This window comes from Gossypium arboreum, chromosome 12 (assembly GCF_025698485.1).
Source record: "Gossypium arboreum isolate Shixiya-1 chromosome 12, ASM2569848v2, whole genome shotgun sequence".
Lineage (NCBI taxonomy): Eukaryota > Viridiplantae > Streptophyta > Magnoliopsida > Malvales > Malvaceae > Gossypium > Gossypium arboreum.
This window is the reverse complement of record NC_069081.1, coordinates 18,984,042-19,052,824: the sequence shown is the minus strand read 5'-3', so window position 1 is coordinate 19,052,824 and position 68,783 is coordinate 18,984,042. Positions and strand designations below refer to the sequence as shown.

The following is a 68,783-nucleotide window of genomic DNA, read 5'->3' as shown; positions in this document are numbered from 1 at the left end:
TGGTAGTATTACTCGGCCCTATACTCAGAAATTGTTCTTTCTCAGTCATTTCAGGGCAATCTCGGATAAAATGCTCTTGGTAACCACACTTGAAACAAGTTCAGTCATTCATCCTACATTTGCTGGGATGTCTTCTTCCACAATGCTGACATTCGGGTCTGTTAGACCTAACATTACCCACACTTGCCATTGAAGTAGCTTGAGATTTAAAACAAAAAATATTACCTCTCGCGGTCTCTGTGCGAATACCCAGTCGATACATTCGAACAAGAATTCATTTCTCTAGATTTCTTTGACTGAAATTGAAATGACTAACTCATTGGCCTTTTTTTTGCATCTCTAGTCTCACTCTCGAGTTTTCTGTTCTCTTTGCTTAGCTCTTCAGCTTTACAAGCTCGTTCAACCAATACAACAAATTCCTTTAGTTCGAAAATTCCAACTAACAGTTGGATGTCCTCATTCAGCCCATCTTCGAACCTTTTACACATAATAGCCTTAGAGGAAACACACTCTCGGGTGTACTTACTGAGCCTAACAAATTCTCGCTCATACTCTGTCATTGACATTTGACCCTATTTCAGCTCAAGAAATTCTTTATGTTTCTGATCGATGAACCTCTGACTAATATATTTCTTTCGGAATTCCTCTTGAAAGAATTCCCATGTAACCCTCTCTCTCGGTACCACAGATACTAGTGTCTTCCACCAGTGATATGCTGTGTCCCTTAAAAATGATATAGCACATTTCAGGCATTCTTCGGGTGTACATGATAAGTCATCAAATACCATGATAATATTCTCAAGCCAGAACTCGGCTCTCTCAGGGTCATCATCTACATTAGCCTTGAATTCCTCAGCTCCTTACTTTTGAATCTTATCAACCGAAGGCTTATTCAATCTTACCAAATCCACACCTTGGGGAACTACGGGATTCGGTTAGGGATAAGGAGGGGGTGGACGATGTTGAGCATTTGGATTAGTTCGACAAACTTAAAATACCACTTATTCATCATGTGGAAGGAGGCTTCCCTAGCCCCTCCTCCTCGACTGACCATGGGAGGTCTATTTTCAGATGACGCTACCCCTTGAGCAGGAGTCGGCGCATTACTTTCTACATCATTAGTGTAACACCCCTTACCCGACTGCGAGGTCGAAACAGGATATGAGGCATTACCAGACTTAAACATACATAATCACATAAAATCAACCATAAAATTTTGTCCAAATCAAAAACATTCATACATATGTATAACATCCCTTAAACGGGCTTACAAGGCCCTATACACTCATCAAAGATGATTCGGGACTAAACAGGAAACTTTAAAAACTTCTGGGAAAACCTAGAAAATTTCATCATGAAACAGGGTCACATGCCCGTGTGGCTTGGGACACGCCCGCGTCCTCAGTCCGTGTAACTCTGTGTTTATGACGCCATCATCAAATTAGAGGCACACGACCAAAGCACACACTAATGTCCCAAGCCATGTCCCTCACACGGCCGAGACACACGACCTTGTCTCAGCCCGTATGACCAATTCAAAGTTAAAGTACAAGATACAGGGGACACACGGTCGGACTACATGCCCATGGGGGCAAGCCGTGTGTCACACACGGCTTAAACACACGCCCGTGTGTCTACCCGTGTGGACAAATACAAGGCTATTTTCCAAGCCATATGCCACCCATAGTTGTACACATACACTTATAAATCTCTATAGCAATTAACATACTTAATTGAGTAATTATATATCCACAATCAAGTCTCAAGCATGGCATCCTAACAGTAACATAGGCATGCACATGACATTTCTCTTATTCAAGTCCAAACTTATCAAAACACATATAATATATATAATTGGTTTACCTCCAATTTCTCCATTTATATCATGATTATCAACATGCCAACAAATCTAATTTAAATCTTCAAGTATTCATGCCTTATAAAAAAATCCACATCTTCAAAGCATTGGCACATACATGTATACAAAATTTGATTTACGACCATTTAAGCCATATAAGCAAATTTACATGGCTGCCCACAACATCAATCTATTAACTATTACAAGCCAATACATTTGGCTAACTTATAAAGACATATTCACAAAGTAGCTTAGTCCTTATACATGCCATAAAATTAAGAGGGTTGCATCCATTTTTACCCAACGTGATAACTTGATAGTGTGATGACATCTCCAGCAATCTCCAACCTGAGCTAGCAAAAATTAACCTATAAGAGATGGGAAAGGGAGGGGAGTAAGCTATAAAGCTTAGTAAGTTCATATGAAAATAATAAGAAATTTTATTAATATGCTTTTACCAAATTCTTACAACATGCTCTCAAGGTATCACAATTATAATTGCATATTAATCCACTATTTGATCAAATTCCAATCAAGCTGTCTACTCGAGTCATAGACACTAAATTATTTATATCTGGAGATATAGAGCTCCAATTTAAGATTTCTTAATTTTTCATGAAACTATACTTATATATCTTCCTACCATAAAATTTTTAGAATTTTTGGTTTAGCCAATTAGTACAGTTTATTCTTCAAAGTTACCCATTTTTCGCTATTTGACAGTTTTGACCCCTCTTTGCTAAAAACTAATTATCTTCTCATACGAGATCGAATGATGTTCCTGTTTGTTTCTTTTGAAAATAGACTCATTAAAGAATTAAGAATATAAATTATAACGCATAATTATTTTTGTACAATTTTTGATGATTTTCCCAAATCAGAACAGGGGATGCCAAAAACATTCTGACTCTGTCTCACGAAAATTCAAATATCTTATAATCTGATATTTTTTTTCTTATACTGTTTCTTCTATGTGAAACTAGGCTCAATAAGCTTTAATTATATATTTTATTCAACCTCTAACTAACTTTATATTATTTTCCAATTATTCCAACCATCATGGTACAAATACATATCTTACTTATTCGTATCCTTACCAATAATGCATCATAAACTGAATTCACTTCACATGAGATATATGTACATACCTGTACCACTCGTAATACGGTCACATACCTTCTCGTTTTGAACGTACCAGTTGGATTATTCAGAATACCAAGGGTTACTTGGAAATCTCATACATATAGTATTGTTTCAATGTCATATCCCCGATATGGTCTTACATGAAATATCATATCGACGCCGTGTCCCCAACATGGTCTTATACGGCCATATCCCAGATATGGTCTTATACGGAATCTTAATAACCTTATTGTTTTAACATTTGTACCCTATTCATCTCTAAGATTCATTCAAGATTACTCATTCATCAGAACTTTGTCATAATCATCATTGATAAATTTCATGGAAAAAAATGTACAATTCATGCAATATCAAAATATAAAATACATAACATAATGTAGTATCATTTACACATGAACTTACCTCGACACCAAGGTTATCAAAAAGGGACCTAACCATTGAATCCTCGTTTTTCCCTCGTTCTAGGTTCGAACCTCAATTTCCTCGATCTATAATGTCACATTTTGTCTAATTATTAGTCACATTATTCAATGTGGTCCAAATATTATATTTTAGCAAAATTACATTTTTTTACCCCTAAACTTTGTCATAATTACACTTTTGCCCCTTGGCTCGTAAAATGAAATGCACTCAATTTCTTTGTTAACCAAGCCTAGTCGAACCATTTTCATAACTATAGCATCTCAAAATTTTCATTAAAACACACTCTTACTACACATTTTATAACTTTCTCAAAACGGTCCTTTTGGACTTAACAAAAGATGTTTATCTAACACCCAAAATTCATTTTCTACCATTAGACATCAAAACACATGCATGTCATTCATGGGTAAATTTTTAGACATGAGCCCTAGCTTAAAATAATGGTAGAAATAGGTAAATCGAGTTACGGGAACGTCAAAAATGTAAAAAAACTTTAAAAACGGGCTAGGGATCACTTACTATTGAGCTTGGAAGTTTTAACAAAACCCTAGCCATGGCTTCCATGGGGGTTTTGGCTGGAGCAAGAAGATGGAGGAAAATTTTGGCTATTTTGGGCTTTTAATTTATTTATTTACTAGATTACCTAAATGCCCCTAACTTACAAATTGTTCATTTCACCTATCTCATGCCCATTTTTGTCCAACAAATTTCCAATGGTCCAATTACTATATAAAAACCTCTAATTTAAAGTCCATAGCAATTTGACACCTTTAACATCTAGAACTCACATTTTGCACTTTTTATGATTTAGCCCTTTTGACCAAATTAAGTGCCTAAATATCAAAATTTTTAAACGAAAATTTCACGAATTCATTCCGTAAAATCGTGGACCATAAAAATACAATAAAAATAGATTTTCTTATGTCAGATTTGTGGTCCTAAAACCACTGTTCCGACTAGGCCCAACAATCGGGATGTTACAACTCTTCCCCCCTTTAGGGATTTTCGTCCCCGAAAATCTTACCAAAAAATGTTGCTTTCACTCTTATGAAGCACTTTCACCAATTCCTCAAAATCACAAGTAGATTGAAAGCTTGAATATCCCTTCCAGTCACCTTTAAACATTAGCACACTATGTCAAAACGTATCATTATGATCTCAATTTCTTTCACAGTAGTACATACACTCAATTTGTCTGTTAATCAAACTCAGTACACACGGAAATAATTATATAGATCTTCCTTTGTCAATTGTTCAATCACCACCCAGTTATCATCTTTCTTTTTCCGAATAGGATAATCTTGATAAGGAATCTATAATGATTCTATCTCATAGCAAACTAGTATTATCACTGACTGTATCAATCCTAAATACCCTTGATTCTCGGCTTTCATCTGCTGACCAATCAATATCTGAATGTGAACTCAAAAATATCATGTAACCAACACTTCTACCAGATCATTTACTTACTATAACTTCACAACTCATTACTCTAGGATGGATAAACAAGCTATCACTGAGTCTCGTACCACAAGATTTCCTACATAGGCTCTGGATTCATTTGTACACAAATTCTCTCACGAAATAACAGTAACAACAACAATAACAGAAGTCAAATCTGACTTGCAATTTCAACATCAGAGGTAATCTCATTCTGAACTCATTTAAATTTCCACTCACTGACACATTTCAGAACTTTTCAACTTTGCTATCATGCACAGATCATTCAAACTTTCACGTGTGCGATAACCTTATTAGCAAGAACAACTTTGACTCATAGTAATTTCATTCGAGCAAATCAATCCAATAGGTATTTCTCCGTATCATACTTTCTAGAATAAAATTTCTTCCTTTAGGTTATCCGTCTATATATATTCTCATGAATGCACAGAATTTATTCGCTTAGCTGAAAACATATTTATACACACATAATTCAAATCACATTTCAACAAATCACCTCACTCTGATAGAAACAACTAAGTTGTTCTCAATTATTGAATAATGATATATATCAAAATACCCTTTTTCTACATATTGAGAAAAATAGCTTAAATACATAATCTTTTTAAAATTCTTTTATCATGCTAATCAAAGGCCTTGCAACATATTAATTCAGGGAAACCAAGATATTTCGATTAGCTTAGTGACCTTAGTCATACTCACCAAAAAAAAAACCACTATACAATTCAATCTTGAACTTCTTTCATACATACCTTCACCAATAACATTTCTTGACATAAAAAATCAGAGAAATCCAGGTACTGGAATTCCTACATTCTTATCATCGAATCCACAAATACTATCATAGTGAACATAGTCATAACAGACCAAGAAACATGCTTTAGAAATGAGTCATGTCAGATAATCCGCACAATAAGAACGAACAAACCCTAAGTACGATATCTCATCAGAAATCCGAGAACATAACTCATAGGAAAATAATAATGAAGATTTTGATAATCTTAGAGAGAAAGTCAGAAGAAGATAATACTCAACAATTTCCAGAATCCTATCATAACAGAAATAATACACTTTCCAAATATTTTACATAAGACAGAACAACATTTGATAGAAATAGAAGAATAGTTCATATAAACTTTTGCCCTCAACTTCATTCCGAACATACTAGAATAGAGTCCCGAAGAGAGAGATAAAATAATACTGATGATGACCCAATCAGACTAACAATACTTTTATTTAACATCAGAGTCAGCCAGCATGTTCATACAATAAGATGCCAATGCTATGTCCCAAACATGGTCTTACATAGGTTCTCATCTATCGATGCCATAGCCCAGCTATGGTCTTACACATACTCACAAGTAGTGCCATGGTCCAACCATGGTTTTATCCATCAATTCGTCATCGAACGATTGTAATCATTTCCTGCATCCTACTCAATTTGATCTTCCAATTCAATTTATATAGCATATATCGAGCTCGCATACCATACGTTTCAAATAGGTACCTATATCACTCACAACATGGTCATAACTTTTCTCGTTTCGATATAAATCATAAATCTTTCGTTGAACCATTTGGAATACTACCGGATACTCAATAGCCTCGAACATGGGATAAGATGCCGACGCCATGTCCTAAACATGGTCTTACATTGGCTAGTACATTAAAGTCAATGCCATGTCCCAGACAGGTCTTACACTAACTTTCATATATCGAGGCCGATGCCATGTCCCAGACAGGTTTTACACTGGCTCTCATCCATTGGTGTCGATGCCATGCCTTAGACAGGTCTTACACTGAAACACAACAAGCTGACACCATGTCCCAGACAGGTCTTACACTAGCTTGTATATCCCGAGGCCGATGATGTCCCAGACATGTCTTACACTAGCTCTCGTCTCAATGCCGATGCATGTCCCAGACATGTCTTACACTGGCTCATATACCACCCAATGTCATGGTATGAACATCCAAGTCTATTCTAAATGTTCAACCGGAAGTCTTTACTACATTAATTTCTCAACATGCATTCTCATATTCACAATCAAAACAATTTATGCAATATCAATTCAATCACACACTATAGCAAAATAGTTGCATTATTAACATACAACTTACTCATCACTATCCAGTACAATTTATATCTATATATCATGAATTTCTATTCATACCTTTCTAACTTTTGACACATCATAAGCATGTTTCAATCATCTCACACATCATAAGCATGTTTCAATCATCTCAATATCCTTTTCAAGCATTATCAAATATTTGCTCAGTTGGAAGTCATTCCTGTCTTAAAAAAATAATTTTGTTATAGCCGAGAGATATCATACTATCAGAGTAGTACTATGGCATGTATAGCTAGACTCACGTACGATAGGTTAGTCCGAGAACCGACTAAACCATAGCTCTAATACCACTAAATGTAACACCCCTTACTTGTGTCCGAGGCCGGGACAGAATATGAGGTAGTACCAGACTTAAACATACATAATCACATAAAATCAACCATAAAATTTTGTCCAAATCAAAAACATTCATACATATGTATAACGTCCCTTAAACGAGCTTACGAGGCCCTATATACGTATCAAAGATGATTCGGGACTAAACAGAAAACTTTAAAAACTTCTGGGAAAACCTAGAAAATTTCATCATGAAACAGGGTCACACGCCCGTGTGGCTTGGGACACGCCACTCTCTGTTTATGACGTCATCACCAAATTAGGGCACACGGCCAAAGCAAACGCCCATGTCCCAAGGCTATGTCCCTCACAAGGCCGAGACGCACGATCGTGTCTTAGCCCGTGTGACCAATTCAAAGTTAAAATACAAGATGCAGGGGACACACGGCCGAACTACACGCTCATAGGGGCAGGCCGTGTGTCACACATAGCTGAGACACACACTCGTGTGTCTACCCGTGTGGACACCCATAGTTGTACACATACACTTATACATCTCTATAGCAACTAACATACTTAATTAAGCAATTATATAACCACAATCAAGGCTCAAGCATTGCATCCTCACAGGCACATGCATGCACATGACATTTCTCTTATTCAAGTCCAAACTTACCAAAACACATATAATATAAATAATTGGTTTACCTCCAATTTATCCATTTATATCATGATTATCAACATGCCAACAAATCTAATTTAAATCTTCAAGCATTCATGCCTTATAACAAAATCCACGTCTTCAAAGCATTGGCACATACATGTATACAAAATTTGATTTACGACCATTTAATCCATATAAACAAATTTGCATGGCTACCCACAACATCAATCTATTAACTATTACAAGCCAATACATTTGGCTAACTTATAAAGACATATTCACAAAGTGACTTAGTCCCTATACATGCCATAAACTTAAGAGGGTTGCGTCCGTTTTTACCCAACGTGATAACTTGATAGTGTGATGACATCTCCGGCAATCTCCAACCCGAGCTAGCAAAAATTAACCTATAAGAGATGGGAAAGGGAGGGGAGTAAGCTATAAAGCTTAGTAAGTTCATATGAAAATAATAAGAAATTTTATTAATATGCTTTTACCAAATTCTTACTACATACTCTCAAGGTTTCACAATTATAATTGCATATTAATCCACTATTTGATCAAATTTCAGTCAAGCCGTCTACTTCAGTCATAGACACTAAATTATTTATATTTGGAGATATAGAGTTCCAATTTAAGATCCTTTAATTTTTCATGAAACTAGACTCACATATCTTCCTACCATAAAATTTTCAGAATTTTTGGTTTAGCCAATTAGTACAGTTTATTCTTCAAAGTTACCCATTTTTCGCTATTTGACAGTTCTGACCCCTCTTTGCTAAAAACTAATTATCTTCTCATACGGGATCGAATGATGTTCCTGTTTATTTCTTTTGAAAATAGACTCATTAAAGAATCTAAGAATATAAATTATAACCCATAATTATTTTTGTACAATTTTTGATGATTTTCCAAAATCAGAATAGGGGATGCTGAAAACATTTTGACTCTGTCTCACGAAAATTCAAATATCTCATAATCTGATATTCTTTTTCTTATACTGTTTCTTCTTGTGAAACTAGGCTCATTAAGCTTTAATTATATATTTTATTCAACCTCTAACTAACTTTATATTATTTTTGGTGCATTTTCAAATTCGAACTGCTGCTGCTATCCAAAACTGTTTTAGTATAAAATAATGATAACTAAGTCAATAACACTTTTACCAATTATTCCAACCATCATGGTACAAATACATATCTTACTTATTCGTATCCATACCAATAATGCATCATAAACTGAATTCACTTCACATGAGATATATGTACATACCTGTACCACTCATAATATGGTCACATACCTTCTCGTTTTGAACGTACTGGTTGGATTATTCAGAATACCAAGGGTTACTTGGAAATCTCATACATATAGTATTGTTTCAATGTCATATCCCCGATATGGTCTTACATGAAATATCATATCGACACCATGTCCCCAACATGGTCTTATACGAAATCACATACCGAGGCCATATCCCAGATATGGTCTTATATGGAATCTTAATATCCTTATTGTTTTGACATTTGTACCCTATTCATCTCTAAGATTCATTCGGGATTTCTCATTCATAGGAACTTCGTCATAATCATTATTGATAAATTTCATGGAAACAAATGTACAATTCATGCAATATCAAAATATAAAATACATAACATAAGATAGTATCATTTACACATGAACTTACCTCGACACCAAGGTTATCAAAAAGGGACCTAATTGTCGATTCTTCGTTTTTCCCCCGTTCTAGGTCCGAACCTCAATTTCCTCGATCTATAATGTCACATTTAGTCTAATTATTAGTCACATTATTCAATGTGGTCCAAATATTATATTTCAGCAAAATTACGCTTTTGCCCCTAAATTTTGTCATAATTACACTTTTGCCCCTTGGCTTGTAAAATGAAATGCACTCAATTTCTTTGTTACCCAAGCCTAATCAAACCATTTTCATAACTATAGCATCTCAAAATTTTCATTAAAACACACTCTTACTACACATTTTATAACTTTCTCAAAACGGTCCTTTTGGACGTTTTCACCGAAAATTATTTAACAAAAGATGTTTATCTAACACCCAACATTCATTTTATACCATTAGACATCAAAACACATGCATGTCATTCATGGGTAAATTTTTAGACATGAGCCCTAGCTTAAAATAATGGTAGAAATAGGTAAATCGAGTTACGAGAACTTAAAAAATGTAAAGAACTTTGAAAACAGGGCTAGGGACCACTTACTATTGAGCTTGGAAGTTTGAACAAAACCCTAACCATGGCTTCCATGGGGTTTCGACTGGAGTAAGAAGATGATGGCCAATATTGGTTATTTTGGGCTTTTAATTGATTTATTTACTAGATTACCTAAATGCGCCTAACTTAAAAATTGTTCATTTCACCTATCTCACGCCCATTTTTGTCCAACAAATGTCCAATGGCCCAATTACTATACAAAGACATCTAACTTAAAGTCCACAACAATTTGACACCTTTAACATCTAGAACTCACATTTTGCACTTTTTACGATTTAGTCCTTTTGACTAAATTAAGTGCACAAATGTCAAAATTTTTAAACGAAAATTTCACTAATTCATTTCGTGAAATTATGGACCATAAAAATAAAATAAAAATAGATTTTATTATGTCGAATTTGTGGTCCGAAATCACTGTTCCAATGAGGCTCGAAAATCAGGATGTTACAATCAGCTTCAGTTCAGTCGGGAACCATTTACTATATGAAAATACAGTTTAAAATTGTCAGGAGCCATCACACTATCACAATTCATATATGGAATGAATAGCTAGACTATTACACATTCTACGCTAGTCCGAGCATCGACTAAACCGTAGCTTTGATACCATTAAATGTAACACCCCTTACCCGTATTCGATGCTGGAACAGGGTACGAGGCGTTACTAGACTTATCACATGAACAAACATACAATTTTGAGTCATAAATTTTTGTCCAAATTAAAACTTTTTGCATTTAATCATAAAGTCCCTAATATGAGCCTACGAGGCCCAAAACATGATTTGGAGGTGGTCCGGGACTAAACCGAGAACTTTAATAAATTTTACAACACTTTGAAAATTTTTCACTAAACAAGGGTCACATGCCTGTGTGGATATGTGACACGCCCGTGTGGGCAGGCCGTGTGGTCACACACGCCCGTGTCCCAACCCTGTGTAACTCTCTATTTGTCACCCAAGAACAAATTGAAGACACACAGCCAAGTCACACGCCCGTGTGCTAGGCCGTGTAGTCGATTTAATATTTATGATTTTTCATAAAATAGGTGCAAATTTCACACGCCTAGGACACACGCCCGTGCCTGAGGCCATTTCGTCTACACGGCTAAGACATACGCCCGTGTCTCTGCCCGTATGCTCAATTCTGAGCATTCTGTTTTGCAAAAATTATGGTGCAGGGGACACACAGCCTAAATACATGCCCATGGGCAAACCGTGTGTCACACAAGGACTAGACACACGCCTGAATGTCTACTAGTGTGGAAAAAAATAAGGCTATTTATCAAGCAATTTTGCCACCCTTGGTTGCACACACCTACACAACACAACATAACACCAATCTAAGCACATATATCCAATCAAATCAGCCACAATCAAGACATCAACACATCATTTACATGCTACCACCTATCATGCACAAACATCACATACTTACTAACTTAAAACATGTAAATTCCCACATCCATGAAAAATACCATCATTGTATAAATTAATTATACCAATAGTAGCCAATTTCAAATGGCCTTATACAAAATGAGCTTTCAACCAATTTAAGCCAACACATTTGGCCAAATTAATTATGACACATAACAAAATGAGCAAGTCCCCTATACATGCCATAACTCAAAATGTTGAAATCATTGTTACCAAAATATTTGTTGATATTGTGAGTGGATCTCTAACAGTTTTCGATCCCCGAGCTAGCTTGGTGACACTATAAATAAGGGAAAGGAAGGGAGTAAACTATAAAGCTTAGTGAGTTCCTATTCAAATAATAAGCATCATAACCACACATTTAACATACAATAAACATGATAAAAATTAGCATGAATGATATTAAAATCTTATAGTCATAACTTACTCAATCACAACCTTGCCAAAGTTTCATCACATAATCCAGCTCATTACGTATGAGTTTTACGTACATACCTGTATCAACTCACATCATAACCAGAGTCTTTCGCAAATTTGACATTCCCCTTGAACACTTGAAATATGAACAGATACATGGAAATTTTACACATAAGTGTCATACATGTAGCCAAAGCTACCTCACGTCTCATAATACATATAGGCTCATTTTCGAGCTATTCACAGGCTGCTCACATAAGTCGCCAACAGACGTAGCTACACAGTCTTTGCTCACACAAGCGATCAGTATTCGCAACTCATCTTTGGACTACCCGACCAACGGTAGGACGTACAAGACTAGCACTCAGATCACATAAACACATGGGTTCCTAGTGACATGTCACTCGTATCCTATTCTATTCCTAAGGCTCAACCGGGAATTCTCGCTTGTCGAAACTTTGTCGAATACATCCAAAGAGTCAACCACAATTCATAAAATATTAAAGCATTTAAAACATAAATATATCAATGCATTATTTACATACGAACTTACCTCGGTACAAAAATAGTAGAATTTGACCTATTCGTCAAACACTTTATTTTTCCTTCGATCTAGGTCTGAACCTCGTTTTTCTTAATCTATAATGACAATTTTAACTTATTTAATACACACATTATTCAATCCAGTCCAAAAATCATATTATGGAAAAATTACATTTGCCCCTAATGTTTCTCATTTTTACAATTTAGTCCCTAGGCTCATAAATCGAAATGTATTCAATTTCTTCAAAACCCAAGCCTAGCCGAACCATTTTCATATTCATACCAACCCACCTTTTTCATTTAATCACACTTTTACTACTCATTTTTGTAACTTTTACAAATAGATCCTTTTTGACATTTTCATCAAAAATCACCTAGTAAATGTTGTTTATCTTACATCTAACATACATTTTCTACCATTAAAAATCCAATACACAAATATATATCATGGGTAAAAATTTAAACTTTGATTATTTCTTAAATTAGTGGTAGAAATAGATAGATCGAGTTACAACGACTTCAAAAATGTAAAGGGCATTAAAAAGGGGGAAAAATGGACTTATAATCGAGCTTGGAAGATGAGCAAACCCTAGCTATGTCTTTTTAGGGATATTCAGCCATGGGAGAGAACATGGACAAAGATTTTGGCTTGATTTTTGCTTTTTAATTCATTTAATTACCAAATGACCAAAATGTCTTTTTCTTAAAACATTAAAATTTCTCTTACTTCATGTCCATTTTTGTCCACTAACTTAAGTAATGGTCTAATTACCATCTAAAGACCTCTAATTTAAAATTTCATAGCAATTAGACACCTCTAGCTTATAGAACTCAAGTTTTGAACTTTTTGCAATTTAGTCCTTTTTCTAAATTGAGTGCCCAAACGTCAAAATTTTCGAAAACGTAAACCATAAAAATATAAGAAAAAATAAATTTTTCTATGTCGGATTATTGATCCAGAAATCATTGTTCCGACTAGGCCCAAAATCGGGCTATTACATCATTGCTATATGCTAACAAATTAGAGGATATATTCGGTGGTTAAGCTGCATTGGCTCGACAGTCGGCTATAACTAGTTTGATAAATGCCCAACAAAAGCCTGACATTTCGGTTAAAGACCATATGATTGGTCTTATGGGAAAATTTATTGAGACTATAGATAATGAGACTAATTTGGACCGAAACACGCAAATAGAGGTGTTCAAAAGTTTGTCCAAGAATTCTGTAGGCTTTAATGTCGCATATAAACTTGGAAATAAGAATCAAACACTTACATAATTCTTGAAGGAAATACAATCATTTGAACCGATGATGAATGGCGGTTAACTAATACGAAAAGAAGAAGCAAACTTAGCGAGCTTATTAACCCACAAAATTGTCCTAATCAATATTAGATTGATTGAATTGGAAAAAACTGAATTAACCAAAAACGGAGATAATGGACTCTAATTGGGCCGAGAATGGTTTTTATAGTGTTGGGCTAATTTCGATACTCGGCGTTAAATTTCCAGCGCGACCTGACCTTACATGTGTCGACTCGGATTTCCTCAGATAAAATGTCTTAAAAAATTGTGAAGTTATTAAAATTGTTTTAAGGTCGTAAGGAGAAATAATTAGTGAGAAAATTTGATTCGAGTTTACAGTCGTAAATTTCGCTCTTCCGTTTGACTTCAATCAAAATGTCTGATAAGAAAGGAAAAGCCAAACCTACTTTGATTTCCCTCTCTTCTTCCGAGGAAGAAGACGAAACAGAAGAAGAAGTTGGTGACGATGATGATTATGAAGATAGAAGCTTTTCCGGTTCCAGGTATTGTAATTCCTATTTCGTTTTCAATTTATTCGGGTTTCCCCCCTTTAATATTGATTTAATTCTCATATCATCAGTGGAGATGAAACTGAGGAAGAGGAAGAGGAAGAGAACGATTCGGACGATAATGATCGGACCGAGAACGACGATTCTCTCTGCAATGGAGTTATTACTCTTCTCAAAGGTCGTATTTGCCTTCTTTGAATTTATTAATTTTTTTTTGAAAATAATAATTGTATTTGATCCAAAAAGAAGTCCTTACAATTTATGATCCTTGTATTCCATAGAAGGAGATGACTTAGAAAGCTTGAGCTTGAAACAACTCAAAGCTTATTTGAGAAACCATGGCCTCCGAATCACAGGCACTAAGGCAGTGTGTCAACAGAGAATTCTTGAGCATTGGAGGTAATCTCTTCACATCTTTTTATCCATTTTTGTAGAAATTTCATACAATTTTCTGTTCCCACGTTGCAATAGATCTCTCAAAACTTTGAAAAAGTGAGTAGGTATTAGTATCATCACTTACCAATCCTCACTTAACAACACATTCTTTTTTCTTTCTCAGAATAAAAGATGGGAGAGCTGAAGCCTTATATCCCAGGTCATCGTTTTTCATCAACTGTACTGGTAATTTGCCTGTTATTGATTTTTTTTTTCATTTGAATTTTTATTTCGGCAATTCGAATGAGTAATACGAAGTTATTGTTACTTAATAATGTAGGTGATGTTTGTAAAGGAGATGTTGTTTTGTTTACTCAGAAGGTTTATAAGAAGTAATCCCTTATCTGAACTAACATTGCAGATTCTCCTTATCTTGTCTATTTCTCTTCTTACATTTCCTTGTCATTTTTGGGGCTATGTAAATCAAGGTTTGGTTTTTAAAACAGGTTCAATAAAATGACTAGGCGTGGGAAACTTCTGGGGAAGAGAACTATTGCAGGAAGGGTTGTTAAGGAAAGCTATGGCAAAGCCAAACAACAACACACATTTACGGTAATTCCAATGCACTATCTTATGTTAGGTAGATAGAATTCCTGTAAATGTTGCACATATTTGGTTTCTAAAACAAAGATATGTTCAAAACGGTTGATTTTGCCAATCTGAGTGATAGTTTGCAATAAGTGACAAATTGTTCCTTTCATGCGTTTTCTGTAATTTTTTGTTCCCAATGAGTTGTTTGTGCACTTGATGATAGTATCCACCGGTTCTGTGTTTTTGATGTATAGGTTGAAGTATTATGGAGCAAGGGGAGTAAGAAATTGCCTCCATTATTTCCTTTGCTTGTAAAGGGTCGAAACCTTTATAAATTGAAAACTTACAGACAGGCAAGTATCCGGCTGGAAATTGACAATTTTAGCCATGATGGGCTTGGTTTATTTATGCTTTTTCTTTTTGGTCTACATCAGCATTGGAGTGATGAGGCCGAAAGAAAACATGTACTTTCCGAGAAGCACAAACGAGGCAACGCAGCAAGACTGGTAAAAGCAATGAAAATAACGAGGAAGTGGTCTACTGATGTTGGTATGTTGGAGAGCGAGATGGTGAAAGTAAACTATGTTTCTGTGAATTCCATTTCTCTCGACTATTGAGCTACTGGAATTTTACATCACATGTTTCTTTTTTTATAACTAGGTACAAAACGCCAAAAGCATTCACATCAATCAAGACCATTGAAAAAAAGAAAAACTACTGAACCGGACAGGGGAAAGATTAATAACCCACGAAGAAAAACCCCTATTCCAAGGTGTCCAAGTATGGGTAACAATTACCAAGTGTCTTCTCCAGTTGGAAAAGTGAAAAAGAAGCAAAACTCAAGGTTTAGAGTCTCTAATACTTCTTATAGTTATGAAAAACCCGTTCATTTTGCTGAAGATACAGGTGCCTTTCATCATTCATATGCCGGTACTATCCTAAATCCATATCAACCTCAACGAAACTTTAACCACCGGAGTGCACCACATGGGTTTGCCAGCTATAATATCGGATCTACTTCAACAATGGTAAGGTCATTGTCCTTTAGACCATATGTAGATCCATGGACAATACCTGCTTCTCAAAACCAGCAGTTCAACTGACAATTACAGCCACCATCCCAACTCAAATCCTGACTTTTGCAATAGATAAAGGAATTTGATCCAATCTCCAGATTTGATGAATGTTGACAGGCAGTTATACTGATCCCTTTCTGCAGTAAAGGCGTGTAAATGGACGCAAAATTTCTTTTGACTCAATTTTCATTAGGATGCTACAATGCACAAGCAACAGCTGGAAGTTACGTTCTCAGCATGGAAATCATGCAAAGATAAATAGGAAACGAACATCTGCACTTTTCATAGTATGTAATAGTAATATGGTTGAACAATGCAATTCTTTGCATAAATTTTGCGCACTTTTTAAGGCCACAAATTGCTTTCTGTTGATATTTTAGTTTTACAGTGTAGATTAAATATATGAAGATTTGCTTGACGGATAGTTGATCTAAACCGATCAACTATAACTCTTTGTAAGCAATATACTGATAGTTTTGTTGTTTTATAGCAGTTGGGCCTTATTCATGCCAAAGATTAGTCATTGATAGCCACTGCTGATGGTGACCCATGGAGTTACCTGTTCCTGGACAAGACTAGCTGATGGCTGAGCTATATGCATGTCTGTGTTTCGATTTTTTTTTTTTTTTTGGTGTCAGCTATTTGAATATAGACGTGAAAATATTATTAAATATGTCAAAATTGGGTAAATATATTATTTTGGTACTTGAATTTGGTTTTAAAGTTCATATTGTTGCATGTTTTTTACTCCAATTAGGTACTTGAACCTGGTCTTAAAGTTCAATTTGGTACCTAAAGTTTATTTTGGTGCAATTAAGTACTTGAACTTGGCTTCTTGGTTCAAATTGGTACTTGGCTTTTTGGTCCAAATTAATACTTTCTGTGAATGACTTATTTGAACCATGAAGCTAAGTTTAGGTATTAATTGGAATAAAAAAGCCAAGTTCAGGTACCTAATTGGATAATAAAAAAAAGTTTAGATATCAAATTGAACTGAGGTCAAGTTTAGGTACCTATTCGATAAAAAAAACTCTTAAGTACCAATTTGTTCCTTTTAAGTCAAGTTTAGTTATTAAAATGTAAATTTAAGTCAAGTGTAGGTACTTAGTTTTAAATTTTTTTTTTAATTTTTTGTCACCTGTCAATGTGAGATTGACATGTTGCCATGTCCGTGTATATTAATAATGTTAGATACCTTAAAAAAAGTACCAAATTGAAATTGCAATTTTAAGGTTAGATACCAATTAAAGTTAAAAAGAGTACAAATTGCAAATTTCAGGGAACTTCATATATATTAACTAAAACAATTAATACAAATATGATATGTGTAACATGACCCAAATATTGCCCACCCCTCTTCCCGTCGTTAACATCTTAAATATCTTTAGAAAGTTTTATATTATGAACTCGATAGTCCAAAGTGGGCTGAATCGTAGTATACTAAAATAAAACCAGCAAATAAAAGGAGGCCCAAATATTTGTTCCTCCATTAAGGCCAACTCTCAGTTTCGCCATCACCAACCAGCCAGACCAGCCTATTCTTTTTCTCTTAAATTTCACAGCTTATTTTTGTTATTTTGATATTCTTTTCTATGCATTTTACCTTTCAAAAGAAATCTCGGGATGAATTGAGCTTCTTCCGCATAGAAAACACAAGAGGTAAACAGATTAAATTTAAAATTTCCTTCGACTCTCAACGTGCAGTTCAGATCGGATCTAGGTCTCCGCTCTCTTCCCAATTCTGATTTTCCTTTTTCTGTGTGAGAGATAGAGAGAGAGTTCAAAAGAAGAATCGATGGAGTGGACGACTTTGCAACACTTGGATCTACGCCATGTCGCACGAGGCATTTACAAACCGTTGCAGCCACACGCCGCAGCTTTTCATCCTACTCAGGCTCTCGTTTCCGCTGCCATCGGCACTTACATCATCGGTAATGACGACTAAAGTTCAACTTTTGTCTTTTAAAAAAAAAGGAATTTAGAGAGGTTTTGGATAACTTTTAGAGCTGAGCAGTTAAATCTGCTTTAAAAGGATTAAAACATGTTTGGATCTTTTTTGGTTGCAGAATTTGATGCTTTAACTGGAAGTAAGCTAGCTACTATAGACATTGGTTCGCCGGTGGTTCGGATGGCTTATAGTCCTACAAGTGGTCACGCTGTGATTGCCATTCTTGAGGTTGGTTCCGCAATTTTAAAGTTAGCTTCGATCATTACCACAAAAAAGAACAAAAAAGAAATTGCATTCAATTATCATGAGAATAGAATTACTGCATATTAAGATTAGTATTAGTACAGTTGTTAATCAATTGATGTAGAGGGTAGAGCATATAAGATTGCTATTAGTTCAATCTTAGATTTTACTGCCATTAGACAGGTTTCTTTGTAAATATTCTAGTATGAGGAGATAGTTTGAATCTTATTTTTTTGTTCCTAAGAATGTCGAGGCATTTTAAGGTAGGGTGTGTTCTTTCAATGTGTGGCGTTGATCTTTTAGATAGCTTCCTAAAATTCATTTCCTTTCAGTTTTCAATTGTTCACAAAATATGTTGTGGTAAGATGTTTTATTGAAACCAATCTATGCTAGTGGTATTCTAGGGGTCATGTATTTTGTGTGGTCGTTCCCAAGTTGGAGAAAGTGGCGAGGCAGTCATTCTAGATATATAGATTGTCTAACCCATATAATGAGGAAAAATTTTGTTGTTCCTTTCCATTATTCTGATATTATAATTTATAATTAGATCCCAGTTGCTTTTTTTTGATGTTATCCTTAAGGTCCCTGCCATGACGGACTTTACCCCTTTTATTTTTACTTGAGCCTTATTGGATTACATTTTAAAGAAAGAATTGGATTACATTTTAAAGGAAGAAATACCACCTCCTCTGACATTTTGATTTAATGCAATAATGGTATGATTGTTGCCTTTAAGCTCCTTTTTTACATGAAAGAGTTGCTTTTGTTAGTTCCCCTCTATATGAAGTTCCCTAATGCAAATTATAACCGTTTATTTTTCTGAAAATGTCATGTTGCAGGATTGTACAATACGTTCTTGTGACTTTGATGCTGAACAAACTTGTGTTTTACATTCACCTGAAAAGAAGACGGAACACATTTCGTCTGAAACAGAAGTTCATCTTGCTTTGACTCCTCTCCAACCTGTTGTATTTTTTGGTTTTCACAAGAGAATGAGTGTAACAGGTTACTTAGCTCCATGTGTTTTCTAGCAGAATTATTTTGTACTTGCAACATCATTTTATACTACGGATTTTAATAATGTTTCTAATATTTTTACTGTCATATGTGAAGTTGTTGGGACCATTGAAGGTGGGAGACCCCCTACAAAAATAAAGACGGACTTGAAGAAACCTGTTGTGAATCTTGCTTGTCATCCTCGACTACCTGTTCTGGTACATGTCATTTTCCAGCTATAGGTTTTATTCTTATGATTTTTTTATTATCTTTTGTTTCTTTCTGATGTTGTAAATGAAATTAGTTGTTCCAGGTAGTTAATAGTTGTTCGAAGTTTCAGTGCTTGGAAATTTACTAGGATAAGCATGAAACTTGAAATTTGAATCTGTTCTTGGTTCTTGGTTGGATCATTTAATGTAAATGAGATATGTGATATAGCAGTGAAGCGGAGATGCTCAAAGTGCTTGTTTAATTTAATTCTGATGGAATGATTGTTGAAATGGATCTTTTCTTCTTGGCTGGAACTGGATTTCCAAAATATCATCTTCTCTTCTGACATACATGACTAACTCGATAGCAGTTGCAATGCAATCTGATCTACTCACATCTCTTATCAGCCATTATACGGCTAAATGATCATTTCCATTCTCATGATTAAGAATGTACTGAATAGTTGTCTGTTTTTTTGTTCCTGTCACTTCTGTTTTGGGGGAGAAAAGTATGTAGCATATGCAGAAGGTTTGATTCGGGCGTACAACATTCATACATATGCTGTTCATTATACACTACAACGTAAGTTGAGGAAAATTTTTTTCTCCTTTTGTATTTTATTATATGCTTAAATATCATATGCTTTCCTTTCTTGTTCCCTTCAGTTGATAATACCATTAAGCTAGTTGGTGCTGGTGCATTTGCTTTTCATCCAACACTGGAATGGATTTTTGTTGGTGATAGACGTGGTACACTTCTTGCCTGGGATGTATCAACAGAAAGACCTATTATGATTGGAATGTAAGCTTGTTTTTTCTAATTTTTTTCTTTTCCTTCTTTTCAAGCCTTTATTATGTGTGTTGATATTAGAAGAAGGCACTTATTTGTTGAAATGTTCTGTTTTTGCCACGCAGCACACAGGTGGGTACTCAACCTATCACATCATTAGCTTGGCTTCCAATGTTGCGTTTACTTGTCATTCTTTCCAAGGATGGAACTTTACAAGTTTGGAAAACACGATTGCTAGTTAATCCAAATAAACCTCCAACACAAGTAAATTTTTTTGAGCCGGCTTGTAAGTACAAACACACTCTCTGGGAACGAAGGAGGATGGGATACATACATTTTTTTCTTAAATGGAAATCACATACTCAAGAGCCGTTGGTGTTTTCTTTGCAGCAATCGAATCATTGGACATCCCACGCATTCTGTCTCAGCAGGGTGGGGAAGCAGTTTATCCCTTGCCTCGTATCAGGGCTTTGGAAGTTCATCCAAAATTGAACTTAGCGGCTCTGCTTTTTGCAGTTAAGAGTGCTCACCTATGTCATTGCATTATAAACTATTTGTTAATTTCTGATGTATAAATAAGCATTTCCCATGACAGAATATGAGTGGCGGTGACAACATGAAGAATAGGGCTTCTTACACTAGGGAAGGAAGGAAACAACTCTTTGCAGTTTTGCAAAGTGCCAGGGGATCTTCAGGTGGACATTTAATGGATCATCTGTCTACATGTGCATTGTTACATATGAAGAAAATAATCTGTTTTAAAATAATTTATGCCGGTTTAATTTCTGAATATACCTGAATATCAAGTGTTAACGGTCTTAAGGTATATTATTGGAGCAGTTTCTTTCAATATAGGATGGTGCGATTTCTTTCAGAGCATGGTCTTGTTTAAAATTATACCTCATTGAGGTGATAGAAGCAGAACTGAATGTTTTGTTCTCTTCGGCACTGCTTCTACAGAATCTATATTCATATTCTCTCAACTCTTCAGAAACTGCTCAGTTTTTATTTGATAATGTTGTATGCATTTGCTAAGACTAAAAATAAGTAAAGCTGTCAATGCCTTCTATGTTTTCTCTCTACATTATGTTATTTTTTCTGTATATCACATAAGAACATTCTTTCTGGTGATATCCTGTATTACCGAGACTCTTCATTTTTCCTCAAGTATCCGTTTGAGACACCTTTATCCTATACATATTTGGACATGGTTGTGACGGTATGATTTTCCATAAATTTTGTAAAACTTGCAAAAAAACTTAGCACGCCTTTGTCGGGACATCCATCATAGGCTATGTAACATATGTGATATGCTGCTTAACTTTTTGAGTATATTTGCTGAAAGTAGATATCATGTGCAGCATCTGTCCTAAAGGAGAAGCTTTCATCTATGGGTTCCTCTGGAATTTTGGCTGATCATCAGCTTCAAGCACAACTGCAAGAACAAAATATTAAGGGGTAGGTTAAGTCTGGAGTGCAGATAAATGTATTTAGTTTGGAGGTTGTAATGTTTAATTATTTTGGTTTAGTGGTCGTACATTTATAACTGTTACATATTATCATGGATAAATTTTTACATTGAAATGATTCAACTCAATCATACAATCTATTTTTATGTAATCATGTATCATTGTTGACTATTTATATATTTTTCATGGCAGCCAAAGTGATCTTACAATTTCAGACATTGCACGGAAGGCATTCCTCTATAGTGTATGCTCCTCCTTTGAACTTTATTCATTTCAAATTAAGTTATTTTTATATATTAATTTCTAAAATGTATGTTAACTTCAATTTCAAGAATGCTGAACTGTTTCATTTTCTTTTAACTCATTACCTTTCTTTATTATTGCAGCATTTCATGGAAGGTCATGCTAAAACTGCCCCAATATCTAGGCTGCCTCTCATCTCTATTGTGGATGCTAAAAATAAACTGAAGGACATTCCTGTTTGCCAGGTACATTTGTTTGTGATTTTGATTATGCATTAATATCTATGTTGCCTCTGTTTACTATTTGGCTGATATGACTCACTTTATTGGCAGCCATTTCATTTAGAGCTCAATTTCTTCAATAAGGAGAACCGTGTTCTTCATTACCCTGTCAGGGCTTTTTATGTAGATGGTGTTAACCTCATGGCTTATAATCTTTCTTCTGGAGGAGATAGTATTTACAAGAAACTTTTCACATCGGTAAATGCTTAAAAAGATGCTTTTTATGCCGACAAGGTTTTGGTTCTTAACAATATAATTTTCTTTCAGATCCCAGGAAATGTGGAATATTATCCTAAATATATGGTTTATGGTAAGAAGAGGCATCTATTTCTCATTGTTTATGAGTTTAGTGGCACTACAAATGAAGTGGTCCTTTATTGGGAAAATACCGATATAAAGTTAGCTAACAACAAAGGAAGCACAATCAAAGGTATATCTGTCAAAAATATGTTTGTTTTGCTTGTTTTACTAGCTAGTTTCTCACATATTATGCCTCAAGAATTTATTTATGATATTCTCCTTTTCAAATTGTAGGTTGTGATGCTGCATTTATTGGCCCCAATGAAAATCAATTTGCTATTCTTGATGAAGATAAGTCTGGACTGGCTCTGTATATCCTTCCAGGAGCAGCTTTACAAGAAGCTGATGGGAAAAATGGTGCTGTTGAACCAAATTTTTTACCTGATCAACCCGTGGATGGAAACCCTAATTCTATTCAGGGTCCTATGCCATTTTTGTTCGACACCGAAATTGATCGAATATTTTCCACTCCTATAGGTGCTTGGGCACATATGATACTTCATGTTAGATATCGCCATTTGTAAGACATGATGCTGATAAGTATCTTCTGTGATTTCAGAGTCCACTTTGATGTTTGCATGTAACGGGAAGCAGATTGGATTGGCTAAGTTAGTTCAAGGTTACATTCTTCCATCTTCTGATGGTCACTATATATCAACAAAAGCAGAGGGGAAAAAGTTTATAAGGTTAAAAGCAAATGAGATTGTGCTTCAGGTGAGTTATTCAACTCTTTGAGGATAACTTTTGAAATGTTCATTTCATGAAAGCTTTTTAGATAATATAATAAAACTCATGAAAGTACATGGAAGTTATATATATATAAACTAAAAGAAAAAAGAAAGGATTTAATTTGCTAGCTGTCCCTTCTAATTTTTCCTGTTGCAGACCTTGTGGTGTCACCAGTCCTTTTTGTATGGTTCCTCCGTAAACTTGCAAAGGCCTCTGCCTTTTCTTTTCTTTAATTTATCACTTAATTTTAACGAAATCTCAATTTAGCATGTGAATCATGCCAGATCCATGAAGGATTTATATCATGAATGTATTAGGGGAAAAATACATATAACACCTGGAGATCCTTGGGTCAACTGACCACCTTATATAAGATCCTAGCACTGCTTTATTTACTCAAGCCATCATGTAATCTAATAGCATTGATGACTGAGATCTGCTGACTTGTGGATTTGACTGCTTATAAAACACATGCATTTTTGTGCAAAAGGAATTGCATCTAGGAACTGAATGCATACATATATGGACATTCACAAACTAATACATATCTATCGCACCTTTATCTATGTGTACCTTTATTCTGTGCACAAAGTTATGCATCAACTATCTAGCTTGACTGCTTTTTTCTTGAAAATAATACGGGTTTGGAATTTTAACCCTGTAGTTTTCCAATATCTGCAGGTACATTGGCAAGAAACTCCAAGAGGCTATGTTGCAGGAGTGTTAACCACTCACAGGGTGCTTATGGTTTCAGCAGACCTTGATGTACTTGCAAGCAGTTCTTTTAAATTTGACAAAGGAAATCCTTCAATATCCTGAATACGTAATACAGCATAAATCTTATCACAAATACATGCATGCATACATGAATACATATACATGTGTAAAAAATAACTCTCTCCTTGGATGCTTGTAAAAGTATACGCATGTTATAGGCCTTTTAATGTTCTACCTGATATAGCAACTGACAATCTCTTGTTTCCCTTATCATACTACCGGAAAGTCAATTTTATGAATCAGTTCCTCTTTCTATGATTCTCATTGGAACAATAACTGCTTCTACTAGCAGTGATTGCTGATACCTGTATAATCTTAGCATTTTTTTATTCTTTTTGATTTGCATTAGTTTCTTTTACTGGTTTTGCTTCTTCATACCGTTTTCCCCATGGAATTACGCTCTGGTTTTACCCATTCCAACAATATTTGTCGGGACATGTTCAGTATAAATTCAATCTCATTTATGTGTTAAGGAATGAAAATCTTTTATCAACAATATGTCGTTAGTCTTGTATATATTTGCATGCATCCTTGTACTAATACATAATTTATATAGTCAAGATTAATAAATTTGTTTTACTTCTTAACTCATGAGCACTTTAGATCACTTTTGTGGGTTGGACCTACACTTCTTTTTTCTACTGCAACAGCAGTTTGTATTTTAGGATGGGATGGGAAAGTGAGGACTGTACTCTCCATTAGCATGCCAAATGCAGGTTTGCATTCTTGTTCCCGATTGATTTTTACACCATTGTATTGTATCAAATGCAACGTGGTGCGGCATGATTATATTGTGGAGTTACTGAGATGATTTCTATCCTGCAGCTTTAGTTGGGGCTCTAAATGATCGGTTGTTGCTAGCTAACCCTACAGATATAAATCCTAGACAAAAGAAGGGGGTTGAGATTAAGAGCTGCCTTGTTGGGCTTCTTGAACCTCTTCTTATTGGTTTTGCTACCATGCAACAAAACTTTGACCAGAAGCTTGACCTTTCTGAAATACTATACCAAATAACATCAAGGTTTTCCTTTCTCTTTGCATATTTTTCATGTTTTTTGCCTAATGTTACTCATCTAATTGAAATCTTGCTCATGTTTGATGTGTAAAACTAAGCATTTTTTGTTATTATTATCTTTTCATTAGCTATAGCAAAGTGGATTTATGCATGAAACTTGGCATCTGACTTCTATATTTTTTTACCTTATTAAGGTTTGACAGCTTACGTATCACTCCTCGATCTCTTGATATTCTTGCTGGTGGTCCCCCTGTTTGTGGAGATCTTGCAGTATCATTATCCCAAGCAGGTCCACAGTTCACTCAGGTAGATGAACAATTGTGTATGATGTTTACATTCATTAACCTTTTACTTTTGGTTCTGAACTTTGCTATAAAAAAACAATTTTAGGTGATGCGGGGACTCTATGCAATCAAAGCACTTCGTTTTTCTACTGCTCTATCTGTTTTAAAAGATGAATTTGTGCGCTCTAGAGATTATCCAAAATGCCCACCAACCTCTCATTTGTTCCACCGGTTCCGCCAATTGGGATATGCCTGTATCAAGTAAGCGATCGCAGCCATTGACTTTTTCCTTTCTCGGTGCTGAGGTTCTTGATTTTGTAAATGAACTTGTCAATAATAATTTTTTAGAAGGTTGAGGATATAACAGACTCTTACATAAATGAAGTGAATGTGTTGGTTACTTTTCAGAAGATTCAATCTGTAATATATCATGCTCAATATTTTTCTGCTGATCTCTGGTTCACAGTTCAGATCATTACATTTTGATTGTTAGCAGTGTGTGCTGAACATAAATTAGTATTCATACCAATCTTTCATTTATGCAATTTTGGGCTATATGACTCCAGTTTTTGCTGTGGTTATGTACCTCTAGTGCCTATTGGAACTGTCTTTTAGTTATGGATGCTATTTAAGTTCTTTATCAAAAGTTCAAAACACATAAAATGATGTTATGCATTTTGAGTTTAAGCATCTATGTTTAGAATTATTATCACAAATCATGTTACTTTATTAAGAGCATTATACAGTAATCTTCTGAGCTTCTATCCATTATTGTTCAGCCTTTATGACTGACTTGTCATTATATGGTCCCATTTTTTCTTTGATGAGACTCAAATTTTGAACTGCAGGTATGGTCAGTTTGACAGTGCGAAGGAAACTTTTGAAGTCATAGCAGACTATGAAAGCATGCTAGACCTGTTTATATGCCACCTCAACCCCAGTGCAATGCGGCGTCTTGCTCAGAGGCTTGAGGAAGAAGGCGCTGATTCAGAATTGAGGCGATATTGTGAAAGGATTTTAAGAGTCCGCTCAAGTGGTTGGACACAAGGCATTTTTGCCAACTTTGCTGCTGAAAGTATGGTTCCTAAGGGACCTGAATGGGGTGGTGGAAACTGGGAAATCAAGACCCCTACGAACTTAAAGAGTATACCTCAATGGGAGCTTGCTGCAGAAGTTATGCCATACATGAAGACTGATGATGGTGCCATTCCATCAATTATCACAGATCATATTGGTGTTTACCTTGGTTCAATCAAAGGAAGAGGAAACATTATTGAAGTAAAGGAAGGTAGCTTGGTTATACCTGCAGCAGGTGACCATAAGCCAAATGGAGTCCATACTTCTGTGGCTAAATCTACAGATAGTTCTATGGGAGTTACAAGTGGTGAAACCAAGGCTGGTTCTTTGATGGGTCTGGAAACTTTAATCAAACCCAATCACAGTTCCACTGCTGCTGATGAACAGGCTAAAGCTGCAGAAGAATTCAAGAAAACAATGTATGGCACAGCTGATAGTGGTAGCAGCAGTGATGAGGAAGGAGTGTCAAAAACGAAGAAGTTACAGATCAGAATACGAGAAAAGCCGACGTCAGGAACTGTGGATGTTAATAAGATTAAAGAAGCGACAAAGCGACTTGGTGATGGCTTGGGCCTACCTATAGCCAGGACAAAATCATGGACTGGCCAGGATCTTGGTCAGAGTCAACAGCAACCTTATCCTGCTACCGGTGCATCTGTGACTAATCCCACAGTTTCTGCCCCTGGAGATCTCTTCGGCACTGATTCATGGGTACAACCTGCATTGGTATCACAATCAGCTCCTGCAACCAAAGGTGTTGGAACTGCTGCTGGACCCATACCAGAAGACTTTTTCCAGAACACAATACCATCCCTCCAGGTTGCAGCTGCTTTGCCTCCTCCTGGATCTTATCTTTCAAAGTTGGATCAAACTCCTCAAAAGGTTGAAGTTGGTGGAAAGGTACCACCTGACCAAGTAAATGCACCTGCGGCTGATATTGGTCTCCCCGGTGGTGGGGTTCCTCCTCAGTCCGCTGAACAACCTATTCCTCCTGAGTCTCTTGCACTTCCTGGTGGCGTTATTCCTCCACAATACTCAGCTCCAGCTGTTGGTTTGCCACAGCCTCAAGTTCAGCCTGCTCAAATGCCGCTATCCACGCAACCTCTTGACCTTAGTGCTCTTGGAGTTCCAAACTCTGCAGAGTCTGAAAAACCTACTTCCTCTGGACCCACTCCAACGTCTGTGCGTCCTGGACAGGTGAATATGTGCATTATGTTATTTCTTCTTCTCCCCTCCTCTTCAATCCTGATTGTGGGATGCACTTGCATTTTGTAGTTAAAAAACATAGCTGCATGTGTCCAATAACTTCAAGTTGCTTAACTTATTGCCTGGGGGAAAAACAAAATCATTTCTAACAGTATTTGGAATAAAGGTTGTTCTAACTGATTGGCTTTGTAGTAATAATCTGTCCTTGTGACTTGGAAGCTACTAATTCTGTCATTCTCTGGAGATATGTTTATTATGTAGCTTTCTAAATCCTTCCATTTACAATATTTTCTCTCTTAATAGGTTCCACGTGGGGCAGCAGCTCCCATATGTTTTAAGACTGGACTTGCTCACCTTGAGCAGAATCAACTTCCAGATTCATTATCCTGTTTTGATGAAGCTTTTCTGGCACTAGCTAAGGATAACTCTCGTGGAGCTGATATTAAAGCTCAAGCTACCATCTGTGCTCAATACAAGATAGCTGTAACGCTTCTTCAGGTACGTCATCATTTTTGGGGCACTAAATGAATTACAACTTGAATCAAGCATCTGAGGAAATTTAACGAGCATTTGTCTTTTAGATTGAGTTGTGTTAAAGACTGAAGACAGAGAATGGATTGATGATAATATTTTATGATTTTTCGAACATTGAGCTCTCTGTCATCCTGCGTGAGCTTTTTATTTTGACCTTATGCTCAGTAGTCAAGCTAGTCTACTGTTTCTACAAGCTAAGAGCTTAAGATTCTTTCAAGTTTTGAAAATATCAATTTAGGTTCAATGTTCTTTCTCATCTTTGATTGATATGTTCTTGCTTTTGAATTTTACATGCCAATAGCATGATAAGGATATTTTTGCTTAGGCTCGTTGTTGCTAGCAGTTTTTATTGATTCTCATCAATTTAACTCCAGTCTTCGTATTGCATTCATGGTGCTAGAGATCATATAATGAGCTGATCTGTAATATTTATGGAACAAGAATGAATGTAGTCTGGGTATGTGGACCACATTATTCATAATATGTATTTTAAACTGGGTGGTTTATGCTAATCTATGATACTTTGACAATTCGTAAATTCAAAAGTTAGCGTGTAAATGGTTTTGGTGGATAGGCTAAGCTAACTAATTGCGTTTACTTTAATCTCATTTGAAAGTCCCAAGCCTTGACCTTTATGCTATAGTTTGGAACATAAAATTGTTCTTCATGACTGAATATATGTTCCTTTGGCTCTCCTGCAGGAAATTACAAGGCTGCAGAAAGTCCAAGGCCCAAGAGCACTCAGCGCAAAAGATGAGATGGCTAGACTATCTAGACATCTAGGTTCTTTGCCTCTGCAGGCAAAGCACCGAATAAATTGCATTCGCACTGCCATAAAACGAAATATGGATGTTCAGAACTATGCTTACGCAAAGCAGATGCTTGAACTTCTCCTATCTAAGGCACCTCCAGGTAAGCAAGAGGAATTGAGGAGCCTGATTGACATTTGTGTTCAGAGGGGTTTGACCAACAAGTCTATCGATCCACTAGAGGATCCCTCTCAGTTCTGTGCTGCCACGCTCAGCCGTCTGTCTACTATTGGATACGATGTTTGTGATCTTTGTGGGGCCAAATTTTCTGCTCTCTCTGCTCCTGGATGCATCATCTGTGGCATGGGAAGTATTAAAAGATCAGATGCACTTGGGGGAGCAGGACCAGTTCCTTCTCCATTTGGCTGAGATCACAATCTACCATTTCTCTAATCTTGCAAGCTCTCCTGGTCAGGTAGGCTTTCTCCCATTCTAAGCTACAGGCCTCTGCCTACAGAAATCTCCATTTTGGGACACTGATATTTCATTTCAAAGTTGAGTTCCTTCACCATCAAGAATCTAGCAGGTTCCGCGGGGCATATGTATAATTTCTCTTTTCATTTGTTTGTATATCATTCTTTTTTTGAGTACCCCACTACCCTACTTTTTTTTCCTATATATCACCTTAAGCCTCAGGCTCAGCCCCATTTGTTTGTTTTGTGACTTGGGACCTTCCTCTTTTGTAATATAGGGTTTTACGTTCAATTTTTCATTAGTTAGGAACTAATGTTTGTATTTTACCTTTGGAGATAGATATATGCCTTTTTTTTTAACAAGCAAAAATTTTGAGTGTTTTAGTTGGAGATGGTTTCAACCTTGGCTTCATTTGGATTGTGTTAGTGTCTTTTCAACCATTGGAAAAATTAGCAATTTCATTTCAATTATTTCATAGGCGTGGGGGACGTGTCCTTTTTTTTGCTTTGAACGAATGGTGTGGTAGCGGTGCTTAATGCCTATAGTGTGCTTGGTAAAAGTAGGAGAGAAAGCAAACCTATGAAATGAATGATTGTTTCATTGTACTTAATTTATCAATCATCACCATCAAATCAAGTTTCACATCGCCTGCTTGCTGATGTCTTGTCACTAAAATGTACCTGGGGGCTATCTTTTCTGTCTAATCAGATAACTAAAAACATGCTTTTGTAGGATTATTTATGAACTTTTGATCGACGGTTGAAATGCCATTTGTATTAGTGTGTTTATATTTTGAAATATACGAGGGTGTAACATACATTCAATGAATTGGGCAATACATAAAGTCTAGTGGCTTTGGCCATCTAGATCGCAACTTTATTTGCTATGCAAAAATGGTATTATATCATGAATATAATGGATGGTTGCATCAAATTTTCAAGGGATGGTAGCCTTTATCCTCCCACCCATGAATATGGATCAGATCCTCGGAGTTGAATTTCGCTTGATGCCATGACCAATGAAGATGTAAAAATGCGATCACTAAAACCGTTGATAATTTCCCATTTCGGCCACCATTTGAGTTTTGGGATCAAAGAAGCATCCATACGAACTTTGCTCCTCCATTTGGAGGTACAACCCAAGAAGACGAGGTGCTAATTCTTGAGTGATTATTCATTGAATTGGGTAAGATTCTTCTTTACTAAACAAAAGAAACTCATCCCGAGTGAGCTTAGCATGCAAACCATACGTAAGAAGGATCAGTATTCCTTCAAAGATCTCCGAATATTTGGCCTTTTAAATTTCTCTAACCAATCTTTGTAATACGGCTAAGATTATCACTCTGGTTTGAATTAATGAGAATATCGGAACCTGCCTTTCACCAATATGTCAATGATCACGAATCCTTGTGATGATGAGGCGTAACCAAACTTTGTAACTTTCTGAATATCATATGCTAAAGGACAAATGAATAAATATTTTCAGTGATCTAATCTTCTCACCCTAAAACCCTAAATCTCATTTAAGACATTTTGGAACATATCCCTATGTCTTTGAGCAAGATTCTCTTTAGATGCAGTGGAGTTACTGCACATTCGTCATATGAAAATTTTGAATTTTGGTTGACATCCGCGATCTCTTGTCCATTCATCATCATTTTGCATACCCTAAATAAGGGTATATCCAGATTCACATCTATGGATACATGGATGAATTGAAACTCATAAATTAATTTCATTAAAGTTGTCAATTTTCAACTTTAAAAGATTAGTTGACTTGCGATGTATTTTTTGATGGGATCCAAACATTGTAAGGTTATTTGACTAATAAAATTGCTATGAGAGAGTTTTTCTTACAAGACTAGTTTCTTGTTTCTTTCTCAATAGAACTTTTGCTTCAATTCTTTAAGATTGTGGAGGAGGTTTATCATAACTCCAACTTGCCTAATTCAAGTCAATCGAGAGGTTTAATTAAAGGCCAATATAGTTCTTTGTTGGCGTAAGTTCACTAAAGGCTAGGCTGTCTATCCAACTATTTGTCATCAACACCATCTTCTTTTCATCAATCCATCTATCATCTTTTGTTTCTTTTTTTTTTTTTCCAATTCTTTAGTTCTTTATTTTTCTATTGTTTTATCATCTAATTCTTGTTGGAAATTTTCATATATGAATTCAAGAACTGTTAGAATTAAGTGACCCAAATTCTTATTTAAATAAAATACGATGGAAAATAAAATAAAAGTAAAATCCATATAGAACTAGACTTCTTTTATTTTATTTTAGAATAAGGTTTTAAACCTTATTAAACTCCATCTATTTTATATTGATTAGGATAAGGTGTTTCAATCCTACTAGAATATGGCTTTGCAAGCCTATAAATAGACATAGTCTATTCCTCTTGTATTTGAGTAAAAATTTTTCGACATAGTGAATTTTCTTCTCCTCTTGCCTGTGGTTTTTTTCCGAAAGGGTTTCACGTAAAATTTATGTGTTCTTTATTTTATTTATTTTATTCTATTTTATTTTTCACAAATTGGTATCGAGCTTCCGGTTATTCATCTCGATCACGGTAATGGCGTCTTTGAAGTATGAAATTCTGTTTGTTGGATCGCAACACCGATTTGCGTTGTGGCAAATTAAGATGCAAGCGCTTCTTGCACAGATGGATCTAGAGGATGCCTGCTAGGATAGATAAGATGCCTTCGACATTAACAGATGAAGAGAAGAAGCGTAAGGATCGAAAGGCATTAACACAATTACATCTGCATTTGTCCAACGAAATTTTACGAGGATGTGATGAAAGAGAAAACTGCCATTGCATTATGGAAGAGGCTAGAACAAATATGTATGTCGAAAACTCTAACAAGCAAGTTGCATATAAAGCGGCGTCTTTATGCTCATCGTTTGGAGGAAGGTGCGTCAGACACGAACACTTAATGTTGTTTAAAGAAATTCTCTCAAACTTGGAGGCCATGGAGGTTCGAGATGATAAGGAAGATCTAGGGTTGATTCTACTTTGTTCGTTGCCCGTCTTATTCAACCTTTAGAGACACGATTTTATATAGCCGCGAGTCTCTCACGCTTGATGAGGTTTATGATTCTTTAACCTCGTATGATAAGATGAAGCATCTTGTGGTTAAACCCAACTCTCAGGGAGAGGGTCTCATTGTTCGTGGGAGACAAGACCGGAATGTTGATGATGATCGTGGTAGAACACAGGAACGGAATCCTCGTGGTAAATCTAAGGGTAGATCGAAATCTTCAAACAGAGGTAAAACTTGCAACTTCTGCAAGAAGAAAGGGCACATTAAATCGAGTGCTATAAGCTACAAAATAAGATTAAAAGGAGGTCGCGAATCAAAAGGAAAACAACCGAAAAATTCGGTGAACTCGATGTTGTAGAAGACTACAAATGATGGTGAACTTCTAGTTGCTTCATCAATGATTCTAAAGTAAGCGAGGAGTGGATACTTGATTCAGCTGCACCTTCCACATGAGTCCCAATTGGGATTGGTTTACAACTTATGAAACGATGTCTCAAGGTGTTGTTTTGATGGGAAATAATGCTTCATGTAAAATCGCAGTGTTGGAACAATTAAAGTTAAGATGTTTGATGGAGTTGTCGAACACTTAGTGACGTGCGGCATGTTCCGAATTGAAAAGAAATTTAATTTCGTTGAGTACTCTTGATTAAAAGGGTATGCAGATATACAAATTGAAAGTGGGGTTTTAAAGATTTCCAAAGGGTCCCTTGTTGTGATGAAAGGGCAAAGAAAGATTGCCAAGTTATATGTTTCTGAGGTTCTCTCATATCGGTGATGCAATTGCCGCTTCCTCTTCCTTGTCGATGATGATATTACTAAACTTTGGCATATGCGCCTAGGGCATATGAGTGAGAATGGCATGGCGAAATTAAGCAAAGAGGACTTCTTAATGGGCAAGGAATTTGCAAACCGAATTTCTGTGAGCACCGTGTTTTTGGGAAGCAAAAGAGAGTTCGATTCACTAGAGGAATCCATAACACGAAGGAAACGTTGGAGTATATCCATTCGATCGTGGGGCCGTCCGAGTGCCTTCGAGAGGTGGAGCTAATTATATGCTAACCTTTATTGATGATTTTTCCGAAAAGTTTGGGCGTTCTTCCCGAAGCGAAAGCGATGTGTTTTCCACATTTAAGTCTTGGAAAATTATGATTGAAAAGCAGACGGAAAAGCAGATAAAATACCTCCGCATGCACAATGGCTTAGAGTTACGCTCGATGAGTTTAATAGATTGTGCAAGTCGGAAGGATCATGAGACACTTGACGATTCGTCATACTCCACAACAAAAGCGGCGTTGCGAGCGAATGAACGAACGATCATGGAGAAGGTTCGATGTATGTTGTCAAATGCCAACTTACAAGTCATTTTGGGCGAAGCGACCTCTCTCGCATGTTTTTGATCAATCGATCTCCATCCGTTGCCATTGAGAAAAAGACTCCACAAGAGGTATGGTCTGGTAATCCTGCTAATTATTCTGATTTAAAGATTTTTGGGTGTCCTGCGTATGCTCATGTTGATAATGGAAAATTGGAACCGAGATCCATTAAATGCATTTTTCTTGGTTATAAAGCTGGTGTAAAAGGCTATAAGTTATGGTGTCCTGAAAATAGAAAAGTTGTGATTAGCAGAGATGTTGTTTTTGATGAAACTGCTATGCTACCTAACTTATCTCTTAAAGACTCTTCCAATAAAGAAAACCAAAAGCGGTGGAGCATCGATTAATACGAATCAACTCCTCAAGCCAAGACAAAATTGAGAATAGAGTTGCTTCTTCACCGCAATACTCTATCGCCAAAAACAGGACAAGAAGAGAAATTAAACCTCCAAAGAAGTATGCCGAGGTTGATCTAGTTGCTTATGCTTTAAATGTGGCTGAAGATATAGATGCGAATCAAGAGCCATTTAATTATTCGAGGCGATTAGTGTGAAGACTCGAGAAAAGTGGATGTTTGCTATGCAAGAGGAGATGGAATCACTCCACAAAAAGCGAACATGGGATCTTGTAAAACTTCCTAAAGGTAAAAAGGTCATTCGTTGTAAATGGGTGTTTAAAAGAAAGAAGGGACTCGAGTTGAAGAACCGGATATAAAGCAAGGCTTGTTGCAAAGGGTTACTGATCAAATTCCGAGTGGACTTCACAGATGTGTTCTCTCCAGGTTGTTAAGCATAGTTCGATTCGAGCTTTGCTTGGTATTGTTGCCATGCATGATTTGGAGCTTGAGCGGTTAGATGTAAAACGCATTTTGCATGGAGAACTTGAGGAAGATATTTACATGCAACAACCAGAGGGTTTTATAGTCTCGAAAAAGAGGACTATGTTTGCTTGTGAAAAAGTCCCTTTACGGTTTGAAACAATCACCAAGACAAGGGTACAAGAGGTTTGATTCCCTTATGACTTCTCATGATTTCAAAAGAAGTAGTTTTGACAGTTGTGTCTACTTTAAGAAAAATGTGATGGTTCTTTTGTGTATCTACTTCTTTATGTTGATGACATGTTGATAGCGACAAAAGATAAAAGAGATAAGAAAGGTTAAAGCCCAACTAAGTGAAGAATTTGAGATGAAAGATTTAGGACCAGCAAATAAGATACTTGGTATGGAGATTCTCGAGATAGAAAAGCAAGTAAATTGTACCTAAGTCGGAAGGGTACATTGAGAAAGTTCTTTGCGGTTCAATATGCAGAGTGCTAAGCTGTTAGTACTCCTTTAGCGACCCATTTCGGACTTTCATCGGCCTTATCTCCTCAATCGATAATGAGATTGAGTACATGTCACATGTTCCATACTCTAGTGCAGAGGGATCTCTCATGTATGCTATGGTTTGTTCACGTCCGATTTATCATATGCGATCAAGTCAGCTTAGCGATACATGGCGAATCTCGTAAAGAACACTGGAAAGCGATTCAAATGGATTTTAAGATACTTACGAGGCACTACTAATGTTTGCTTACGCTTTGGAAGAACTAAAGATGGAGTTATAGGGTATGTTGATGCTGATTTTGCTGGAGACCTTGATAGAAGAAGATCTCTCACGAGTTACGTCTTTACAATCGGAGGTTGTGCAATTAGTTGGAAAGCCACTTTGCAAACTACGATCGCTTTGTCTACCACTTGAAGTGAGTACATGGCGATTCTTGAGGCTTGTAAAGAAGCTATTTGGTTGAAGGGACTATTTAGTGAACTCAATGAAGACCTTCAAATCAGCCACAATATTTTGTGACGATCAGTGCCATCTTTCTTACAAAAGATCAAATGTTTCATGAGAGAACAAAACACATTGATATTCGGTATCATTTTGTTCGTGATATTATTGCTCGTGGTGATATTGTTGTGAGCAAAATTAGCACTCATGAAAATCCTGCAGATATGATGACTAAGTCACTTCCTATAACCAAGTTTGAGCATTGCTTAGACTTGGTTGGTGTTCATTGTTGAAGTTAAACCCTTAAGGGGTTTTTGGAAGAGGTGAAGAACTTGTTTATTGAAAGTTCGCGATGAAGAACTTGTTCATTGAGAATTTGTGTCAAGGTGGAGATTGTTAGAATTAAGTGACCCAAATTCTTATTTAAATAAAATACGATGGAAAATAAAATAAAAGTAAAATCCATATAGAACTAGACTTCTTTTATTTTATTTTAGAATAAGGTTTTAAACCTTATTAAACTCCATCTATTTTATATTGATTAGGATAAGGTGTTTCAATCCTACTAGAATATGGCTTTGCAAGCCTATAAATAGACATAGTCTATTCCTCTTGTATTTGAGTAAAAAATTTTTCGACATAGTGAATTTTCTTCTCCTCTGCCCGTGGTTTTTTTCCCGAAAGGGTTTCCACGTAAAATTTATGTGTTCTTTATTTTTATTTATTTTATTCTATTTTATTTTTCACAAGAACTTTGGTCTAGAAACTATTGTAAGAGGTTACTTAGGTTGCAAGAAAGAATCATAAACTTCGAGTTGATTGTTTAGCTCTTAAAATTCATTCCAGAGCTTCTGCATCAATATCCTTCTTCCATTTTTATGCAATGTCCTGATTTTAGTTGGTGTTGGAAAATTCAGTTTTGAAGCTGGATTTCTTAAAATGAGTTAATTTGAAATTTTTAATCAAGGAATTTAGTGTCATGTATGAAATTCTAGAATCGATTTGCTATATGATTAAATTAGATAAATTGTTATCTATAGTACATAGACTAAATTATAAAGTGATTAAACTAGGGAAATTTGATTAAGGAATTGGGTAAGCCCTTAAGTAGTAATTTTGTGAAGGTCTATAATGCAATTAGCCACCATTGGACCTTAGCTTAATGGACAAACATGATCTTGTCATTGAAATCCACTAAGATAAGTGAAATTAAATGATGGCCTTTCACTTTTTTTGTTAATTAAGTTAATTAATTTAATTACTTTTTTTGTTAATTAAGTTAATTAATTTAATTAATCTCATTTGTATATATATGTTCTAATGGGAGAGAGAAGATGATATTCATCTTCGATTTTTCCTCTCAAAACCGTCCATAAGAAAGGAGGAAAGAAAAGGGTTTTTCTTCTCCATAAGCGACCACTAAAAGCTAGAGGTAAGTAAGCTTTTATTGATAAATTTTCATGGATTTTTATCTAAGGAAGCTTGGTGTAGTCAACATATTAGTTAGTTTTTGTAATTTTGGACGTTAGTTTGAATTGCCATTGTTAAATACATAGAAAAATTGAGCTCCAGATTATGAAATATCTAGTTGAATAAGCTTAGTTAATGCGAGAATTATGTTGAAAAATGAAGTTGGTTGACTTGGAGTAAGGTAAGATTAAGTTAAATCTTTAAGGTCATTATTGAGTTTTTAAGGACCTATGTGTAAGAGATGAGAACCCTGGTATTTAATGATGTTTATTGCTAGTTTGAAGTCCTTAGAGTATAGATACGAAGTCAAATTTAGATTCGATCAGGTAGATTGTGAATTACGAGATTTGGGGATATTAGGGTTCTAAGGGACCTAATTGTGTGATGTGCATTCATGTTTGAATATGGTTATGTTCTTGTTGAATGTGATACTAATACTATTTTCGTAATTGAATTATCGTACATAGCTAAAGATGACATCGAGATGTCAAGAGACAAAGGAAAGGTGAATGTTGTCAATGAGTAGCATTTTTCTATTTGTGCTTTCATAATTTGTTTTCACCACATAATTTATTAATCAACTAAATTTATAAAATTATTGATGATGAATAAAGACATAAAAGGTATGTTGTGCTTAATCACTTTGAAATGTTTGTTTTATGTTCAAAGTATATATATGTTTGTGATAGTGATATCATTATGTTAATTATGTTAGAGTATGATTCGGTGATAATTGATAATAAAAAATGATTTATTAACGGTGTTGGATAAAATTACGGGTATAGTTGGCAGGTCATAGGGTCTATTATATCGGAGGGAGCTTTAGCGCTAAACGTGTATTATTATTTGATAGTTCTTTAATACCTTAGGGGTCGAGAACGTATCACTTGCTCAAATGCCCTGGGGGTACGAGCGTATATTGATGTGCTTATAGATACCAATGCATTTATGTCCAGTCAGCACTTATGTCTGTATTTTGTTGTGTTGGTGGATTGATCTGTGTATTCATCCTTGAGTCTAAATCAGTTAATAGGTGTCGAAATGTAAAAAATAAAATGTGAAATAGATATGATAATGAAAAGTGAATAATAGCATGATATCGATTACTGACTGTGATCTATGGAACAAGATGTAAATACCTTGAGGGTGCATCGATACGTGGTACATGAAATGATTCAGTGATATTGAAAATTATTATGATAATAATACTTGGTAAATAAGGCATGAATACCCAAAAGGGTTAATTGATAAAATGACATGAGATTATGTGATCATTGATGTTGAAATGAAACTTAGTTATAATATATTATACTGCCATTTTATTATGTTTTATTGTTTAAAACCATTATGTGTTGATTTTCAAATTATGTTAGCACAATTGAGTTTTTATTGCTTCGCATGAAAAATTGTTTGTTTTCATGCTTAGATAATGTTAGGTGTTGATATAATGTAAGTCCGAAAGCATTCAAAGATCCATCCCTAGGTTTAGCTAATGTTTATGATCCTCATTTTGAACCTAGTTGTAATTGGCATGTACCTAGGTTAATAGTATAAGTTATGAGTTATATTTGATATTTTGGCTATTCGGTATGTTTTGGTCAATTTTGGACTTGTGAAGTTATACTTGATGAGTTTCAATGTTTGATTAATGGATTAGTATGCATGCTTATAAGTATTAAGTTACTTACCTAGTCATGTTAAGGCAGAATGCATTGAATGTTATGTTTTTGAATGTTTTGGATATGTTTTTGGGAGTTAAATTGGTGCATGTTGATTTGGCATTATAATGATTATGTTTCAATATGAGTAGTTGCCCATTTTGTTAAGTTAGAATGTGCATTATAGGTGAAATTTCCTTTTGATCTCGGGATATCAAAAGCATGTCTTGAGATCTCAAGAACAAAAATGGCCATTTTGTGCATTTCTAGGTATAAGTTTTGAGACTTACCAAGCAAGTCATGTGTGACAGCCTTAAAACGACCCTAGTCGGAATGTGGTTTCGGGACCACAAAACCGAGGCATAAAAATAATTTGATATTTATTTTGATGCCTATAATATGTGTTAACTCATGTGTGACATCCTTGATGCTTTAATTTAGAGTTATAAATGTGAATTTCACTAGAAAGGACCTAGTAGTAAACTTTGAAAGTAGGATAGGGAAATGTGTGATGACTAATTAAAGCATGCATGCAAAACAATGGCCTTGCATGTCAAATATCCCTCTTTTTACAAGTGATGGCCGGCCATGACAAAGAAATATGGGCAAAACATGTCATAGACATGTTTTGTTGGTGCATCATGGGTGAAAAAAATAAATTAATGAGCATGGGTAATAAAGAAATGGAAAAAAAGAAAAAAAAATGGTCTCATGCATGCCCATTGCCGTGAGTTGTGGAGAAAGAAAGAAGAATTTTTGTTCATCATTTTTCATTTCCTTTGGGCTGAAAATTCTAAGGAAGAAGGAAGGAATTCTTGTTTCATGTTGGTTTGGAAGAGGTTTAGGAGGAGGTTTGGCCATACTTGTACCTAGACTAAGGTAAGTTTGATGTTTTGCCATGAGATTCATGTATATTTTTGTAGTTAGCTTGAGTTCTAACTAGCCATGGTTCAAATCCTTACTATGTCATGGAGATGATATTCGGCTAAGGTGAGGTTGTGTTGATATCATTTGCATGCTAAAAGTGAAGCTTTGTAATGGTGCATGTGATGGTGGATTGATGATTATTGAATATTTTTTTAACACTTTTGAGTGAGAGTTTGATAGATACCATGAGGTTAAACTTCATGACATTGTAAGCTTGTAAGTTGGATGATGAAGTTCATGCTTTGTGAAGGTAAATGGGGTAGAAGGAGCATTCGGCCATAATGAAAATATATGAGATAGTCATAGTCATCCTTATGATTCGCCCTTGCACCTATATGTATATATGTTTGCACATGATGTATTGGCATGACATATATACTATTTCAAGGTATATATTTTCTTGTGATGATGTTTCGGTTATGAAGTACATGAGAGATGTGTATTGAGCTACAATATGTAATACATTAGTTAGTAAAATGTATGCTGTTTTTGTGTGGTATTAAGTGCATAACTGGCCTCAACATGGACATGCATATTCGGCCACATGAAGGGGGGGTTGGTGTGCATGCATTCGGTTAGAGGCAAGCATATTGATGCCTATTCTTGGCTTGGAAATTTCGGCTAAGGAGGGTACTAACTAATGTGTTGAATTCGATTCGTGATTTCGTACACATGTGACTCTAATGTCTAATGTGTATAAGGGCTAAGTACCTTGAGCTTCACTTTGATGTTTGAATGAATTGTATTGAATTGCTTGTTGTGCTTAAAAATTGTGCATGACCATTGTGTATTTGAGCTAAAGGATGGCCATATGACCATTTAAACTCCTTGTCATATTCAGCCATAAGCTATCATAATGAGATTTTAATAAGTTAAATTTGTGTGAATTAGCTCAAGAGCTTAGAGGACCACAGTTGGATAAGGGAAAGGAAAAAGTGATCGAATAGCCGTCGAAATCGCCCGACAACATCCAAGGTAAGTCTTCGAGTAATGACCCTACTTGAATTATATTGAAATTATGCTCCTTGTGTGTGGCTATTGAGCCGAAATTGTAAAGGTTTGATATATATTTTGTGTTTGAACCTTAGTAACGAAAATGAAATATGGATGTGTCGTGATTATTGATATATGTGTACATGAGCATTTGAATGATACCCGGGCTAAGTCCCGAAGGCATTTATGCTAGTGGTTATATCCGGGCTAAGACCCGAAGGCATTCGTGCGAGTTGTTATATCCGGGCTAAAGACCCGAAGGCAATTGTGCAAGTCACCAAATCCGGGTTAAGACCCGAAGGCAATTGTGCTTGTGGTTATATCCGGTTAAATCCCGAAGGTACGTGACTCGGAAATGAGCAATCTTGCTGTAAAAATTTCAGTTTATACACTTGTGAAAATTCCAGCAATGAGGTATGTTCGTATGTGCTTGAATTAGTTGAGTCCTTACAAATAAGTATTCGCTCGGTTGATAAGCGAGCTACCACCTTTGGCTAAGTTGTTCTTTTGTGTATGAACATAAGGGTCGGTAATGTGAAGTAAGTATGATTATGAGAATGTGTATTAATAAAGTGATTCATTTAGTTATGTAAATGTAATACTTTAGTCAAAGCTGATTTCATTACTTGAGACTTACTAAGCATTAAAATGCTTACCCCGTTGCTTTGGCTCTCTGTTTTATAGATTTTGCTCGTTAGCTATCGGATTCGGGATCATCAAAGTCGAAGTCATCCACACTATCAAAGCCCCCATTTTGGTACAATTTTGGTTGAACTTTGAAATGGCATGTATAGGACTACCCTTTTGTTGTAGGTCATGTACCTTTCGGTTTTGTGTAAACTTGGATAGCCATGCGAAAATGGCTTATATACGTTTTAGCATAGTACTATAATCGTTTGTATGTTGATCATTATGAGGTATGGAATTGTTTTGAATCGATTAGCCATTGGAATGGTTAATCATGATCACACTTTGTGCTATGTATGCAAAAAGGGCCAATTGAATCATGGAAATCATGAAATAGGTAAGGCCTACCTTAAAGGCAGACGCTGACAGCAGCAGTGATGTGGATGTGAAAAATCACTAAAAATAGTAGGAATGGTATTAAATAGTGAATAAATTATGTAAATTAACCTTGATGAATCTACTTTCATATGGAAGAAACGAAACAGTCATATGAGTTGTATGTTAAGAGATATTAAAGTTCTCGTGAAGCAGGGCCAGAACGGTTTCTGGATCCCCTGTTCCGACTTTGGAAAATTCATTGTAAATTAACCAGAGAGAATTAGGAGTCATGCCATATATTTATAGATTCCTCTCTGAGTCTAGTTTCTATAGAAACAAACGACATCAGTATTGAAGCCCTGTACAGGGAGATATCCAATTCGTAATGCGTGAAGGTCAGTGTAGTCGAACCCTGGATTAGGGGAGACTTTAACTAATAAACTGTACTAATTTGCCCGACCAAAAATTCTAGAAAAAAATGTGTTGATGGAATTATGAGTCTAGTTTCAGGGAAAATTTACGAAACTGATTTTTGAGCTTTAAAACTCAAGATATGATTTTTGAGGCGACAGTGATGCAGTAACCAGCTAGTCTGGAAAATTTTTTTTATGGACTGTGAAAACAATTAAGTTAAGTCTGTGTGCACCTCGTGTTCGACTCCGGTAACGGACTCGGGTATGGGGTGTTACAATTTTATTGGTATCAGAGCTACGGTTTAGCCGATTCTAGGACTACCGTAATGCGTTTGGGTCTAGCTATACATGCCATTTTATGTGATTATTTGATAGTGTGGTGATTTCTGACATTTGAATTTGTGTTTATTTATAGTAATGGATCCCGATCCCAACCGAAGCGATAGCTGATGATGTGGAGAGTGTGGCGCTGCTCCGCTTTAAGGGACAGCGCCATGGACTCTCAACCTATTGCTAGCAATCCGAATGATGAGGCTAGGCAAGCTTTCTATAGCGTGATGAATGATTGGTTCAACCAATACATTCGAACTAACACTACTGTTCCACAACCTCCATTCCCGACTAATACAACCCCGCACCTACAATGCCTCCGTAATCGACCAAATAAGGTCGAATAAGCCCTAGTTGATGAATCCGAAAACATGGGGCTACTGAATTTAAAGCTACGGATAGCGACGATGCCGAGCAAGCTGAATTTTGGTTGGACAACACTATCCGGACTCGATGAGCTATCTTGTACACCGATGAATGCCTAAAGTGTACTATCTCCTTGCTATGTGATTACGCCTACTATTGGTGGTGTACTCGACTTCACAGCCCCGAGAGCAAGTAACTTGGGAGTTTTTCAAACCGAGTTTGGAAAAAGTATATCGATCGAGATTTATGGATCAAAAGCGGAAGGAATTTCTTGAACTTAAACAAGGTTCCATGTCGGTTCTGACTATGAGCGAAAATTTGTGAGGCTTAGCCAGACGCTGCGAGAACGCATTTCTTCGAAGTGTGATGTAAACGCTTTGAAGATGGATGAATGATGATATAAAGTCGTATGTTGGCATTTTGGAAATCCGAGAGTTTGTGGCTCTTGTCGAGCGAAGTGCAAAGCCGAGGAACTCGATATGGAGAAAAGAAAAGTGAAGTGGGAGCAAGGGAGTTTCAGTAAGAGGTCTTGGGAAGCCCTTCCCATAGTCATCAAAGAAATTTAGAGATGGCTTAGGCGGTCTAGAGACACTTGGGCTTTTCTAGACGAGATCGTGACCGACCTCCTGTGACCACATGAGTCACTTGATCGCCGATGGTGGAAATGATCGTCGAGAGAGCGCGAGTGCCGATGTTGTGGCAAATGGCATTCCGAAGTTGTAGATTCTGTGACCGCTCTGTTACAAGTGCGGAGCGATTGACCACTTCATTAAAGATTGCCCAAGGTTGTCTGAACAAAATGTAGATCAGAGTGGGACACCGGGTGCTACCACTGCTCGAGGTAGACCATCTAGAAATACGGGCAATGCTAGTGGTGGTCAGAGAGGATCTAGAGGGCTACGACCAGATCCGAGGCTCGCGCTCCTGCTAGGGCTTATGCCATACGCGCACGTGAGGATGCTTCCTCGCCAGATGTTATTACCGGTACTTTCACTCTCTTTGATACTAATGTGATTGCTTTGATTGGCCCTGGTTCTACTCATTCTTATATATGCGAAACCTTAGCATCCAGTAAGACTTTACCTATTGAGTCTACTGAGTTCGTAATTCGGGTGTCAAATCCCTTGGGTCGTTACGTGCTTATCGACAAAGTGTGTAGGAAATGCCCCCTAGTAATTCGAGGTTCCTGTTTTCCGGTGGACTTGATGCTTTTACCGTTCGATGAATTTGATGTTATTCTGGGTTTGGATTGGTTGACCGTGCATGACGCGGTTGTGAATTGCAAAAGCAAGACTATTGATTTGAGGTGCGCAAATAACGAGATGATCCGAGTTGAGTCTACGGACTTGAAGGGGGTGCCAGCTGCAATATCATCAATGTTGGCCCAGAAATATGTAAGAAAAGGGTGCGAAGCATACCTTGCATATGTACTCGATGATAAGAAGTTAGAAACAAAACCCGAATCTGTGCCGATGGTTTGTGAATACCCGGATGTTTTTCCCGAAGAATTACCGGGTTTGCCCCTTGTTCGGGAGGTAGAGTTTGGTATTGAGCTTATACCTGGGACCACACCGATTTCGATAGCTCCGTATCGTATGGCACCAACGGAATTGAAGGAGTTGAAAGCTCAGTTGCAAGAGTTGGTGGATAGAGGTTTTGCTCGCCCGAGTTTTTCACCTTGGGGTGCACCAGTGTTGTTTGTGAAAAAGAAGGACGGAACCATGAGGTTGTGCATCGACTATCGTCGACAATAAAGTGACAATAAAGAACAAATATCCGTTACCGTGTATCGATGATTTGTTCGATCAAGCTGAAGGAGCCTCGGTGTTCTCAAAAATAGATTTGAGATCGGGCTATTATCGATTCTTGAATCGAGATTCGGACATACCCAAACCGCCTTGAGCGAGATATGGTCACTACGAGTTCTTAGTGATGCCGTTTGGGCTCACTAATGCCCTACGGTATTTATGGATTTGATGAATCGGATCTTGAGACCATATTTGGATCGGTTCGTAGTTGTGTTCATTGACGACATCCCGGTCTATTCAAGAGATGAGACCGAACATGCGAGCACCGAGATTAGTGTTGCAAATTTTACGGGATAAGCGGTTATACGCTAAGTTCAAGAGTGTGAGTTCGGTTAAGAGATTAGCTTCTTGGGTCATGTGGTATCTGCATCGGTATTTGAGTCGACCCAAGCAAAATTTCAGCCATACTTAACTAGAAGCCTCCAAGAAATATTCTTGAGGTTCGAGCTTTTGGGACTTGCGGTTACTACCGACGGTTTGTAAAAGGATTCTCGATGATAGCCACACCCATGACGGCCCGCTTGAAAGATGTCAAGTTTGAATGGACGGAAAAGTGTCGAAAAGTTTCGACCAATTGAAAACTCATTTGACGGAAGCTCCATTACTAAAATCTGGCCGAATCGGCAAAGAGTTTGTCATCTATAGTGACGCCTCCCTACTTGGGTTAGGTTGCGTATTGATGCAAGAAGGTCGAGTTGTGGCCTATCGTCGAGACAATTAAAGCCACATGAGAAAAATTATCCGACCCATGATCTCGAATTGGCTGCCATCGTATTCGCCTTAAAGATATGGCGACATTACTTATTTGGTGAGAAGTGCCATGTGTATTCGGATCACAAAAGTCTCAAATATTTGATGACTCAAAGAGACTTAAATCTGCGACAAAGACGTTGGCTCGAGTTGTTAAAAGATTATGAGCTTGTCATTGATTATCACCCGGGAAAGGCTAATGTGGTTGCAGACGCCTTGAGCCGGAAATCACTGTTTGCTTTATGAGCAATGAATGTACACTTGTCTATTCTACCCGACAATGTGTTAGTAGCCGAATTAAAGGCCAAACCATTATTGACTCATCAAATTCGTGAAGCTCAGAAAGTCGACGATGAGTTGGTTGCAAAACGGGCTGAGTGTGTTCCGAACAAGGAATTGGAGTTTCAAATTGATGATGACGATTGTTTGAGGTTCAGAAGTCGTCTGTGTGTTCCAAGGAATTCGGAACTCATTTCGATGATTCTGAACGAAGCCCATTGTAGCCGAATGTCAATTCACCCGGGGAGTACGAAGATGTACAACGATTTGAAACGTCGGTTTTGGTGGCATGGTATGAAACGAGACATCTCCGACTTTGTTTCGAGATGTTTAATATGTCAACAAGTGAAAGCGGAACATCAAGTGCCTTCAGGATTACTTCAGCCGATTACGATACCCGAATGGAAATGGGATCGAGTCACAATGGACTTTGTGTCCGGACTGCCATTGTTAGCAAGTAAGAAGGATGCGATTTGGGTTGTTGTTGATAGACTGACTAAGTCGGCTCACTTTATCCCTGTGCATACGAATTTTTCATTGGATAAACTAGCTGAATTGTACGTTTCTCAGATTGTGAGATTACACGGGGTACCGATTTCTGTTGTGTCGGATAGAGATCCGAGGTTCACCTCGCGATTTTGGAAGAAATTGCAAGAAGCTTTGGGTACCAAGTTGCATTTCAAAGACCGCCTTTCACCCCCAAACGATGGTCAATCCGAGCGGATAATTCGGATACTTGAGGATATGTTGAGATGTTGCATCCTCGAATTCAATGGTTCATGGGAACGGTATTTACCTTTGATTGAATTCGCACAACAATAGTTTTCAATCAAGTATTAAGATGGCGCCTTACGAGGCTCAGACGCGGCGTAAATGCCGTACACCATTGTTTTGGACCGAGCTCGGTGAAAACAAAATTTTGAGTGGATTTAATTAAAGATCTTTGAGCAGAAGGTAAAGGTAATCCGTGAAAGTCCGAAGGCGGCCACGGATCGTCGAAAATCGTGCGTGGATTTGAAACGAAAGGACATTGAGTATCAGGTGGGAGATAAAGTGTTTCTTAAAGTTTCGCCTTGGAAAAAGATACTCAGATTTGGCCGTAAGGGCAAGTTGAGCCCGAGATTCATTGGGCCGTACGAAATCTCTGAACGAGTTGGCCCAATTGCGTATCGTTTGATTTTGCCCCCTGAACTCGAAAAGATTCACAACGTCTTCCATGTTTCAATGCTTCGACGCTATAGATCTGATCCGTCGCACTTAATTAGTCCATCAAAGGTTGAAATTCAAGCCGATATGAGTTATGAAGAAGAACCGATTCGTATCCTAGCTCGTGAAGTGAAAGAGTTGCGAAACAAAAGGGTTCCGCTAGTGAAAGTGTTATGGCTCAAACACGGGATAGAAGAAGCTACTTGGGAACCCGAGAACTCTATGAAAGAGCGATATCCAAATCTATTTACCGGTAAGATTTTCGGGGACGAAAATTTCTTAAGTGGGGGAGAGTTGTGATGACCTTAAAACGACCTAGTCGGAATATGGTTTCGGGACCACAAAACCGAGGCATAAAAATAATTTGATATTTATTTTGATGCCTATAATATGTGTTAACTCATGTGTGACATTCTTGATGCTTTAATTTAGAGTTATAAATGTGAATTTCACTAGAAAGGACCTAGTAGTAAACTTTGAAAGTAGGATAGGGAAATGTGTGATGACTAATTAAAGCATGCATGCAAAACAATGGCCTTGCATGTCAAATATCCCTCTTTTTACAAGTGATGGCCGGCCATGACAAAGAAATATGGGCAAAACATGTCATAGACATGTTTTGTTGGTGCATCATGGGTGAAAAAAATAAATTAATGAGCATGGGTAATAAAGAAATGGAAAAAAAGAAAAAAAAATGGTCTCATGCATGCCCATTGCTTGTGAGTTGTGGAGAAAGAAAGAAGAATTTTTGTTCATCATTTTCATTTCCTTTGGGCTGAAAATTCTAAGGAAGAAGGAAGGAATTCTTGTTTCATGTTGGTTTGGAAGAGGTTTAGGAGGAGGTTTGGCCATACTTGTACCTAGACTAAGGTAAGTTTGATGTTTTCCCATAAGATTCATGTATATTTTTGTAGTTAGCTTGAGTTCTAACTAGCCATGGTTCAAATCCTTACTATGTCATGGAGATGATATTCGGCTAAGGTGAGGTTGTGTTGATATCATTTGCATGCTAAAAGTGAAGCTTTGTAATGGTGCATGTGATGGTGGATTGATGATTATTGAATATTTTTTTTAACACTTTTGAGTGAGAGTTTGATAGATACCATGAGGTTAAACTTCATGACATTGTAAGCTTGTAAGTTGGATGATGAAGTTCATGCTTTGTGAAGGTAAATGGGGTAGAAGGAGCATTCGGCCATAATGAAAATATATGAGATAGTCATAGTCATCCTTATGATTCGCCCTTGCACCTATATGTATATATGTTTGCACATGATGTATTGGCATGACATATATACTATTTCAAGGTATATATTTGCTTGTGATGATGTTTCGGTTATGAAGTACATGAGAGATGTGTATTGAGCTACAATATGTAATGCGTTAGTTAGTAAAATGTATGCTGTTTTTGTGTGGTATTAAGTGCATAATTGGCCTCAACATGGACATGCATATTCGGCCACATGAAGGGGGGGTTGGTGTGCATGCATTCGGTTAGAGGCAAGCATATTGATGCCTATTCTTGGCTTGGAAATTTCGGCTAAGGAGGGTACTAACTAATGTGTTGAATTCGATTCGTGATTTCGTACACATGTGACTCTAATGTCTAATGTGTATAAGGGCTAAGTACCTTGAGCTTCACTTTGATGTTTGAATGAATTGTATTGAATTGCTTGTTGTGCTTAAAAATTGTGCATGACCATTGTGTATTTGAGCTAAAGGATGGCCATATGACCATTTAAACTCCTTGTCATATTCGGCCATAAGCTATCATAATGAGATTTTAATAAGTTAAATTTGTGTGAATTAGCTCAAGAGCTTAGAAGACCACAGTTGGATAAGGAAAGGAAAAAGTGATCGAATAGCCGTCGAAATCGCCTCGACAACATCCAAGGTAAGTCTTGATAATGACCCTACTTGAATTATATTGAAATTATGCTCCTTGTGTGTGGCTATTGAGCCGAAATTGTAAAGGTTTGATATATATTTTGTGTTTGAACCTTAGTAACGAAAATGAAATATGGATGTGTCGTGATTATTGATATATGTGTACATGAGCATTTGAATGATACCGGGCTAAGTCCCAAGGCATTCATGCTAGTGGTTATATCCGGGCTAAGACCCGAAGGCATTCGTGCGATTTGTTATATCCGGGCTAAAGACCCGAAGGCAATTGTGCAAGTCACCAAATCCGGGTTAAGACCCGAAGGCAATTGTGCTTGTGGTTATATCCGGTTAAATCCCGAAGGTACGTGACTCGGAAATGAGCAATCTTGCTGTAAAAATTTCAGTTTATACACTTGTGAAAATTCCAGCAATGAGGTATGTTCGTATGTGCTTGAATTAGTTGAGTCCTTACAAATAAGTATTCGCTCAGTTGATAAACGAGCTACCGGCCTTTGGCTAAGTTGTTCTTTTGTGTATGAACATAAGGGTCGGTAATGTGAAGTAAGTATGATTATGAGAATGTGTATTAATAAAGTGATTCATTTAGTTATGTAAATGTAATACTTTAGTCAAAGCTGATTTCATTACTTGAGACTTACTAAGCATTAGAATGCTTACCACGTTGCTTTGGCTCTCTGTTTTATAGATTTTGCTCGTTAGCTATCGGATTCAGGATCATCGAAGTCGAAGTCATCCACACTATCAAAGCCCCCATTTTGGTACAATTTTGGTTGAACTTTGAAATGGCATGTGTAGGACTACCCTTTTGTTGTAGGTCATGTACCTTTCGGTTTTGTGTAAACTTGGATAGCCATGCGAAAATGGCTTATATACGTTTTTAGCATAGTACTATAATCGTTTGTATGTTGATCATTATGAGGTATGGAATTGTTTTGAATCGATTAGCCATTGGAATGGTTAATCATGATCACACTTTGTGCTATGTATGCAAAAAGGGCCAATTGAATCATGGAAATCATGAAATAGGTAAGGCCTACCTTAAAGGCAGACGCTGACAGCAGCAGTGATGTGGATGTGAAAAATCACTAAAAATAGTAGGAATGGTATTAAATAGTGAATAAATTATGTAAATGAACCTTGATGAATCTAATTTCATATGGAAGAAATGAAACGGTCATATGAGTTGTATGTTAAGAGATATTAAAGTTCTCATGAAGCAGGGCCAGAACGGTTTCTGGATCCCCTGTTCTGACTTTGGAAAATTCATTGTAAATTAACCAGAGAGAATTAGGAGTCATGCCATATATTTATAGATTCCTCTCTGAGTCTAGTTTCTATAGAAACAAACGACATCAGTATTGAAGCCCTGTACAGGGAGATATCCAATTCGTAATGCGTGAAGGTCAGTGTAGTCGAACCCTAGATTAGGGGAGACTTTAACTAATAAACTGTACTAATTGGCCCGACCAAAAATTCTAGAAAAAAATGTGTTGATGGACTTATGAGTCTAGTTTCAGGGAAAATTTACGAAACTGATTTTTGAGCTTTAAAACTCAAGATATGATTTTTGAGGCGACAGTGACGCAGTAACCAGCTAGTCTGGAAAATTTTTTTTATGGACTGTGAAAACAATTAAGTTAAGTCTGTGTGCACCTCGTGTTCGACTCCGGTAACGGACTCGGGTACGGGGTGTTACATCTTGAGACATCATAGTTGAAACTTAAGACATAGTGGCTTATGTCTCAAGTTAGTAAAACATTGAAGCTAAGGGTCTGAAACAAGGGAGTTATATCTTGAGAGATAAAGGGGAAAGTCTCAAGAAATATACCCTATTGTCTCGAGAAATCTCTACATCAAAGCTAAAATATAAAACAAAGGAAGCGTGTCTTGAAACATGTTTACCTCGTCTCAAGACATCAGCTTCAAAATTTATTGATTGAGTTAGGGTTCGTGTCTCGACTCCATGATTGACCTCGTATGACATGAACCTCTCTTTGTAGGCCTATTTGATTGTGATTTAGTATATTTCTATTCACATAATGTGAATTTTATAATTAATCCTTGCATGCATATATAATTTCTATGAAATGTGTCGAAATAGTTTGAGTTGCTCTAGTAACATAATGTGACATCAAACATTCGAATTCGATAAACGGGTTGGGTGTGGTATGTCACAATTTACATTTCATCAAGTCATGTACTATATTGGGTAGTAGTATCCCTATTCCCATTACATTTAGGTTTAAATTTGAGATACCTAGAATCCATCAATCCTCTCATTTCAAAATACTTTGACTGTTGGAAAAAACCTGATTTGAAAATGGTTTTCTTGTATAACAAAAAATAAAAAATTTGGAAATCGACCCAATTTGTGATATTTATAGCAATAAAACTTAACAGAATTCATACCTATTTTTTGGATAAGTGGGTCCTTGATGTTTTTTGACTTTCAAGCAAACGATCTTCTCCACTATTCTCGTACCATGAATTGCTTCGAGTGTGGGCTCGAACCGATTGAATTAAAACACAGAATTAGAAAAAGTTTTGCTTTTGTGGTGAAAACGGTCTCTTCATTAATAGAAACCGGTAAAATTGTTATTCTGAAAAATATGTTTATAAGTTGAGAATAAATTCTCTCTATTTTTCGATAGAATAACAATCCCTCATAAGTTGTGTTAATAGCTTTATTGGTGCCTCTATTTATAAGAAGAAAAGATAGAACCCTTGTAGAGTTGTAGAGGTTTATTTTAAATTGAAAAACAACATCTGCTTAGAGTAGGATAGGGCTGAACAACTCACAATTTTATTTCTACTAGGGTTGCCACCCCTTTCATGCTATATGAGGGGTTTTGGCCCTCTCTCACATCGGGTCCAATTACAAGTACTTCTTAGGCCTTTTTAACCCAATACTCTGTAATGTGATCCAACGTGATTCAGTTTTTCTATTTCCCAAAATAAACTTTAATATTTACATATTAAATAATTTTCTCATCCCAAATTTACCTTAGTAAAATTTTGACAATTTGATCCTGAATAAAATTTTGATGATTTTACCCCCTACAAAATTTCGAGAAAATTCATTCAGTATGTCACAACTTAACATGTTCACAATGACCAAATGATTTATTTTCATTTTTGGCTTTAAAATAATCTGAAAACATAAACTCATTATTCCATAATTTTTAAAGTAATCTTATATAAGATTGGAGGTTTCCATTTTCAATTTCATTTCCATTTCTATTTTTGGAAACCTACATTCATTTCCAAATGATTCTATTTCTCCATTTTAGAGAAAACCATAATCATTCCTGAATGTTTCTTATTTCTCTTTTTCTATTAATTCTGTTCATTTCTATTCAAACACACAATTCATTTCTAGTTTCAACGAGCTAGCGTAGGGACTGATTGGACATATGTAGTTAAGGCTCAAATGATTTATAATTAAGTTTTGACTTTTCACCTATTAATTATGAACTCATTTAATCGTGACTGAGCTCTCCTCAACAACATACCATTATGAAAGCAACTACTTAGTGCTCATCCAATGACCTCGTCATAAGTGTGTTACCCTTATAGGATATCCTTGATCTCTTTGGGATAATATCTGTTCTCCCAATATGATACTATTTTATCTCATGATAGCCATTACATCTTCCTTCATGAAAAATTAAATCACTATCAAATAGTGATAAAGTCATCCATCACAAAGATGAACGACCCATGGCCCCGTTTACTTTTCATCAACCATGTAATGCTAATGAGAGGATATCATTTACCTATATTTTGGGCTCTGAATGTCACTATTGTGAATGACACTACATACTAAAGAAGCCTGTTATGTTTTAGATGCATCAAACAATTGGGGAAATTTAGTGGAATGCCCACAGAAGATCCACCTTCACCTTCAACTATTCATGAAGGTGAGCAATTCCTTTATGATAGTTCGTGTAACTGAAGGCACATTGAGATTGAAGTGTTTTTGTGCTCGTTGCGAGATCGAGCACGAGCATGGCTTAATTTGTTGCCACCATATTCAATTTCAACATGGCAAGAATTTTTTGAACGCTTTTTGGTAAAGTATTTCACACCTAGAAAAAATGCTAGTTGTGGAATGAGATCACTTCTTTTAAACAAATGGATGATGAATCCTTATACAAGGCATGAGAAAGATTCAAAGAGTTATTACGCAATGCCTTCACAACGGGATTCCACGTAGCATCTGTTTGGAGACATTTTATAATGGTCTCAATGCACACACAAGGTTGGGGGTGGATACTTCTATGAATGGTGCTCTCTTGTCGAAGTCTTACAATGAGGCTTACGAGATCATCGAGAGAATAGCTAGTAACATTTACCAGTGGCCAAAAAATTGAGCAGCTTTAAGAAGATGAGTAGCTGGAGTGCGTGAAGTAAACGCCCTCAGTTCACTCTTAGCTTAAGTATCTTCAACCAAAAATTTTACTACTAACAGTTTTAATCATGTTGCAGCTTAGCCACCAAGTCACTTTGATGTTATTTCCTACGTATACTATGGGGACGATCATTCTTTCGAGAATTATCCATCAAATCTTGAGTCTGTTTATTACATAGGAAATCAATACCAAAATACAAGTGGACGAGGACCATAGTCCAACTTCTATAATCCTTCATGGCGTAACAATCTAAACTTCTCTTAGAGTAACTAAGGAGCTGGATCGGACAACAACAACATGCATCATAGATCAAATCAACTTCAAGCGTTATATTAATGAGTTCAAAAGCCACTGCAAGCTGAACCATCTAATAGTTTGGAGAATTTTTTGAAGGCATACATGGCAAAGAATGACGCCTTAATCCAAAGCCAAGCAGTAACACTGAAAATTTAGAGAACCAAGTTGGTCAGTTAGCTACGGAGGTTCATAATAGACAACAAGGAGCCTTGTCCAGTGACACGGAAAATCCAAAGAATTTGGGTAAGAAACACTGCAAGGTAGTTGCTTTACGAAGTGGTAAGACTTTTTAACTCAACGTGGTTGTGGTTGAAGAAGAAGCTATTAAAGAAAAGGAAAATCAACTAATAGTTGATATTCTAGCACCAAAAAAGCCTGATGCTGAAAAGTCTGAAGAGGTAAAATCTAATCTAGTGAATTCTGATAAGCTAACACCTTTTTCAGATGCAGATACAATTCCTCAGAAAAGTTGTCTGATTCAAGCTAAGATTCTAACACCTCTGTATCTACAAAGAATCAAAAAACAAAAACATGAGGTGCAATTCAAGAAGTTTTTTGATGGTCTAAAGCAACTTCACATTAATATACCATTGGTAGAACCTTCGAACAAATGGCCAATTATGTCAAGTCCATAAAGGACATTCTGTCCAATAAGAAGAGACTTAGTGAATTTGAGACTGTAGCACTAACGAAGGAGTGTAGTGTGTTTTACAGAACAAGCTACCTTCAAAAATGAAGGACCCTGAAAGCTTTACTATACCTTGTAATATTAGAGAATCTTACTGTGGTAAAGCTTTATGTGATTTAGGGGCAAGTATCAACTTGATGCCCAAGTCTATTTTTAAGATGTTGGGAATAGGTGACGTAAGACCAATGATTGTGACACTCCAATTGGCGGATCGATTTTTAGCATACCTAAAAGGAAAGATTAAGGATGTTCTGGTATGTGTAGATAACTTTATTTTTCGTACTGATTTTATTATTTTAGATTTTGAAGCGGATAAGGAAGTGCTGATCATCTTGGGGAAACCTTTCCTAACCAATGAAAGAACATTAATAGACGTGTAAAAAGGCAAACTTACAATGAGATTTTAAGACGACCAGGTAACATTTAATGTTTTTAAAGCGATGAAATTTCCTGATCCAACAAAGGAATGTTCAATAATGAAGGAGTTAGAAATTTTAGATTCTATGGAATGGGAAAATAATTTTGTAGAATAGAAATTTTAGATTCTATGGAATGAGAAAATAATTTTTTAGAATACCAATTAGAAAACACTTTAGGGTCTGAGCCATTGGAAGATGATAAGGAAAGTATAGCTTTGATGGAAGCCAATTCGAAGGACTATGTTCAACTAGCACAGTTTGAACTGTTGGAGTTAGAAGCTCGAGATTACACACAATCGAAGTTGTCAATCGAGGAACCACCCAAACTTGAACTTAAGGTACTTCCTTCTCATTTGGAATACATTAATTTGGGTAACAGTTCTACTTTGCCTGTGATTGTTTCAGTAGATTTAACAAAACACTAAGAGGAGCAGCTGACCAAAGTCTTCAATAAATTTTAAAAAGGGATTAGTTGGATCATAGTTGATATCCTAGGAATAAACCAGTCCTTTTGCATGCACAAAATTATCTTGGAGGAAGGCGAATAAGCTAGAATAGATGGGAAAATGAGACTTAATCCAATAATGATGGAGGTAGTTTGAAAGGAAGTTATCAAATGGTTAGATGCGGGAATTATCTACCCCCTCTAAGATAGTTTGTGGGTAAGCCCGGTACAGTGTGTATCAAAGAAAGGTGGAATCATGATTGTCAAGAATGAACAAAACGAGTTAATCCTAACGAGGACGATCACGGGTTGGAGAATCTGTATAGACTGTAGAAAATTGAACAAAGCTACTTAGAAGGATAATTTTCTATTTCCTTTTACGGATCAGGTGTTGGACCAACTGGCAGGTAATGGATATTAATGTTTCTTTGATGGATATTCAAGATATAACCAAATAGTTGTAGCCCCGGAAGACCAACGCAAAATGACTTTTACTTGCCCATACGGTAAATTTGCTTTTAGGTGAATACCTTTCGGTTTATGTAATGCATCTACTACATTTCAACTATGCGTGATGGCACTATTTATTGATATGGTTGAAAATTCTGTTGAAGTATTCATGGATGATTTTTCTGTTTTTCACCAGTCAGAGTGAAAGATGTTATAATTTTTTTGGGCCATGCGGGTTTTTACTAAAGGTCTATTAAAGATTTTTCTAAAATTTTCGAACCTTTGTGTATGTTATTAGAGAAAGACACCACTTCTGTGTTTAACAAAGCATGCTTGGATGGATTTGAGGAATAAAAAAATTGGTTAATCTCAGCCCGATAATCATTACACCTAAATGGAACTTAGTTTTTGAGTTGATGTGTGAAGCAAGCAATTTTGTTGTGGGAGTTGTGATAGGCCAAAGAAGAAACAAAGTGTTTCATCCTATCTACTATTCAAGCAGAACTTTGACTGGAGCCCAACTTAATTATACGGTAATTGAAAAAGAACTTTTTCCTATAGTTTTTTTCTTTTGAAAAGTTCCGTTCTTATCTTATAGGTACAAAAGTTACAATGTTTACTAATCATGCGACCATCAAATATTTAGCCTAAAAAAAAGATGCTAAGCCGAGGTTAATTTGATGGATACTCTTACTCCAAGAATTTGACCTTGAGATCCAAGACAAAAAGGGAGTTCAAAATCAAGTAGCTGATCATCTATCGATGTTGGAACAAAACAAGGTTAGTCATTCACTTGTAATTAATGAAAATTTTCCAGATGAGCATATCTTTGAGGTAAATCAAATCCATGAAACTCCTTAGTTTGCCAATTTTCCAAATTATTTAGCATGTGGAATAATGCCTCTTGGAATGACATACCAACAAAGGAAGAAATTTCTTTAAGATAGTCGGTATTATTTTTGGGAGGAGCTATTTTTGTTTAAACAATATGCAGATAATATAATCAGAAAGTGTGCAACTGGAAGTGAGATTGACGAGATCTTATACCATTGCCATTTATCTTTGAGTGAGGGACACTTAGGTGGTTCCGTACTGCAGCAAAGATCTTACAAGCTGAATTTTTCTGGCCTACAGTGTTTAAGGATGCATAGGCATACGTGAAAAATTGCGATAGATGCCAGAGAATCGGAAACATATCAAGAAGGAATGAGATGAACTTGACAAACATCCTAGAGGTAGAATTATTTGACATTTTCTTCTTCTTATGATAATAGGTACATCCTAGTGTTTACCGACTATGTATCTAAGTGGGTGGAAGCTGAGGCATACCAAACAAATAATGCTAAGGTAGTCAGGTGATTTTTACATAAGCATTTGTTTACATAGTTAGGGACTCCGAGAGTTACAATTAGTGATAAAGGATCTCACTTTGTACACAAATGGCTTAAGTGGTTGCTTGACAAGAGTGATGTGAAACACAAAATTGCCACTGCCGATCATCTACAGTCAAATGGGAAAGTTGAACTGGTAAACCGTGAGATTAAAGTAATTCTTGAGAAAGTATTTTGACCTAACAAAAGAGATTGATCATGAAGGCTTGATGATGCTCTATGGGCCTATCGAAAATCGTTTAAGACGTTGTTAGGAATGACTCCTTATCGGTTAGTCTTTGGAAAGACATGTCATTTGCCGCTCGTGTGACAACCCAAAATTGACCCTAGTCGGGATGTGGTTTCGGGACCACAAAACCGAGGCATAAAAATAATTTAAAATTTATTTTGATGCCTATAATATGTGTGTGCTCATGTGTGACATTTTTGATGATTGATTTAGTGTTATAAAAGTGAATTTCACTAGAAGGGACTTAGTAGTGAACTTTGAAAGTACGATAGGGAAATGTGTGATGACTAATTAAAGCATGCATGCAAAACTATGGACTTGCATGTCAAATTTCCCCAAAACAAGCTAGTGGCCGGCCATGACATGGTTTATGGGCAAAGAAAACATGTTGAAACATGTTTTGTTAATGCATGATGAATTAAATGATAAAATAATTAATGATGTTGGATGAGAAACAAAAAATCAAAAAATAGCTCATCCTTTCCCCATTGCCGTGCAAGTGAAAGAAAAACAAGAAAAAATTGTTCACCCTTGTTCTTTCCTTTTGGCCGAAAATACTAAGGGAGGAGATAGGATTTTTGCTTCATGCTTGGTTTAGAAGAGATCTAGAAGGAGATTTGGCTAAATTTGCATCAAGATTAAGGTATGTATGAGGTTGTGTTAGGAGTTTCATGCATGTTTTGGTTGCTAACTTGATGTGCATGTTAGCCATGGTTCAAATCCTTGTTATGCCATGGAAATGGCATTTGGCCAAAGTTGTTATTGTGTTAAAGCCATTACATGCTAAATGTGAAGCTTGCTAATGATGCATGCAATGATGGATTGACTACTCTTGAAACTTCTTTGTACCAATTTTAAGTAAGACATTGAGTTTTTTTTTTTGTTTAACCATGATTGAAGTTGAAAGGGGCATGATTGTGATGTATTCGGCCATGATGCATTCATGAGCATGGTTCATGCTTCTTGCATGTTAGTTAAAATTTGTGTTTTGGATGGCTATGGACACCTTGAAATTCGGCCTTGCACTTATATGTGTATATATGATTGCACATGATATTTTGATTATGAAGAAAGTGATGAATATGTTGTTTAAAGAAGAAGTTTGTTGAAGAATGTTGTGAAATTTGCATGTACATTCGCCTAGTACACATATGATGTGAAAATCTTGCAATTTATTTTTGATTTTATGCAAGAATGACTAAGCATAATCGGCCACATGAGGGGAATTATTGTGCATGCATTCGGTTAGAGGCAAGCTTAATGATGCCTATTCTTGACTTAGGTAATCGGCTACCTTGTTGTGAGCTAAGGCCGAATGTGTGCGTAATTAAAGAAAATTGACTAAAGTGCTTAGTTATGTGATGTTGAATCAATGATATGTGTATTCGCCAAGGCTAGCAAGCGAGACTTTAATAAATTGAATTTGTTTGAATTAGCTCAAGAGCTTAGAGGGCCACAATTGGATAAGGGGAAGGAAAAAGTGATCGAATAGCCGTCAAAGCCGTTCGACAACATCCGAGGTAAGTCCTCAAGAAATGACCCTACTCGAATTATGTGAAATGAAAAATTGATGTGTAATGACTATTGATTTATGTGTGTATGAGTATTTGAATGATACCGGGCTAAGTTCAAGGCATGCTAGTGATATGTTTGTGTTTGAGCCTTAGTAACGAAAATGAAATATGAATGGGAAATGATTATTGATGTATATGTGTGCATGAGCAATTGAATGATATCCGGCTAAGTCCGAAGACATTTATGCTGGTAATTACATCCGGGTTAAGACCGAAGGCAATTGTGCTAGTGACTACATCCGGCTAAGACCAAAGGCATTTGTGCAAATTGTGAAATCCGGGTTAAGTCCGAAGGCCTTTGTGCGGGTTACCATAACCGGGCTATGTCCGAAGGCGTTTGAGCGAGTAGCTATATCCGGTTAAACTCGAAGGTATGTGATTTGAAAATTATAAGCATGCTGGAAAATTTTCAGCTAATGCACTTGTGAAACTTCCCAATAACAAGGTATGTGTTGTGTGTGCTTATGCGCTAGGAGTAAGAGCGTATGAATATTCGCTCCTATGATGGAACGAGTTATCGGCCTTAACGAAGCCGTTATTTGTGTATGAACATAAGAGTTGGGATGGTGAAGTAAGTATGATTATGTGAATGTGTATTAATGAAATGATTCATTTGGCTATGTGAATGTAATGCTTTGGTTAAAGCTAATTTTATTGCTTGAGACTTACTAAGCATAAAAATGCTTACTCCGTTGCTTTGGCTCTCTGTTTTATAGATTTTGCTCGGTAGCAATCGGATTCGGGATCATTAAAGTCGAAGTCATCTACACTATCAAAGCCTCCATTTTGGTATAATTTTGGTTGAACTTTGAAATGGCATGTATAGGACTACCCTAATGTTGAAGGTCATGTACCTTTCGGTTTTGTGTAAGCTTAGATAGCCATGCGAAAATGGCTTATATACGTTTTTAGTATGATTCTATAATAGTTTGTATGATAATCATTATGGGGTATGAAATTGTTTGAAAGGATTAGCCATTGGAATGGTTAATCATAATCACACTTTGTGCTATGTGTGCAAAAAGGGCTATTTGAATCGTGGAAATCATGAAATAGGTAATGGTTACTTTGAAAACAGATGCGGGCAGCAGCAGTGGTGTGGTTTTGAAAAATCACCAAAATTTGTAGGAATGGTATTAAATAGTGAATAAATTATTTAAATGAACCTTAATGAGTCTACTTTCATGTGGAATAAACGAAACGGTCATAGGAGTTACATGTTAAGAGATATTAAAGCTATTGTGAGATAGGGCCAGAACGGTTTCTGGGTCCCCTGTTGCAACTTTAAAAATTTATTATAAATTATCCAGAAATAATTAGGAGTCATGCCTTATATGTACAGATTCCATTTTGAGTCTAGTTTCATTAGAAACAAACGGCACCAGTATTAAAGCCCTGTACAGAGAGATATTCAAGTTGTAACGCGCGAAGGTCACGGCAGTCGATCCCTGTAACATGGGTGATTTTAACTAATAAACTGTACCAATTGGCCTGACCAAAAATTCTAGAAATAAATCCATGGATGGATATATGAGTATAAATTCAGGGAAAATTTACGGAATCAGTTTCCGAGTTTTGAAACTCGAGATATGATTTTTAAGGTGACAGTGACGCAGATTTCCAGCCTGTCTGGAAATGTCAAATTGGTGGGTGAAATATGTGGATTTGGCTTGTTAACCCCTCGTGTCCGACACCGGCGATGGTCTCGGGTTCGGGGTGTTACAGCTCGAGTTGGAAAATAAAGCTCACTGGGCTTTGAAACAATTAAATATGGATATAAATCAAGTCAATGAGAGAATAATGTTATAGATTAATGAGCCGGAGGAATTAAGGTTTTTTTCATATGAGAATGCCAAAATGTATAAAAAAATAAGACTAAGAGATGGCATGACAAACGTATACAACCTTGAGAATTCAAAAAAGGTCAAGAAGTCTTGTTGTCCGATTCAAGGCTAAGATTATTTCCTGAGAAGCTTAAATCCTGATGGAAAGGGCTATACACCATTCACAAAGTCTATCCGTATAGAGTGGTGGAATTATAAGATAAAAAGAGGCACATTTAAAGTTAATGGTTACCGTCGAAAACACTTTTGGAATAATAATATTAAGCGAGCTGAGACCGCGCTCGACTTAATGGACCCTTAATTTTTGTTTTTTATTTTTATTAAATGGCATGACTAAAAATTCTTTTTCTTGAACTAGTACATTAAATTAATTCTGTCTAAGAAGATTGGAACTTAAACAAGACTGTAACACCCCGAACCCAAGACCGTTGCCGGTGTCGGACACGAGGGGTTAACAAGCCAAAACCACTTATGGCACCGACCAATTTGACATTCCCAGGCAAGCTGGAAAACTGCATCGCTGTCGCCTTAAAAAGCATATCTTGAGTTTCACAACTCGGAAACTGATTCCGTAATTTTTCCCTGAATTTAGACTCATATATCCATCCATGGATTTATTTCTAGAATTTTTGGTCAGGCCAATTGGTACAGTTTATTAGTTAAAGTCACCCATGTTACAGGGGTCGACTACACTGACCTTCGCGCGTTACAACTTGAATATCTCTCTGTACAGGGTTTCAATACTGATGCCGTTTGTTTTTAATGAAACTAGACTCAAAAAGGAATCTTCACATATAAGGCATGACTTCTAATTCATTCTGGATAATTTATGGTAATTTTCAAAGTTGCGACAGGGGACCCAGAAACCGTTCTGGCCCTGTCTCACGAGAACTTTAATATCTCTCGGTATACTGTTCATATGATCGTTTCGTTACTTTCATATGAAAATAGACTCGTCAAGGTTCGATCACATAATTTATTCACTATTTAACACCACTCCTACAAATTTTGGTGATTTTCCACATCCACGTCACTGCAGCTGGCAGCATCTGTTTTTAAGGTAGGCTTTACCTATATTGTACTTCCCATGAACCAACTATAGTCTAGTCATACTTAGGTCCACATATGATCATATTTAGCCATTCCAATGGCTGATCATGTGACCAACTCTCTCATTCCAAACCATAATCACATCATGAAACCAAATATAATTACAAACCACAAATGGTCTAATTCCATACTCCACTATTACGAACCATTTTCGCATGGCCGTACACATATACATCACAAGTACTTAAAACAACCGAGGGTAGTCCTATACATGCCATATCCAAAACTCAACTAAAGGAGTACCAAAAGGGCTTTGATAGTGTGGTTGACTTCAACTTCTATGATCCCGAATCTGATCGCTAACGAGCAAAATCTATAAACAGAGAAACAAAGAAACGGAGTAAGCAATTTATGCTTAGTAAGTTTCGAGCCATAATATACACACAACCAAAGCATAGCATTCAAGTAGCTAAACAATAATTCATATGCACAATTTCTCAAAGACATGCTTACTTCACAATCCCAACTCTTATATTCATACACAAATAACGGCCTAGTTAATGCCGATAGCTCATTTATCATTAGAGCGAATATTCATACGCACTTACTCATAGTGTGCAAAGCACACACAAAACATACCTTGTTGTTGGGAATTTCACAAGTGCATTAACTGAAAATTTTCCAGCAGCTTATAAATTTCAAATCACATACCTTCGGAGTTTATCCGGATATAGCTACTCGTTCAAAACACCTTCGGGACATAGCCCGTTATGGTAACCCTTTAAATGCCTTCGGGACTTAACCCGGATATCACAACTCGCACAATTGCCTTCGGGCTTAGCCCGGATATCATAGCTCGCACAATTGCCTTCGGGCTTAGCCCGGATATCACAATTCGCACAATTGCCTTCGGGCTTAGCCCGGATATCACAATTCGCACATTCATTCACATCTTTGTTTCAATTTCATAACAAACTTTTATGCACATTTTACTTAATCAAAAATATCATTTCGGCTCAATGGCCATATACAAGGGCACAATTTCGATTGCTTATTACTTCATTCAATCGAATCAAAATCTAAGTTTCGATACTCGAAAACTTACCTCGGATGTTGCCGAACGATTCGATGGCTATTCGACTACTTTTTCCTTCCCTTTATCGGATTTGGTCCCCCTTTGCTCTTGAGCTTAATTTAACAAATAATTTGATTCAATCATTTGAGTATCGAAAAGAAGAACTCAAGGCACTTAGCCCACATATATTCACTAGACATTAAAGTCACATAAGTACGAATTCATGAATCGACTCAACACACAAAGCCTTTAACATGCTTACTCATGGCGAACAACACAACCTCTTAGGCACTCATTCATGGCCGATTATGCATGTTGATGTTGAGGCCAATTACATGTTTAACACCACACATGAATGGCACACATTTTACTAGCTAATGCTTTACATATTGTAGCTCAATACTTATAATATAGCATCAAGCACTCATATGGCCGATTATACTTAGTCATACTTGCACCAATCAACAATAAATTCCAAGATTTTCACATCATATGAGTACTAGGCCGAATGTACTTGCAATTTCACAACCATTCTTCAACATTTTCTTCTTTAAACAAACATATTTATCACTTACTTCATAACCAAAACATCATGTGCAAACATATACACACATATAGGTGCAAGGTCAATTCTCAAGGTGTTCACAACCATCTAAAACACAAATTTTTACCAATCAAGTAACAAGCATAAATCATGCTCATGAATGCATCATGGCGAATACATCACATTCATACCCTTTCAACTTCGGTCATGGTTAAACAAAGAACTCAATGTCCTACTCAAGAATACTAAAAGAAATTTCAAGAGTAGTCAATCCTTCATTACATGCATCATCAACAAGCTTCACATTTAGCATGCAATGGCTTTATCACAATATCAACCTTGGCCAAACACCATTTTCATGGCATAACAAGGATTTGAACCATGGCTAACATGCACATCAAGTTAGCAACCAAAACAAGCATGAATCTCATGACACAACCTCAAACATACCTTAATTTTGATGCAAGTATGACCAAATCTCCTTCTAGTTCTCTTCCAAGCCAAGCATGAAGCAAAACTCCTATCTTCTCCTTAGTATTTTCGCCAAGAAGGAAAGAACAAGGATGAACAAATTTTTTTCTTGTTTTGCTTTCACATACACGGCAATGGGGGGGGGGGAAATGCCACACTCACACACATTTTTTTTCTTCTCTTCCCACAACTTAATTATTAAATCATTTCCCTCATCATCCATTAACAAAACATGTTTCAACATGTTTTCTTTGCCCATAACCCTTGTCATGGCCGGCCACTAAGCTTCCTTTTGGGGAAATTTGACATGCAAATCCCTTATTTTTGCATGCATGATTAACTAGTCATCACACATTTCCCCATCATACTTTCAAAGTTTACTACTAGGTCCTTTCTAGTGAAATTCACCTTTACAACACTAAATCGAATCATCAAAAATGCCACACACAAATTAACACATATCATAGGCATCAAAATAAATTTTAAATTATTTTTATGCCTCGATTTTGTGGTCCCGAAACCACATCCCGACTAGGGTCAATTTTGGGCTGTCACAAAGACCATTTGTGACCCCTTCAACCTTTTCTAGGAATTCACTTTAATGTAATTTTTCGAGAAGGAATTTTCTAAGTAGCCCAAAAGGAATTTTAAATTTTTTTTTGAAATTTTAATTGTTATTTGTTTATGTTTTAATAAGAGGTTCAGGTTGGTTAAAGTACTAATAAATTTATTTTTCTAGTTACTTTAATTTTTTAGTATAAGAAATAACTACAGTTTGGGCTAGAGGACCAAAAAATAAAGAAGAGAAAAGACCACCTAATTTCTGTCCATAACAGCCCTCCAAAACCCTAAATTTATCGCCACTTTCACTTCCTTCCATAACTTGCCACCCAAGCATCCCTTGTAGAAATTTTTAGCTAAAATTTTGCCCTAGTTTATCACTATATAAACCCCTCTCTACCATTATATTTTTCACACCACTCAAGCAATTAACCTCAACCCTCACCACCATCTTCTTTCTCCTTGCTGTTGGCCTCAAGTTCCAAAAGTTTCTCCCCAGTATTCCCTTTTTTATTGCAAAACCCTATTATCGCTGTCGTAACCTTTTCACCAGATTCGTCGCAGCATCTGTCACTACCTACCCCATTTGCTTCAGTGATTCTCTTTTTGTTGCATTCTTTTTTCTATTGTAAACCATAGCCACCATAACCACCTCGTCGATTACTTCTTTTCCCTAAACTCCTTGCCAAAATTCTTCTTCTTTTTCTGGAAAATTCACCATCTCTTGTAAAAGAACTAGATTGTCAAATACTTCTGCTAAAAATCCAATTGTGATTCAAGATGAGGAAGCAAGGGAAATATTTGATTCAATCTTCAAAAATCAACCCATGATGCCAAAAAAAAAGTGTCAATTTAGAGGGAAATGACAAGGTGATTGTGCCTTTGTCAATTCGAAAAACAATTGATGCCTTAAATTGGAATCGATTTTGTGATGCAGGACCACTACCTGAAGAAAAATTAGTGTGAGAATTCTATGCCAATTTAACTATGTCAAATGCTTTTAAGGTTCATGTTTGTAAAAAGAAGGAACCCCCTTCTTCTAAGTCCATTAATTATTTATTTGACTTACCTGATTTTGAAGAAAATGAATACTCTTGTAACATCCCGAATTAGGGCCTAGTCAGAATAGTGGTTTCGGGACCACAAATCCGACGTAATAAAATTTATTTTTATTATATTTTTATGGTCTACGATTTCACGGAATGATTTTTTGAAAATTTTGTTCGAAAATTTCGACGTTTGGGCACTTAATTTGGTCAAAAGGACTAAATTGTAAAAATTGCAAAAGTTAAGTTCTACATGTTAGAGGTGTCTAATTGTTATGAAATTTTACATGGGAGGTCCTTAAATGGTAATTAGGCCATTAGCTAATTGATGGAGAAAAATAGACATGAAATGGGTGTAATAAAATATTTTTAAGTGAGGGGCATTTTGGTAAACTAATAATTAAAAGAATTAAAAAGCCAAAATAGCCAAAATTTGGTCATCTTCTCCATGTACCAGCTGAAACCCCCATGGGAGCCATGGTTAGGGTTTGGTTCAAGCTTCCAAGCTCATTTGTAAGTGCTCCCGAGCCCCGTTTTTAAAGTTCTTTACATTTTTGAAATCTCAGTAACATGTTCTAGCTATTTCTACCATTATTTTGAGCTAAGGTTTATGTTTAAAAATTTACCCATGAGTAACATGCAAGCATTTTGATGTCTAATGGTAGAAAATGAGTGTTGGGTGTTTAATAAACGACTTTTACTAAGTGGTTTTCGATGAAAACGTCCGAAAGGACCGTTTTGTAAAAGTTGTAAAATTGGTCGTAAATGGGTGATGTAGTGGAAATTGGGGGCTGTCATAGTTATGAAAAATGATCAGCATGTAATAAAACATAAGAAAATAGGATGAAGTTTAATTTCCGAACATTGGGGCAAAAGTGAAAATATGCAAAAGTTTAGGGGTCAAAATTCAAATTTGTAAAAATATGATTTTTGGACCCCTATGAATAATGTGAATAATTATTAGGCTAAATGTGATATTATAGATCAAGGAAAAAAATTCAGACTTAGAACGGGGTCGAACAAGGTTAAGCGCAAACTCGAAATAAATAGTCGGACTCGAAACCTAGATAAGTTCATATGTCAATAATAATGCAATAATATTATTGTTCATAGTTGAAGTTAAATTGATGTGTTAACATTGTGTGATGGATATTTATTTAGTTTATATGAAGATTATATATTGTAACAAATGCCAAATTATAATTATATGTAATACCATGTTTATCTTATGGACTAATGTCTAAATAAACATGGAAATGTGTTGAATTGGATGTACATGGCATGAGCAGCTATGCATAATGAGATACTTGGTGAAAAGAGAAAACTCTCGGTTGAATAAAAAGGGAAATTCGATGGATAAACCGTGGCTTACATGACTTGAGATCCTGCATGTGTTGCAGAAAAGGATTTAGCCCAGACGGGTAATTCCTGATCTCAAGTATGAAAAGGATCTAGCCCGGACGGGTGTTCCTTAAGTGATCAAGCCTCCCGAATAATATGTGTACATTAAGGATTTAGCCCAGACGGGTAATCCGATTGGGATCTGAATTTAGCCTGGACTGGTAATTCAGATCCGATCTCATTGAGAGTGCTTGTCGTACAAGGGATTTAGCCTGGACTGGTAATCTCGCCGTAAGATATGAGGTTCCCGGGAGTGTGCATATGAAATGATCACTTGTATGAATTGACGGTGAATGAGATATCCATCGAGATTCCGAGAAATTCAACGAGATTACTATGAGAAATAAAATAAAAGGCTCTTGCTATGATACATAATGTATGTTATATGATAATATTATGATGCATGTGAGTTGTCATGTTTGGACGAGTGCGGTGCTAAATGATAGCATAAGTAAGTACTCGAAACCCATGAACACGTACTTGACATGAGAAATGAAATGGACTTATGACAATGGTGCAAATGAATGAATGATATTTTTGAGAATAATTTCTACGACAAATTGTGATGGTTATTATCTTGTTGCACTAGGACAGATTTGGTACAGTAGCATTGGTTCGAATTTTAAAATCCACTAAAAATTGTGGAAATTGAATTAAAGACTTAATAAAATATGGATTTAAATATTATTGAGTATAGTTTCACATAAAGGAAACAGTGTAAGCAAAAGAATTCTGTATCATGAGATATTTGAATTCTTGTGAGACAGAGTTGGAGTGATTCCAGACTCCCCTGTCTCAAATTTGGAAAATCACTATAAATTGTACAAAAATAAGTATGAGTTAAAATTTATATGAATGAAATCCTTAATGAGTCTAATTTCAGGAGAAAGATATGGGAACAATATCCAAATCTCGTACTATGAGATAAATTTTAGTGAAGAAAGATTGAAGCTGTCAAACATCGAAACAGGGGATACTTTGAATAATAAACTGTAGTTATTGGCAAGACCAAAAATTCTAAAAATTTTATGATAAGAAGAGATAGGAGTCTATTTTCTGGGAAAATTAATGGATATTAATTTGGAGTTCCATAGCTCGAGTTATAAATAGTTTATCGACTATGACTCGAGTAGACAGCTTGACCAAAATATGAATAAAAGCCTAATTATAGATGTATTACCTAATGAAACATGCTATTATAATGCTTATTATTTTCATATGGACTTACTAAGAGTAAAGCTTACTCCCCTTTTTCATCTTTTTAGTTTTGACAGGTCAGCTCGGGGTTGGAGATCGTCGGAGACAGCATCACACTATCGAGCCTTTACCCTTGGAGTATTGACATGTATATGTTAAACGTGTTCAAGTGAGTGACATGTATAGGGACATAGTTTTTCTATGATTGATGTCATTGTGATTAGCCAAATGTATTGGCTTATAATGATTTGTTGTATGTAGCCATGAGATGTGGCTGATAATGATTTTGGCTTGTAAGCCTATTCATCCATGATATGTGTAAATGTCTTGTGATGTGGATATGTGATTATGCATGTTCACTATGTATAAGAAGTATATGACATATGTTTATGGTGAGCGCCTTAGGACCATTTGAGGTGGTCATGGCTATGGAATATATGTGTGATATAGTAATAAGTTGTTAGTGCCCTGAACATGGATGTTTAATTTATATGTTAGTAAACATAGTATAATGGTATAAGGAGTAGAAAAGGGGTGACTTAAAGCTTGGAAAATAGCCTATTAGGGTCCACATGGTTGGACACACGGGCGTGTGTCTAGGCCGTGTGT

General features: G+C 36.3%; 2 protein-coding genes and 1 pseudogene across 6 annotated transcripts; 2 read left to right on the top strand and 1 right to left on the bottom strand.

The window, feature by feature from the left end:
• Positions 1-14,111: 14,111 nt before the first annotated feature.
• Positions 14,112-17,172, top strand: LOC108477337 (uncharacterized). 3 transcript variants are annotated; one of them, XR_001870245.2, is made up of 10 exons: positions 14,112-14,413; positions 14,491-14,597; positions 14,701-14,818; positions 14,979-15,040; positions 15,135-15,186; positions 15,301-15,406; positions 15,640-15,738; positions 15,820-15,934; positions 16,046-16,748; positions 16,955-17,172. XR_001870245.2 is itself a non-coding variant. In XM_017779846.2 (9 exons), the coding sequence occupies exons 1-9, from the start codon at positions 14,286-14,288 to the stop codon at positions 16,486-16,488; spliced, it is 1,230 nt and encodes a 409-aa protein (XP_017635335.1). In that variant the 5' UTR covers positions 14,112-14,285; the 3' UTR covers positions 16,489-17,172. The 3 variants fall into 3 exon arrangements, 1 of the variants encoding a protein (XP_017635335.1); XR_001870244.2 differs by having other exon boundaries at positions 16,952-17,172; XM_017779846.2 differs by having other exon boundaries at positions 16,046-17,172.
• Positions 17,173-17,784: 612 nt separating this feature from the next.
• On the top strand, positions 17,785-30,154 carry LOC108479252 (uncharacterized). 3 transcript variants are annotated; one of them, XM_017781732.2, is made up of 25 exons: positions 17,785-18,120; positions 18,229-18,392; positions 18,528-18,637; positions 19,492-19,657; positions 19,766-19,866; positions 20,368-20,440; positions 20,524-20,659; positions 20,773-20,933; positions 21,038-21,162; positions 21,243-21,342; positions 22,009-22,105; positions 22,309-22,360; positions 22,503-22,604; positions 22,692-22,838; positions 22,908-23,070; positions 23,175-23,417; positions 23,500-23,654; positions 24,351-24,479; positions 25,045-25,162; positions 25,272-25,467; positions 25,656-25,767; positions 25,852-26,006; positions 26,594-28,019; positions 28,332-28,526; positions 29,264-30,154. In XM_017781732.2, the coding sequence occupies exons 2-25, from the start codon at positions 18,257-18,259 to the stop codon at positions 29,738-29,740; spliced, it is 4,875 nt and encodes a 1,624-aa protein (XP_017637221.1). In that variant the 5' UTR covers positions 17,785-18,120; positions 18,229-18,256; the 3' UTR covers positions 29,741-30,154. The 3 variants fall into 3 exon arrangements, with proteins under 3 accessions (XP_017637221.1, XP_017637220.1, XP_017637219.1); XM_017781731.2 differs by having other exon boundaries at positions 17,787-18,120; positions 18,233-18,392; XM_017781730.2 differs by having other exon boundaries at positions 17,788-18,392.
• Positions 30,155-53,183: 23,029 nt separating this feature from the next.
• LOC128286210 (small nucleolar RNA R71) lies at positions 53,184-53,282 on the bottom strand (annotated as a pseudogene).
• Positions 53,283-68,783: the final 15,501 nt, after the last annotated feature.

Coding starts and splice junctions, on each gene's coding strand:
- LOC108477337 (XM_017779846.2), top strand. CDS start 14,286: ATGTCTGATAAGAAAGGAAAAGCCAAACCTACTTTGATTTCCCTCTCT. Junction 15,041..15,134: donor GTTTTTCATCAACTGTACTG/GTAATTTGCCTG, acceptor TTAATAATGTAG/GTGATGTTTGTAAAGGAGAT. Junction 15,407..15,639: donor AACAACAACACACATTTACG/GTAATTCCAATG, acceptor TTTGATGTATAG/GTTGAAGTATTATGGAGCAA.
- LOC108479252 (XM_017781732.2), top strand. CDS start 18,257: ATGGAGTGGACGACTTTGCAACACTTGGATCTACGCCATGTCGCACGA. Junction 19,658..19,765: donor CAAGAGAATGAGTGTAACAG/GTTACTTAGCTC, acceptor TCATATGTGAAG/TTGTTGGGACCATTGAAGGT. Junction 20,934..21,037: donor AAATTTTTTTGAGCCGGCTT/GTAAGTACAAAC, acceptor TTTTCTTTGCAG/CAATCGAATCATTGGACATC.